This window comes from Gallinula chloropus (genome assembly GCF_964237585.1).
Source record: "Gallinula chloropus genome assembly, chromosome: Z".
In the NCBI taxonomy this organism is placed as follows: Eukaryota; Metazoa; Chordata; class Aves; order Gruiformes; family Rallidae; genus Gallinula; species Gallinula chloropus.
The window spans coordinates 86,947,383-87,019,471 of NC_140089.1; the positions used below are offsets into that span (position 1 = coordinate 86,947,383).

At 44.3% G+C, this 72,089-nt stretch overlaps 1 protein-coding gene across 2 annotated transcripts; it reads right to left on the reverse strand.

Annotated features, from left to right (window-relative positions):
• Window positions 1-13,952: 13,952 nt before the first annotated feature.
• On the reverse strand, window positions 13,953-54,145 carry SMAD2 (SMAD family member 2; the record flags this gene model as incomplete). Of its 2 annotated transcripts, XM_084278827.1 has the most annotated exons (10): window positions 13,953-15,350; window positions 18,650-18,794; window positions 18,959-19,096; window positions 21,006-21,218; window positions 22,278-22,331; window positions 23,619-23,693; window positions 26,819-26,953; window positions 27,450-27,643; window positions 28,832-28,921; window positions 53,910-54,145. In XM_084278827.1, 10 exons carry the CDS (start codon window positions 54,143-54,145, stop codon window positions 15,227-15,229), a joined length of 1,404 nt encoding a protein of 467 aa, XP_084134953.1. In that variant the 3' UTR covers window positions 13,953-15,226. The 2 variants fall into 2 exon arrangements, with proteins under 2 accessions (XP_084134953.1, XP_084134954.1); XM_084278828.1 differs by lacking the exon at window positions 28,832-28,921.
• Between the last annotated feature and the right edge of the window lie 17,944 nt (window positions 54,146-72,089).

The window sequence follows — 72,089 nt, forward strand, 5'->3', positions numbered from 1 at the left end:
GCAGGTTTTGGAAGACAAGACAAACCTGGTGTTAGGAGGTCAGTAGAGGAGTGAAAATCATAAAGGGGTTTAGAAGTGGACTGAATTCAGACAACAGCTTTCAGAAAGGGAAACACTTACATCCGAACAGAAGTTATTGTGCCATAGACAACAGCACCTGGAGGAGCTTTTGAACTCAATGTGTGGAGAGAGTCAAATAATTTCCATGTTATATGGGAAAGGAAAATTCAAAGTGAGAAATTTTCAGAGGAAGACTTGTCAGAAAAAATTAATTTTGGAACAGCTGGACACCCATGGTGTGACAAAAGCTCAGGGACGTTGCTTGGCTGGAAAGATGACCAAGGGACCTACTTGTCTGTTTTGCTTTTATTCAACAGTCCCATGTAATCAACACTTTTTTTCACGTAATGTTTCAGCTCTGTCAAAAGTGCCTCGCTCTTTTTAAAAAAATAAGTAAATAAAGATCCAATGGTGACAAAATTTGGTGACCTCTTATGTAGACAGGACAAAAACTATCACCTAACACTGTGCACCAAAGGCTTTCTTGGTATTTTAGCAAGCACTGTATATTAAAGCACTGTAATCAACAAAGGTAGCCTTTTTTTCTTTTTTCTTTGCTTTTGTTTTTTTTTTTTTTTTTAAGAGTGGTAATTTTCAAAGGATTGGCTTGTTCTCAAGGCAACACTAAAGCCAAGGTGCAAATTTGCTTTTGTTCTTTCAAACTTCTCCACTGTTACAAGCACCAGATTATATTTAAAACCCTGCTTGCTGTGGAACAGCATGTGTCACTGGACATTCTCACCCACCTTCTCTGTGAGGTGAGAAGTGCACAGATTGTTTATCAGGCTGCTTTGGAAACGTGTCTTGGGTTGATGCCTAAGGTCAAATGTGCTTATCTTACATAAGGAATCAAGGTCAGTGAGGGTCCTCAGACCTCTCACAAAGTAGATTTACCCTTACAATGAGCAAGGTCAGCTTGTAGTAGTGTCACATCTGCAAATTCCAAGTCTACTAAGAACAAAAATAGTCAGTCAACTGATGTACAAGTAGTTTCACAAATATCAGCACCTGTTTCTCATTACTTTGCCTCTTTGAAGAAGATACTTCCCTATTTCAGCTGGTCAAAAGGCCAGCCCCATCTTGAGTTACAGTCTGGTCCCAGTACCTCCACCACTGCCTCATTAACTGAGGACAAGAGAGCCACCCTGATAGCTCTGGCTGTGCTGAAAACAGGCCAATTCCACAAGCCAAAGGAAGGGGGACACAAAGCAAAACACATCTCTGCAGTCGCATACAAGTCATTTCAAAGTTTCCGTGACTCAGAGCTTCGGTCTGTACACAGTGGTACCCTGTAAAAAACCTACTGTGCCTGAGTGAAACCAGCCTGAGGCTGGAAGGCAGGAAGACGTGGGGTTTAGCGCTGTCTTTGCTGCTGCATCACTGGGTAACAGCAACCAAGAAATTCCCCATGAGCTTAAACTTATTTCAAAGTATGTAGGGTTGACACACACAAGAAGTACCTGAGGAGTGCCCAGACCAAAGGCATAAAGGACCACCCACTGATGGTACTTATCTGCTTTCCATCTGTACTTAGATACCTCTCACCATACTCTATCCCTCCCTTGGCACTCCTCCACACAAACTTTTAAGAGATCATTTTCCCCCTACTCCTCCATAGTTGTGGAGGTTGGACACCCGCGTTGAGAGAACCTGATGCCTCTGCTGTGTAAAGCAACCCATGCAATCACTTTTTAAGGGAGTGAGGCTGAGAAATAATGTTCATGTAGCTCCATCATCTTCAATATTCAGTATTTCATCCCTTTTTAATCTCCACACTTTGTTAGTTCTTCGGAGAAGACGGTCTCAGAGACTGGGCTTATGGTAGAATTGGCATTGCCTTGACCACAAGGATAACAAGAACACCAATGTAAAAGTCCAGGTTTCACTGCTGCCAGCTAGAGCACAAGGCATTTAAAAACACAGAAAGAGATGAAATATCTCCCCTACACCATGAACAGCATGTCTTAGGAATTGTTCATTTTGGAATTAGCTCCATCATGGCTGGGGAAAAGGCTTATTGCAGAGCTCCATGGCTGCAGATGTGCCAATATTGGCATCTGACAGATGAATTTGGGGTTGAACTGGAACTACCTATTAAACATCCCATGACACAGGAGGAATTCAACCAGCTCCTCCCTGTTCCCCTGCTGGTTTTATCCGGTTATATGTTCTCTTAATTAGACATCTTTCGATGACTGGGCCTGCTATGAAAGAGATAGATACAAACACATTTCAACATCTAGCTAACTTATCAAGCTGGCTTTTGACAGGGCCATAGCAAATGTAGCCTACCAGCAGCCTCTGGAAGCGGGCTGGAGCTCCTGAAGCCAGCATCCGAACCACAGTCAAAGAAAGCCCACTAATCCATCTCCACCTGCCTCTTTTTTGTTAGCCACCCAGGTGGACATAGCAGTCCCAATGTTAGCAACTAGTGTGGCCAGTGCTAAGTACTGCAGCTCTGATTAACAGCACCTTGGTAGTTCTAAACCTACCCAGCTATTTAGACAGCACAAGCTATAGGCAACTGGAGGAAGGCAGGGGGAAAATTATCTTTGCTTACCATCGGTCAGAGATTCAACTTGTCAAAATCATGTTCCTCCTCCCTGAGCCACCCTAAATCATTCTTTCTGCCTTTAAGCATCTCAGATCTCAAGAGCACATCCTGGGGAAGTATAAACAATTCCCACAACTTTATGGTTACCTTTTCATTCCCTAACAAAGACAGCGCTCCAGGGTCTTGACTCCAAACAATGTCTACCCAAACAGCCACAGCAAGTAGAGCTTAGGGAGAAGATACACATTATGGTCATTACCATACAATTATGGCATTGCTACAGCAGCCACAAAGCCCTCCTGTTAGCCCTGCTTGATTTCAACTAGATGACCAGAAATAAAGGTCCAGAAGGGTACAGGCGAACGCACACTTGAGAAATGGGACTACTGAACTTTTGCTTGTGTCCTCGGAATGGTACCAAGACCAGAACTGCCTCCCCCCCAGATGCACAGAGTTCATTTCTCAACGTCACACAGAATTAATGATTCAACTGATGGCTGACCTGTTTTCAAACGTTGTCACTGGAGACAGGGTGCTTTCGCCTGTACCGTTCATCAGCCAAACGCAGCTACACAAAACAACAGCCTCTGTTGACACAACAAACTAAAAATATAAGGCACATTTGTGATCAAGTGTCCTACACTTGAAATTAAGCATCTTCGACCTTAACTTCAACCAGGCTTCAGTCCATCAGCCAGGCAAGTTTCAACCCAGTGTTCTCAATCCAAACACGGTTAAAATATTTATACTACTAATTACATGCTAATTCCTTTCCTACCCTGCCCCTCCTGCCCCTTTTTAAGTAGATAACTTTGAAGATGTTTTTCCTTCCCCTTCCTAACATGAATTCCTGCTACTGGCAAATGAGCATTTTGGGGGAAAAAAATAAAATCCTCTTTAGTATTCTTCCTCAGGGCCTCAAAAGAACACAGTGTTTTCTTCACATTTAACAAGCACACCTACTGTTTGTCATGCGAAAATCCCTTAACTTTGGGTTTGAATGCTTTTAGAATGAAATTGGGAGACAGGGAGGTCTTGCAGAGCTTCAGCCAGACTCTCTGCTCAGCCCCTAAAATAAAAAACCAAACCTACCAAAAAAAATCCCCAAAACAAAACACCTTCCCCACAGATGAATCACAGAATCACAGAGCTGTAGGGGTGGGAAGGGACCTCCAGAGATCATCAGGTCCAACACCCCTGCCAAAGCAGGGTCCCTCGGACAGGTCACACAGGTCAGTGTCGAGACTGGGCTGGAATCTCTCCAGAGAAGGAGACTCCACATCCCCCTGGGCAGCCTGTCCCAGGGCTCCCTCACCCTCACTGGGAAGAAGTTCTTCCCCAGATTAGTGGGGAACTCCCTGTGCGCCAACTTGAGGCCATCGCCCTTTGTCCTGTCCCCACAGAGATGTATTATTTGTTGAGGGGCACTTGACTATTCCCCAGAATTCTCCAAGCATTCTCATTAAAGAAAAAGAAATTCTCTCTTCTGCAAAACCAGAATGCAGGTAGATATTACAGAGATACTATGGAGGCTGAGGACTTTTTATTTATGAGTAAGATTGCCACTCCTTGCATTCAGGTAATGGTTCTTCCATCCCGTAATGGGCTTCTCTACAACTTGGGTCAGATCTTCAGTCTTCAGATCAAATTGCTGCTCAAGGGATTGCATTGAGTCTTAGCTTTGACAATGGCAGAGGGGATGCGAAGCCAGATGTGTGATACCCTCAGCCCTCAGATTCATTAAGCCTGCTCCTGGGCTCCAACAGCAATTTCAGGGCTGCAATTAGAGGGAAACTAGCTTTATGGTCTTCAGCTAGTGGATACACAGCAAGAGTGTTGTGTCTCTATAGGGAGGTGATTATGCCCCTGTACTGGGCATTGGTGAGGATGCACCTTGAGTGCTGGGTCCAGTTCTGGGCTCCTCATCATCAGAAGGACATTGAGGTCCTGGAGCGAGTCCAGAGAAGGGCAACCAGGCTGGGGAAGGGGCTGGAGGGCAAATCCTCTGAGGAGCAACTGAGGGAGCTGGGGGTGTTGAGCCTGGAGAAGAGGAGGCTGAGGGGACACCTTCTCCCCACCTCCCCTGCCCTGCCAGGAGGGTGCAGAGAGGTGGGCGATGGTCTCTTCAGCCAGGGGACAGGAGATGGGACAAGGGGAAATGGGCTCAAGCTGCCCCAGGGCAGGGTCAGCTCAGCTGGGAGGGCAAAGTTCTTCCCTGGCAGAGTTGTCAGGGCCTGGCACAGGCTGCCCAGGGAGGGGGCTGAGTCCCCACCCCTGGGTGTGTTTAACAGAGGGGAGATGAGGTGCTCAGAGATCTGGTTTAGCACAGGACAGGAACGGTTGGACTTGATGATCTTAAAGGTCTTTTCCAACCTTGTGATTCTGTGATTCTGTGAGGTAAGGGTAAGGGTACTTCTGTGACCACGTACCACTGCTGAAGCTGAGCATCAGCCACTCTTTATTTTTTTTTCAGCCCCACTACTTTTCCTGTTCTGCTAAACCTCAGTATTTCTCAGCCCTGGCTCCGTGCCCATTTTAATTTCATACACTGCACAAACCTTAAAGTCTGAGTGCATCATGAAGATATTTTTCCTCACATCAGTACCAACATCAGCCCCTCTAATAGCTGTGGTTTTTCCTCCCGTTGGACTGTCGGGTTTCTGGAGCTGTAAAAGAAAAGACGGTGTACTTGTCTGGAAGGGACTTATTGTTCCTAAATTAATGTTGTCATTTCCAAGGCTTAACTACAAAAAGATGAGAGAAGGTTTATGTCAGCATATGAATCCACACCTTGGCACTGTATATGCATCTCCTCTGCCAACCAGGACCCTGTTAGGTATGTCCAGCCTGGAGGGAGGATGCTCTCCAGGGCAGCTGCGGTCCTTCCCGGCCCACAGCCCGCTCCAGACTCCTCAGAGGCAGGACAGTCCTCATCCAAAAGACAAGTCTGTTTGTTCACTGCTGCAAAGTGAGTTATTTCCAGACCCTTCTCTGCCAAAGCCATTGCTCTTTGCTGTTCAGCAGGTCGCTTACAAAAAACACATGGCAGTTAGTTCTGAGGTCCTTAGCCCACTCCTGGACATCAGTCTAGGCAGGGAACATGCCTTCAACCCTCAAGTGGACTCTGTTGAGCTTTTACCCACCTACCCTGGCAGCAGAGACAAGCCCAAGCAGCATCTGCCTTTGCTGGCTTTGGAACCAAGCATGTGAGGGAGCACAGCACGGTTACCTCTCTGCACACAGCTTGGCTCAGGTTGGCAAGAAATTTCACTCGGGCCAACCAGTACCTGAACTAATGCTCCCTTTGATTGTCCACATTCCACATTCCTTCCCTGCTTTCCTCCAGCTCACAAATCTCGGCACTGCCTGAGACTCTTTGGTGGCAAGATAAATTTAGCTCTTCTCCAGGCTTCAGTAGGATCCAACCTTGCTCCTCTCCTGAGAAGCCTGTCTCTGCTGCCTGAGGCTTTTCTTTTTCTTTTTTCTTTTTAACCACAGGCTCCATCAGTGATTCCACAGGGGAGAAAAAAAAAAAAAACAAACCCAACCACACACCAACACCCAGCTGTGAAAGCCCTGGGGAGTCCATGCTGAGTAACCCCCACCCAAATCTCAACAGCTTATGCACATCTATTTCTCAGCTGCACTTTATGAGTCTTACAGATCAGCTCTTCAAGGACATGCAACATGAACAGAAGAGATGGGACTTGTGGAGTGCTTCTAAACTCATTATGTATCACCTTTATTTCAAAGTAATTCATGCATCTAGACAAGCTAAGCTTAGCATCACACTATTCCCCATCCAACTCTCTTGTGCCTCTGAAGAGTTTGGAGTGTTTGGCAGATGACCCTGGGGAGTCTGCAATTCCCCGCTCTGAAGTCGGTCTCTACAAGCTTGTACTGCCTCTCCTCTGGCTTCCTCGTGCAGTTACTCCTTGATCAGAGGTGATAAACTGCCTGGACAACTCCTTTCAAAGATCAAATAAGAACTGATGGGCAGCACTACCTTTTTATCCAAAGATAAACTGCTGGCTCCCTAAATTTAATAATCTCCCGTGCTTGGTGCCACAACAGATGTTCTCTGAGTTTTACTTCAAAGTGAAAAGGCAAGCAATACTTTAAAGCCCAGATAAGTTCCAAAATCAAATGGAACTTGCAGCCTCAGGTACTGGTGCTCATCAGCTCAATTAATTCATGAGGAATACGTAAATTTGTTATGATACCTTCTTACAGCATCAGGTGAGCAAATAGGTAGATGCCGCTAAGAGGAAAATCAAGAGTTACAGAAGCTTTGTTTCCACTTCTCCTGTCACAAATTAAAAGAAAAACAGAAAACAAATGGCAGAGCTGGAGCATCCATGTCCATTCCCACTTTGGACCCTGTTCCAAAAGGAACAGAACAAGCACCTGGGCTGTGCTGAATCCATGCTGAGCAGATGTTCTAGGCGGGGAAAAGGATCGAGGCATCTTTATACATATCCATTATTTGTCATTCATTTTTCTTCTGCCAGCTAACTAGATTTAACCCTGATTACAGTTAATGAAACAACAGCTAATGTAACATCAAAGGCTGTTCCCAGGCTTTGAAGCCTTGGTTCTAGTTTTTGTAGCCGTGACAATCTAGTACTAGAAACTTACCCCACTAACTGAGCTTTCCCAAGAGAAGAAACAGCAGCCATACCTGGATAATTTTTTACAGAGGAAAGATGGAAAAGAGGACCAGCACAACTCAGGGTTATTTTTAAATGGCCTTCTTTAACACAATTTTTGATGGTTATTTACTGTACAAGCTCAAGTGGTCAGGAAAGCGGACATTGCATTAACGTGTTCTTAATAGTGACAAACTTCCAGGCCAGCTGCACTTTAATTCCCCAAGCAGGTCCTTCTAGAAGTACTTTCTGCATAGCTGTCATGCCACTCTCTGAACGAGTAGCTCTTCTGAGGAAGACGGTACCTCGCTGACTCTTCAGAGCTAGTACCAAAACGGCAGAGTCCCCAAAATTAGGTTACAGCCAAACTTGTTTTGGTAGAAGGAACACTGCTTCATGCTCAAGTAAAACACTGTGTGGGTGGAGTGTAGTGAAATCCTGTATTTCACAATATTTTAACTCAAAACCCAGCTGCAGTAAAATTTCAGTTTGTGATGCTAAAAAAAGCTGTAACCACAACGGAGTATGACAACTCTGAAGGTTAAAAGAAAACACTTAACAGTTCACTGTGCCAGCAATTTGGAGTTGCAGAGGATTATCAAACCCCCAGACTTCACACCCTCCCACTTCCAACATGAAAAGTCAAGTTGGACACATGAAAATACAAAGCTCAGTGCGCTGTGGTAGTTGTGATTTCTAGTTTTTACTGTGCAAATTAGTTTCAAGCCACGATTCCTAAACTTCTAAGATGACTACTTTGATAGTACCCAAGAACCTTTAAAGGCAGATATTTATACTTACTTTGTGTTTTTTTAAATCAGGCACCTCAGCCAACAGCCTAGGTTCTCTACCAGGGAGTAATTCAGAGCCCCAGATTTGGACTGCACTTCTCCATGCTGATTATACGGGGAGAGTGAAGCTCAACTATTGATGCTGTTAGCCTGCCATCGGTGTCAAGGAAGCTAAGTTCTGATTCAGCACAGTGTCCTGGACACGAAGAAGACACCACCACAGCTCTTGCCATGTTCTAGATTTGTGTAACAGCACAGGAAGCCGAAGGACTCTGTGCAGGATGCTCAAGTGACCACAGAGAATTCCCCTTGCAGACAGCTTACCGCCTAGATAGGAAACATGCACAAAGGGAGACAGACAGAATCACAGCATCAGTAGGTTGGAAAAGACCTTTAAGCTCATCAAGTCCAACCATTCCTGTCCTGTGCTAAACCAGATCCCTGAGCACCTCATCTCCCCTCTGTTAAACACACCCAGGGCTGGGGACTCAGCCTCCTCCCTGGGCAGCCTGTGCCAGGCCCTGACAACTCTGCCAGGGAAAAACTTTTGCCTCCCAGCTGAGCTGCCCCTGCCCTGGGGCAGCTTGAGCCCATTTCCCCTTGTCCCATCTCCTGTCCCCTGGCTGAAGAGACCATCGCCCACCTCTCTACAACCTCCTTTCAGGTAGTTGTAGGTGGATGCTCTACTGCCAGTTCTCACCGTTTAAAGGTGGAAGAGTCCATGTGTTTGACATTGCTCTCAAAGCCTCAGCCCTGGAATAACTTCTCAATGAAACTGAGAGGGGAAAGGGTTCTGAGATGTCAGCTCAGTGCACCCAAGCTGCAAAAAAGCAACTTGATTAATAATTTTTTGACACAGGTGTTTACATCAACTTCAGTTACTTGGCTTTGGCGGTACTATGAAAATCAACCTCAGGCGGTGTGGGTGACAAGAGGGCCATTAGAACCCAGGGTCGTGGAATCCCAGTCCAAAGTTAAGTCAACAGTTACATCCAGAGATTTTCCCAGCTTCACGATACAGGTAAGTAATTGGCTACTAACACTTAGAGCATCCCCAGTTAAGTACTCCCTGCTTGGTAAGTGTTTTATTTAACAAAACAGCAGGGGAAATAAAGCAATTCTTTTTTCATCTACCCTTCGGACATCAGTACTTTGATGGGTGGAATAGAAGAGGGATGAAGTCACTTTCCTTCTACATTAAGATGCTCGAGCAGGTGTTGGTCAGATTTTGAGGAAGAGTGGAACAGCAGTGGGATAAATCAGAAAGGCACTGGATTAAGAAACAGGAGAAGGCTAAAGTTACTCAAGGACTACCAAAGGCGTTTAAATGAAATACAGGTGAGCCAGCATTTCAAACACAGATTAACTCCCTCATTTCACTGAGCTGGGGCTGGAACAGCGGTGTCAGGAGAAGAGGATCTGAGAGGTACTAACAAGTGCTGAAAGAAGTGACTTCTGCACATGGCCTTGCACACAGGCAGCACCACAGGTTCACAGGTAACATCTGCAGTGTCCCTGTATGCTGCCTGGAAGCACACACCAGAGAAGAGTACAGCCAAGATTATTGCCTTGTTCAAGGCAAAGCAAAGAATAGCAGCAAAGCTGAAGGAACAGACACAGAAACACACAGCAGAGAGGCTACAAGATGAGGTGACCCCACTGATCCAAGCTGCAACCTGCTCATAAACGCAATGGAGTCTTTCACCAGGTTGCTCTGATCTCTGTCTTTCACAACTGAACATCAGAGCTAATTGGATGCAGCTTGACTGTGGAAAAGCATCCGACTGGGGAACATGCCAGGCTAACCAGCACAGCGACAAGCCTTCCTCACCTGCCTCCCAAGAGGAGAATTAGAAAGCCAACCACCTCAAAGGGTGTGTATGGCCATGGTGGGCCCTCTTGCAACCCTCCAGGGAAACCTACATGCTCTGTTCCACCCCAACACATACAGTGTGGGGAATAAACAGGAGGTCACAGGGCTGTGGTCTCACTGCAGTTACAGAGAGTTGGTGGGACAGGTCCTGTTACTGAAACGCTGTCACGGATGGCTATGTACCTTCTAGGGAAGACAGGCCAGCAAGGCCTGGTGGTGGAGTTGCTCTTCATGTGAGAGAGCAACTGCAATGTCTCAAGCTCCACCTAGGGGTGTGTGGACAATGAGTTGACAGCTTAGGGGTAAGGATTAAAGGGCAGGCTAATGTGGGTGACATTGCTGTGGGTGTGTACCTCAGGTCACCTGGTCAAGGTGAGGAAGTCAATCGGACATCATGATCACAGGCCCCTGGTCCTCATGGGGGACTTCAACCACCCTGATATTTTCTGGAAAGGCAGCATGGGCAGGCACACACAGTCCAGGAGGTTCCTGCAGAGCACTGATGAAAACCTGGTGACACAGGTGGTGGTGGAAGAGCCTGTGAGGAGAGGGGTGCTGCTGGGCCTCGTGCTGACAAAGAAAGGATTGGTTGGGGATGTGAAGGTTGGGGGCAGCCTAAGCTGCAGCAGCCATGAGATGGTGGAGTTCAGGATCCTGCTTGGAAGGAGCAGGGTAATAACTAGGATCACAGCCCTGGCTTTGAGGAGAGACAGCTGTGGCCTCTTCAAAGGCCTGACTGGGAGAATCCCATGGGTTAGGGCTCTGGAAGGGAAGGGGGCCCAGGAGAGCTGGTCAGTATTCAGGCACCGCTTCCTCCTAGCTCAGGATTGGTGTGTTCTGGAGAACAGGAAACTGAGCAGAGGAGGATGGAGACCTGCATGGATGAGGGGGAGCTCCTGGAAAATCTCAGAGGGAAGAAGGAAGTCTCCTGGATGTGCAGAAGGGACTGGCCACTTGTGAGGAATTTAGGGGTGTAGTCAGAGACTGAGGGAATGCGACAAGGAAGGCTAAAGCCCACTGGGATTAGATCTGGCAGGGCATGTCAGGGACAGCAAGAAAGGCTCCTTCAGGTGTGTCAGCAGCAAAAGGAAGCCTGGGGAAAGCGTGGGCCCACTGCTGAATGAGGTGGGTGCCCCAGGGATGGAGGTACAGAGGCAGCAGAGTTACTGCTTCAGTCTGTACTGCCAGGGCCAGCCCTCAGGAGTCGCAGAGCCCAGAGGCAGGAGAAGAAGTCTCATGAAAGGAATCATAGCATCATAGGGTGGGTTGGGTTGGAAGGGACCTCACAGATTATCTAGTCCAAATATCCCCTGCCATGGGCAGAGACACCCCCACCAGCGCAGGGTGCTAAAAGCCCCATCCACCCAGCCTTGAACCCTGCCAGGGATCCAGGGGCAGCCCCAGCTTCTCTGGGCACCCTGTGACAGGGCCTCACCACCCTCACAGGGAAGGATTTTTTCCTAGTATGTAATCTAAATCCCCCCTCTTTCAGTTTAAACCCATTACCCCCTGTCCTGTCCCTCCCTGGCCTTGTCACCAGTACCTGTCCATCTGTCCTGTAGCCTCTTCTGGTACCACAAGGTGCTCTAAGGTCTCTGCTGAGCTTCTGAACAACCCCAACTCTTTCAGCCTGTCCTCACAGCAGAGGTGCTCCAGCCCTCTGATTAACTTCATGGCCCTCAAAACCTTCCCTTGGTCAAGGAGTGTCAGGCTACAGAACACCTATGCAAACCTGACACCCACAGATCCACGTGCCCTGATGGGATGCACCCACGTGTGCACAGGGAGCTGCAGATGTTATTGCAGGGCCACTCCCACTCATCTCTGAAAGGTCATGGAGAACAGGAGAGGTGCCTGAGGACTGGAGGAAAGCCAGTGTGACCCTGGACTTCATAAAGGGCAAGGAGGAGGAAGGCCACAGGCCAGCCAGCCTTGACTCCATCCCTGGGAAGGTGATGGAGCGGCTGATTCTGGGCATCATCAATAAGCATGTGGAGGAGAAGGTTATCAGGAGGGGTCAGCATGGATTCACCAGGAGCAGCTCAGGCCTCACCAGTCTGATACCCATCTACAGAGGTACATCAGGCTGGGTGGGTGAAGGGGCAGCGCTGGGTGTCGTGTGCCTTGGCTCCAGCAAGGCTTCTGGCACCGTCTCTCATAACACCCTCGTGAGCAGCGTGGTTGGGTGAGGGGCAGTGAGGTGGGGTGGGAACTGGCTGAGCAGCAGAGCCCAGAGGGCTGTGATAAGCAGCGTGGTCTGGCTGGGGGTCTGTAGCCAGTGGTGTGTCCCAGGTGTCAGGGCTGGGCCTGGTCTTGTTCAGCACATTCATCAGTGACCTGGACAGGGGGACAGAGTGTGCCCTCAGCAATTTGCTGATGAAACCAAACTGGGAGGGGTGACCACACACCAGGAGGCTGCACTGCTCTTCAGTGAGACCTGGACAGGCTGGAGAATTGGGTGGAGAGGAGCCAAATGAAATTCAAGGGTCCTGCACCTGGGGAGCAGTAACCCCAAGCACCAGTACAAGTTAGGGTCTGGCCTGCTGGGGAGCTGCTCTGGGAAGAAGGACCTGGGAGTGCTGGTGGACAACAAGCTCTCCATGACCAGTAGTGTGTCCTTGTGGCCAAGGTGGCCACCAGTGTCCTGCATTAAAAAGAGCACAGCCAGCAGGTCAAGGGAGGTTCTCCTCCCCCTCCTATTCTGCTCCAGTGAGGCCACATCTGGAGTGCTGTGTCCAGTTCTGGGCACTCCAGGTCAATGGAGAGTGTCCATGGGAGGGCTATGAGGATGATGAAGGGACTGGAGCAGCTCTTGTAAGATGAAAGGCTGAGTGAGCTGGGGCAGTACAGCCTAGAGAAGACTGAGAGGGGATCTGATCAATGTTTATCAATCTAAAGGGTGAATTGTCTAGAGAAAGGGGCCAGACTCTCCCCAGTGGTGCCCAGTGACAGAAGGGACAGTGGGCACAAACTGGAACATGGGAAGCTCCCTCAGAGCACAAAGCAAAGCTTCTTCACTCTGAGGGTGACAGAACACTGGAACAGGCTGCCCAGAGAGGTTGTGGAGTCTCCTCAAATGGAGACACTCAAAACTTGCCTGGATGTGCTCCTGTACGGCCTGCTCAGGGTGATCCTGCTTTAGCAAGGGGGTGGATGAGGTGATCTCCAGAGGTCCCTTCCAAACCCTGCTGTACTGTGATGGCTTTAGTAAGCCTGATCTGGAGGAGAAGCCATGAACAACACATGCAGGTCCCAAACCTCCAGGACAGCTGCATCAGAAGTGATGTTAAACACCTAAAGGATAACTTTCCAGCCAGAACATGCAGGACAGTGGTGCTATTTGATCCCTAGCCTCCAACAGAGAATACAAAGTGCAATTAACAAAAAAGAGCCACCACCTTGAGAATTAAAACTTTTATTAGTGTATTCACGTATTAGGCAAATGCAACATGTATGAAGCTTATTTCTTAGGTTCACAAGTTCTACCAATACATTAGTCTACTGGTAAAACTAGCACAAACTGGTAACTGCTTTGCCAATTTATTTATGTTTTTGAAAAGGTGTCTGGCCTGCTCTATTCAGGCTTGATTCATTTTTTCTTTTTTGGTATTGCTTCGATGCCCTAGTCATCACAGCACAGAAATATCCATCGCTGTCATCAATCCGGTCGGCTGATTAAAAAAGCTGTAACACTGGCCACATTTTTGTTCTCAAAGCTGAGTCATCACTAGATGTACTTACAAAGTACAGTGCTAGTGCAGTGGGTGAAACAATGGGAGGAACAGACAAAGGCAATCCTGCTACTGCCACAATAACGAAAGGAATGACAGACAGCTAGATCACAAGATTGTTAGTAAGATGTATATTTTTTTCAAGTCAAAGTAACCCTTCTATACAGTTTCCCAGCCCTTCCCCAACCCAGACTTATCTGTAGAATATACTTCAGAATATTTTTTAATACGGTGCAGCTGTAGTGTCCAAGGGTTCATAATAACATGCACTGTCATGAGGAACCTGGAAGTCCTCCTTCGCTGGTCATACCTCAGCAACCACTATCCTAGAGGTTTTGCAGAAGCAACTACTTTTAATTAACAAGGCCCATTATGACATAATGAATGCATATGATCTGGTATGTATGTAAGCTATACAAAGCCACTCAGATCAGAAATTCAAATTCTGTTACTGAAACATGTTAATAAGCTGCATCTATTTAAAACATATACGAAAGAGTCTAGTTTACCCTGGGAAAGGATTGTTGTTGGTTGGTTTTTTTTTTCCAAGGTATTTGGCTCCAAAAAGTAAAGAACAATGACTTTTAGTGATATCCATTTAATGAAAGAAATACAGGTGTAAGGGGAAAGCCAATAACCTTGTATACTGAATCCAGTATCCAATGCTACCACAAATTCTCATTCCATGAGAAAGGAAATAAGAGCAAAAAAAAGAGAGCTTGATTTCCATGATTCAAGGTACAAAAGAAGTTGCAAGTTACATCAGTGTCAGCAATACTGCTGGCAACAGAGGCATCAACTCAGATGGGTAGGGAAAAGTAGACTCCTAGTGTGATGGATACTTGGAATTTGTAATATGAATTAATTTTAGGCCCCATTAAGGATATAAAGTGTCTTAAGATCTTACAGCTGAATCTCAAGACATTTCTTTCCCTTCCAACCGAGGGATTTTATTTCTTTTTTCTTTAAGAAGGCAGCAAAAAGTTAAGCTTTTCTACAAGTCAAGTCTGCTTTTTAATGTCTAGGACAACTCGAAAACCTGCTTATATAAAAAAATATAAAAGAATAAAGGAGTAGAGTCTTGGAATTTTATGAGAGATTTACCCCAATCAAAAAAACAAACAACTATTTATGGGAAGTAAAATGTAGAACAGCACAATACTGTGATATTTGAGATCATGATATATTACTTGTATATATACTTAGCTATTCATGTTATTGATAAACCATTAGGACACTCAATTATATACCCAATAAAAACACCATTAAGAGTCTTTAGAATTGTCCCTTCTTTCTGAAGAAGGCATTTCTATACACTAAATTTTCATCTAGTATCAGAGTATAGGAAACAGAATCCACAAGGTGCTTTAATTGATGAGACCTCAAGTGCTGTTTTTCTTTTTTTTTTTCTCCTTTTTTTCCTCCTTTTTTTTTTTTAAAAACCTTTTTTTTTGGATAGTAAACAGTTCATGGGGACCACACACAAATACTACGACAGAGAGCTGTTATATTAAGTCTGTTGATTGGACTCGACAGTTAGCCCACTTGGTAACAGAGGAAGGAGCTTTTTACGACATGCTGGAGCAGCGTACTGAAGGGGAGCCCATCTGAGTCAATACTTTGTCCAACCACTGTAGAGGTCCATTCAGATGAAGTTCAATCCAGCAAGGAGTGCTCGTTACCGTTTGCCGCCTGGAAAACAAAGGAACAACAGGGAAGTCAGGGAGACCTTTTGGCTGCCACAGAGTCCTCCATCGCCTGACCCAAGTGTGTTTCCATCCACAGCTACCACACAGAAAAAAAGATAAACATCTGCAACCATTACCATAACTGTTACTAAGCCCTTTATTTTTTTTTTCAGACAGACTTTGAAGAAAAAGAAACAAAACCCAAACAAAAAAAACCCAAACCACCCCGCATCTGTTAAGGCACATCAATAATTACAGTGCTTATCCATAATGTATCGAGAATATTCTGCCCTGGTGAGTAAGATAAGAACTGCAGAATTTGCTCCACTGTCACAACCATAGTCTGGCTTTCTGGAGCAACTGATAAGATAAATGTATAAGGAAAGTGCTAGATGTTGTCAGCAACTCTACGTAAAAAACACAGTCTGTGGTTATGCTGTGATAACTGATGCTATCTCAAAGGAACACCATACTTCATCTCTGATTTCCTGTAATCTTATACTTTTACATGTGTTTTGTACTGTAACATCCTCACACAATCAATTTAAGTAAAAAACCCCTCTGTGTTTCCCTTGCCTTCTACACAGACTTGCCTATAATTTTGCACAACAGTGGCCCTTATTTAAACACCACGTAGAAAGCCTCAGTGAAGCTGAAGAACTGACAGCCATAAAACCTCACACATGCCCTTGTTTCAGAGGCCTGCTATTCAAAAACATTCCTCCCCATCTCCAAAGTAAAGAAATCAGTATGGGGCATACTCTGCCTGAGAAATCCTGTTATTTCACTGTACCCACTCCAGGCATGGGAGTTTTCCCAAACTAGACTGGCAAGGCTACTGGTTGCTAAGCCAGTTTTTCCTAGTATTTCTAGCTATTCCCAAGTCAAAGCAAGGAGGCATTAAGATTCAAAGGCATCAGATTAATCAGACAGAAACCCAGCCCCTTCATTTTTACTGTGGCACTGCAACCCCTTCACTTCAAGGAAATCTGTTTATACAAACAGAGGAACTGAAAAGGCAGAGAGATTAAGCCAGTGAGAGGATGGATTTCAAAAGCTGTCTGTGGTTTCACATTTTCTAGGAGAAGAAAGTAGCTGGGGTCTGTGCTCTCTCAGCACACTCAAAACATCGTTATCTCAGCCTATGCCAAAACAAAGTGATCCAATAAAAGAACAATCTAAGCCACAGGAAATATAATTCCATTTAGTCTCATATCCTCTCCCAGAGAAGGAAGTTCATTATTCCACCACTGTCAACTCCCCTACAATGTGTTCCACAGCACACTTCAAAATGTTCTAACTGGTTCTGGTTCTGTTCAGCAGAGGTGGCTTCGTACGGCTGCTGAAGTTGGTAAGTCATCCCAAAGAGCAGCTATCCCAAAGAGATGTCTCAGTCTCTTCTGCCCATGGATTTACAGTTCACGTACAACTAAGTCCCTTTGCAGTAATCACCACTTTCTTCAGATGATCCTAGACCTGGATGGCTCCTGTGTGGATGTGAGCCCTTGACTGCTGACCTGAAATTTCTGCCATCATCCTCAACTCAAGGCAACACATCCCAAGCAAAAAGCTGTAAAACAGCTTATAAAACCCACCACACCTTGCCATACCTGCACATTTTTACATATATGCCACATGGCTAAAATGTTACACTTTGGCTTTGTCCAAAGCCCGTTCTGCAAGAAATGTTTTTGACATAAAGCCAGGAAGTTTTAACAAGAATAGTGGATTTTACAGCACTTCCTGGTCTATTTTGACAATTCAGGCAATGTTCATTCCCATTCAAGGTTGCGTTTGCAGGAGCAACCTCTTCTTGCTTTAATCACAACTGCAGCATCACTTACAAGTTTTCTACATCAATAATTTATTAGCACCATCTGAAGCAGAGATGCAAAGGAACCGGTTCAGCGCTACGTTGGTAATCGGTTTCTGTGCTCCTCTGGCAGCGTTTCCACTTGGAGCTTTTTTCCAACCCTATGATCTCTGAAGGTTTTACAGATAACTAACAACCAACATTCTCCCTCCCTAGAAATAACTTTTCCAAAAGCCTCCCCCACTGTTGTACCCAGAACTCACATTCCATTCACTTCCAGTTGTCTCCACATAATCTGATTAAGCCTTTCTTCTGTCCTGATTTGAATGTTGTATTTAATTATGCCTAAGTTTATACATACTCCTTTTGAGCCAAATCCATCAGTTCTTTTAAACTTGAGCCAGATTCTTTCTTGTGTACCTCTCGCTAACAAAGAGGTACCAATTTATTCCATTAGTCAAATTTCTCATTTAATTTAGTTTGGCTTTTACAGAATTGGCTTCATTTAGCTGAGTAGCCTCCTCCACGTACCGACGCCGCTATTTACATGTGTGTATATACTTCAAGAGCAGATGAAAGAATCAAAAGCCCAGGATTTAAGAGAGTGGGACCTGTATGCCACCAGTCAACTTAAAAAATGATGTGGATTTTAAAAAGGCATTATGCATTGCAGTAGTGTATTGATAGGCCAGAATTCATTCATTTGGTGGTCGATTTCTAGAGAGGTTTAAGGGATTTGTTTAAAGCCACATCTCTAGCTCTCCTGAATAATGAAATCTTTAATACAGCTCAGTTAGAAGTCAATTCCGTTTCTTCACGAATGCCCACACATCAGAGTAGCTAGTAGAGAATACAACTGGCATCTATTCAAAAGCAGAAAAAGGACTATTTTTTTCCACTCAAAACCCTGTTTTTAAGCACTTTTACTACATAAACAGTCATACTCTTGCAAAGTTTTTTCCAATACAAGTTCCAAAGTATTTGCCATCCCTTAAGAGCGTGTTCTCCAGCTGTTTTACCCTGCAGAATGCACTCCAATTGACTCCAGTTCTTTCTGCTGGGTACTAACTGTACCGTGCAACCCAGCAAACTCATCATACTCCAGATCGAACAGGGCAGAGACCAAAACGACTGTACACCTAACAAACACCAAATAATCTCACAGTATAAACTGTGAAACTTCTAGATCTTGCCAGTGGTTTCACCACAGTAAACAAAAGCAAGCAGGGACCAAGCGAGGGAACAGGGTTCTGACAAGGCTCCTTGCTGAGTTCAGTGCAACAATAAATCAGTTTACTGGTCTTTATGACTTTGGAGCTCCGTAGGTGAGGCAGGGAGAAGGAAGGAAAACATGGCTTCAACTTGCAGACAGCACATCTTAAGTAGCAGTAAGCAGCCTGTATGCACGGCTCTCAAGCCACAGAAACAGCGTTATTAGTGGAAGAAGAAATTAACTTGCAATTTAAAAGCAAAGTGGGTTCTTTTCATACCTGTATTCAGCTCCCCATCCTTTAACAAAGCTCATTCTTATGGTACACATTCTAGTAAGCTGATAAACCGCTTCGAAACCCTGATTCACAGATTGAGCCAGAAGAGCAGCAAATTCTTGGTTATTAAAGATTTTCAGATTGCATCCTAGAAAGGAAAAGAAAAGATGGCAAAAGAGTGCAGTCGATGAACAACTGTGTTTGCTACAGGGAAGCCCCGAACCACGAGGATACGTCTCCAAGGTGCCAAAAGGAAAGCAGAGGTCTCTCTGTGAGCACATTCACCAGATACACCTTTAGTAGGCTGCTAACCTGGTGGGATTTTGCAGACGGTTGCAGGATGCCAGCCGTATCTCTGATTGCAGTTGGGGCTCTGCACAAAAATGGCGCTGTCGCTTAGGCACTCGGCAAAAACTTCTCCGCCGATGTAGTAGAGACGCACTCCCCTTCCTGTAGTGAAATTCAGAGGAACTCTAGTTATGATACAGCCCAAGCAGACTAACAAATAAAGACAAGGGTTTTGTTTCAGGGAAGACCTGAGGTTTTTCTTCAGAACAGCAATCGACTACCTGCAGGACCATTGTGCTGGGCTGAGAGCCGCAGCAGGAGTGGAACACAATTAACCTGCATTTTTGTCCCACAGACACACAGTATTTGGAAAAAGAGTATTTTTTGGGCAAGAATGAGATAGAATTTTCTAGCTATATGATGGCTTGTAACCAAATCTAACTTAGGAAGCAGTATTTATTACCAAATAACTTCCCCCCCACAAAGGAACACCAAAATTGAAATAAAAGTACTAAGATTCAGCACAATTCAATCTGGGCAAATACCAAGTGTTGTATGTGAAGTGGCACAGGCCACTATGACATAAAAAGGAAAACCCAAGTATGCCACTTCAACACTCTCCCCTTACACTCATCCACACTGTTTCACAGCCCACTGCATACCCCTTTTCTGCACTACCTGGAACAAAATGAATAGGATTTCATTTAGCCCCATAACAAAAACACCCCCACTCCTAAGAAAACATGTTTTTCACTTTTAAATGGTGATCTTACTCTGATTGGAGAAAAAAAAAAATCTGTATGTGTTATTTCTAGCATAAGCAAGAGAAGCAGTGCACAACTGATCTCCCAAGAAAACTATTTGTAATTCACAAGTCCTTTTAAAAGGCCATAGTTTCTCTTCCCCTTTCTCTTTAAAACTAATTTTCAAACAAAGTCTGAGCTGTTCTATTAAAAAAAAAGTGAGAGCTCCTTACATTTTTTTTCTCATCATTTTCCATTCTGATCAGTCAGCACAGGCACAGCCTGGGTTTCTGCACATCTAGTTTTAATCAACCAGCATTTGGACTTGGCATAGCAGGACTCTAAGGTTCTACTAAAGAGGCTGAATTTTTTTCACTAAAACAAAAACAACACCTCATAGAAAAAAGAATCTTGTGAATGCTGCTAAATAACAGAACCCAGGAAAAAATAAAAGGAAAAAAAAGTAGTTTATTGAATAACTTAAAGCCAAGTTGTGTGTGCTGTGGAAAACAGTATTCTCTACTAACCATTACAAAGAAAATCTTGATTGTGTTGAAACAGCACCTTATCTCAATGGAAGCTTTCCCCATTTCAGAAAAGAATTCAAGTAGTACTAATGTTCATTCTGCATTTTATAAATTAGAATAAACTAAGCAACATGTTAATATTTTGGAATTTAAAACTTAAATTTCAACTGTAAGCAACTCTGAACATAAATGCTACCCAGGACAGAGTGGTCCAATGAGGAGCCTAAAAGCCAAAAACCTGCGCTTTGCGATGCTTTGGTGCATCACCTTTTTCCAGAAGACACAGAACAGCATTGTGAGCAACAGAAGTCCCATACAGTTGAGTAGCTTCCTCCTATGCCTGAGCCTGACAGCTCTGGTGGGATGGCTGCTGCCACCAACTCAGTGACCACTGCTTGAGGAAAGGCAGGACCTTGAATCTCCAGCCATCAATATGTCTCTTCCCAACTGCAACTGGCTGTGGTGGCAGAAGCTGCTGTATTTCTCCCTGATTTCAAGAAGCTGTAACCTCTGTCTTTCCACTTCTGTCCTTAGGAAGAGAGATCAAGCTCTCTTTGGCAAGCCTTGAAAGACATTAATTTTTATATGTGTATATATGTATTTTTATATATACATATATAAATATAAAGCACCTACCACCATACTGATAAGCATTCTTTGGAACCACTCTGATGGTTCAACAGCTGGCGGCACAAGGGTGAAAACACCCCAACACACAGATCTGCCCATCCTACCTGGATCATTCCAGATAATTTAATGGCTAAAATAAAATCAAATGGTTAAAAGATCAGCGTCTTTTACCTATATGTCTCCTTGTCATTTCCACAGTAGCATTTCTGTTTACGTTGGAAAGCAGACCTAGACAAAATCGTTCTGAGTTTGATGGATCTGTAAAGCCATCTACAGTCAGGGAAGGCTGCGATGCATGGAAGGTTTCTCCCACTCTTTGATTCAGTTCGTAATAGGCTATTGAGCACCAAAACGCAGGCTCCGAGTAAGTGACTGGTTGCAAGTCTAAAAAAAAAAAAAAGACCCAAAATAATTAAAAAATAAGCTTAGCACAGGATCTGAGGCTGAAATCTATCTGCCCTGCTCTTTGTCTTTCAGAAATGACAGCAATAGTCTCCTCGAGCAACTCAAATTGTATTTCACTCGTCGTCGTTTTTACCTACCCCAGTAAACAGAATGGAATTCAGTATTCCACACAAGGGAAGAAACAAGGAAAGAAGGGGTGATGTGATCTAATCTGACCTCAGCTTGAGTAGTTCAGTCCTTGCATTTCGCTTGGTAAAATGATTAGTCACAGCTAATGTTGCTGTGACTGCCAGACATTGAGACATGGCTGTTGCCTTTCTGTAACTTGCAAACGTTTTGCCAACATTAAACTATCAAAGGCTGAAGCACACAAAGGGGGAAAAGGAGGAAAGTATGTTCCCTTGTATTACACTGTCTTATACAGTCTCTTTATCTAAAGGCAGCAGCCCTGAGCTCCTCTCACTCTCCTCTGCTGGAGCTCAGTATCTTCCCTGTGCATCTTCAGCTTTTCCTGCCGTGCTTCCCCTTTTTACCTACACTAATTACTTACTTGGCATTATGAACAGCATTTTCCTGTCACCCTTCCTTAAAGAAACCCAAGGGAATCTGATCATCCTGAGGCACTCAGAGGCACACAGGAATGGCACCTGATCAAAGCAGGTGGGCAACTGATGTAGAAGCAACAATTGTCTTGTGGTCACTGGTGAAACAGGACATGAGAAGAGCAGCAGAACACACATACAAAGGAGACAGCAAGTCTGGGCAGCACTATGGATAGGCTAACGACCTTTAAACTATTTATTTTATAAATGCTGTTCCTGCATACACAACTATATCACTCTTTCCCTCTACTAGCAGCTCAACAGGAACAGAAAGAGTTATTAACAAATTATTAACCCAGCCCTATTGTGTCTATCGTCAGGAAGCCAACCCACTGCTCTTACGTTTTTTCAAGTACATTTTCATTTGTAATGTAATTATAAATATAAGGAAGAGTCACCACACACAGAGAAACAATTGAAAGTATTTCCAGCTTACCCAAGCTATGATTAACTGGAGAGAGAGTACTAGGAGACAGCTCTGCTGGAGATCCTGTTGAAGCAATACAGATGGTGTCAGAGCAAATGATTCTTACTGTTTCAGGTGGGGAGGTACAACCATTACCTAGATACAGTTGCACATTAAAATTCCTTGGAATAAGAAGCCTCAGAATTCCTACAACCAGTTTTCCAGCATGTCACATGTTTCTTCTGAATTCAGATTGCATTTAATTTTCTAGGCTCCTGGGAACCTACCCCTCCTTGTAAAGACTCAATTAGCATCTCAGTGTTGCATTTGGCAGAGCTCTCACTTCATGCTCACTCTGTGAACTTAACTTACTTATGCACTTCTACAGTGAGAAGGTGGTGACTTCTTCCCAAACCCACTGAAGAAAAGCTATGGAAAAGTGGATGAGACAATCAGGGTGTTACCTCTCTATTCTCAAGGGAGAGGGGTTTATCTCTAGAAAAGAAGCAGCTGGATTTCCTCATTTGAGGAAATCATTCTTTCCTGGAAGGAGGAAGGAAAAAGCTCAGAGAAAACATAAACTCTCCAACTCAATTTGGGCAGTAGTAGGGAAAACGCAGAGAGGCTTTGCACTGAAACACTCCTACAGTGACTACTGATGTCAGGCTTTTTAAATTAAGGTACCTATTGTCACACAGTGGGAAAATATTGCAGTTCTTACAGAAACTAGCACAGTTGATTCCAATTAACTGACGAAGGTTGCTAACATTAGCTAACAAAACACACACTCAAGTCTGCCAGCACATAGCAGGAGGTCCTTCTCCACCACATTAACCGTGCTTTGTCCAAGTCTGAGGCCAACCAGATCATCCAGAAACTTTTTCATACAAAGGCACCAGCTCTCAATGTTTCCACTGCTCTTTCAATAGACCTTTCCATACAAGAACTCATTTGAAACATGGCAGATAGTGGTGAGGTTGTCAGAGTTCAGAGGCAGGATCTCAAACTTTAGGCCAACAGCTATGTTCTTTCAATGGACCCATTTCCATAAGGTAAAGTCAGGAGTGGGTTGAAGCCAGACAGCTATTGAAATCTATATTAAGGCTTTCCTGATGAAGATTTAATTAGACCTATATGCTTCTGTTATGAAACAAATGGAATGTACTTAAATATGTCACAGAATGCTTTTAACACATTCCCCTAACAAAAAACTAACCCAAATATTTTCTTCACAAAAGACTGAAAGTGGTATTTTGAACAGAAAACACCAGGCTGCACAGCAGACCACTGCCAGCATGAATTTGTGCCACTACATAGAGGGATTGCAACTAGTGATCTCTAGTCTGGAAAGTAGTGAAAAATAAATATTACCTGTATCCATGCTTTGGTTCATCTGCTGATCACTTGTTTCTCCATCTTCACTGATATACCCCGGAGGTGGTGTTTCTGTCAAAAAAAAAATAAATCTACAGATTAGTTCAATGACCATGATTTACCATTTGGGGTGCTTGTCCTCAAGTCTTCCTGAACTCCATTTTGTACCTGAACACCGAATTACAATTTCACTTTGTTGTCCCTTTTTCCTTCCAGTAGGACGTCAAACTCATTACCTGCCTTATTTTCTATGTGAAATATTTCATCTCTTGCATGCCAGGCAATTGTTCAAATATGCCATATAACTAGCAGATAATCATTGTTTGTTCCATTTAACACAAGATACTTTCACCACAATGAGTAACAATTCTGCAATTGTGATCAACAGCTCTCACATTTAGTAGAATCGCAAATGAAAAAAACCATCTGGTGACTTAAAAAAACAAAAAACAAAAAAACCCCAACAAAAAAAACCCAAACCAAAAATGAAGAAGAATGAGCTGTCTTTATGTAGTAGAGCCATCAGATCAGATAGCCTCCCACGCCTTATAGAAGTTGCTAGATGTAAAGGTTATTTTTTAGTTCAGCACCCAACTCCATTTCTCTTCAAGTATCCAACACTTGATTTCACTCAGTGATAACTGTATTATCTAGCTACTTGCACTGCAGAAGCTCTGTTATTATTGTTATTATTACTTCCAAGCTCTATTAAAACAATTGTGTTAAGTAGCTTCCTTTAAAGATGGAATTCCACAGACCAATGTAAACTCGGTAACAAGCCTGAAGCATTCTGATACTAGAAACTGCATCTAATTCCACAGAAATATCTTCAAAACCCAGGAGAGTATGCTTGTTCCTTTCCTCCATTCAAAACATACTTTGTAATCCAGATAATGAGTTAACCAACTGCCTTTCAGGAAATAATTTTCTTTGAACTGGGCAAATGTCTTTTCCTATACATTAAAGGCAAACCCTGGATTTCTTTAGTGAAAGTGTTTGAAGCTATCTCTCTCTACAACCGCCTCACAATTGTCTCCAAGACATCTGAGAGATTAAAAACATTTAGTTATGTTATCACCAAACAGCAGAAATTTTAAGATAGAGTCTTCTGCTTAAGAATTAAAATCAAACTGTATCAAATACCATGCCTGAGATTTCCAGCAATGTACTGAGATCAGAAAGAAGTCAGAGAGAGGAAACTAAATTAAGTCAGTTGATTAAATAAAAGTGACCTGGAAGAATTTTATCTTTGGATCATTCTGTGAAATTAGTGTGGTAAATACAGATGCAACAAAATTCAAGTGAGAGTTTAAAAGGAAGATTAAGGGAAATCTTTACTAGCAAGAAGCACGATGACAGAAGTCATACCTGTTTTGAACATTTTTACAGAATTCATTGTGATACAGAGGACTCCACCCACCTCCAAATAATGTGTTGTAGTTAAGCAAAAAGATGTGGTAAAAGGTCAATAACCCACTTCCAATCCAACCCCTTCCTCCTGTTTCCAGCTGCTAAATCTAGGATCTTTAGCACAGATTATTTTCCATACCTACTCTCTGTCTGAAGAGAGACAACTTCCTCCACCTGGGACTATTAATTCTGTCTCAGGGTCAGAGGTGGAGCACCATCACAGCTGGAAATAAATGCTCCGGCATCAGGTTAAAACCCTCTTAGCAGAGCTTGAATGCTGCCAAAAGTTTGGACAACACAGCTCAGCACCTCTTTACCCTGAAGGGGAACATCCAGCCCCTTCACAATCACCATCTCCCCATTTGTAGGTAAAACCAACCTCTCTGTAGACCGAGTCCTGAGACAATACTGCGGCACCAAACTGGCCTACCGCTAAAGAGAACGGTTCTCTGAAGCAGGCTGTCAAGGCACACCAGACTTATCAGAACCTGGCTAAGTACTCAAGATTAAGTCAGCCAAGTCAAATAAAGTAAGATGCCATGATATGAATACAACAGGAGGGTGTCAGTGACAAAGAGAAGGAGCCAAGGTGTGGTTAGCTGCATAAACATTTGAAGATCATGTGAATACCTGCAATCACCTTCAACAGGCTTCCTGCAAATGACTACCTAGAGTTGCCTTAGCTCATTTCCATAGCACTCAAGTTTTCAAATGGAGACCTTCCAGTAAGTTATTTGCAAATGCTATCAAAAGCACTTGACTCAGACCGAGTCAGAGAAGTATACTTAAGAATACAACACCAGCCTGTAGCATTAAATCACTCTCTAAAGATCTGGTACCCCTGGGTGGCAATTTATGTGGCACAAATTAAACAGATGCGGTCAAATCCATTGACATTTTCAGTGCTGCTTTAACTCTTGGATATATTTAAAGAAAAAGCAAGCAACATCCTATTTAAGACATGTAAATACAATTTGTACACTGTGCATATTTGAGTTTCAAGGCAGTCATCTTACTCCTTGAGTGTTCAGATCTGAATTTGCAGCTTGTTTGTAACACAGATGTATTAAACATGTTTGAGAAAACTTGAGCTCTGCTTGGTTTTACACTCCAGGCAACTTCCTGAAGAGATAGGAAACAGGAAGTTGGGGCAGGAAACAAAGGTCACTGGTGTTATGTTTCAATAAGGGTACAGGCTTTTGGGTGCATTGTAGCAGATTAGTCTTGGTGTTTGTTTTGGGGTGGGGAAGAGGCAAAGAGAAGGAGGAGTTCTTCAGGGTTCAATATTATTAGGTTGCTCTTTCATACTAAAAGGACAAAACTGTAGGCACACAAATACACAATGCAGACCTCAACTGATGCCAACAACAGAACAATACACTTCATAAGTGACTTAACTTTGCAACTTAAAGTTTTCTCCATGTATTAGACATGCTGAGATAGAGCAGCAGTTTACTACCCAATCTCAAATAAACAGCATTTGGCAACCCCTATGTGTTTGTTAAATAGGCTTAAAAGCATAAGGTGAAGGTCTGCTTTGTACTCATTAGCATTCTGAATCTTAATTAAGCTATTGAAACCAAGTAAGCTACCGTGAAACCACAGCAATGTGGTTTCAAACAACAGTGCTCAGGTATTTCCATTGGAATTCAAACATTAAATCAACCAGATTTAATTTACTGGCGCATCTTTCAATTAATGTGATCACTTAGGAGGATGAAATTACCACCTCTGTTAAAGTGGTTCAATGTTAAGTGTACTGTTTGCGGTAGGAGTTAAGAAAATACCTGGTATGTAATTGCTTTGTGGTTCAATTCCAGCTGGAAAGTTAGTGTTTTCAGGAATGGAATGGGTATAGTCATCAAGAGGTGGAAGCTCCGTTAGAATCTCAGTGTGCCGCGGCACTAGTACAGGAGGCAAGACTAGAAAAGCAAAATTCAAAGCATTAGTAAGACCCTCAAAATACACACTTCTGTGAGCTAAAAGGAAAAAAAAAAATCCAAACAAACATCTAACAATTTCTTAGTAAGTTTCCACACTTTTCTGACTGTCAGTACTGCTGATACTGCAGTTGTGCTGCTAGTTACCAGAAGAATCACAGATTCTGAATTCAGAATCATATTCCTGAGGTAGGTCTCGAGTAAGACATTAGCAAAGGTAAGTCATATCTACTCTCCTTTTCAGCACAGACCATACCTGGCCAGCTGGAAACACCAGAAGTGTTTGTCATCAGTATTCAACACATTTATAAAGAGTTTTTCAGTACTAAAAACTTCCAGGGGATGGCATTCTCAGAAGCTGTAGGTCTAAGAGTCTTGGCAAGAGAAAGCACCATCCTTCTCTCCTGTTCACTTAAAACATTACTCTGAACAAGTACATACAGGGCCTGCTACAGAAAGTCAGAAGCAGTCTTCCTACCTGGTGTCTCCACTCTCTGGTAGTGGTAAGGGTTTACACATACTTCATCCTTTTTAAGATTAAAAGCATATTCACAGTTTTCAATTGCTTTAAGTTCATGGTGACTGTGCAGGTCTGGCCAGCGCCACAAGCGGCAGTAAATAACATGCGGTAATCCTTTACGGTGAGATACCTGCAGGCGCCCATCGAGAGATCTATACGGGAGAGACGTTGAGAAGGGTTTACAGACTGCATGCTGTCTCTGCATCACTCAAGCAACAGTGAACACACACATGGGATGGGTAGCTTATTTATTCCTAGAGTTCAACATCCTGGAATTCAGCCTGCTGACACTGTTAGTGACATTTACTCTCTTGTTAAAAGGCTTCAAATGTGATAAAAACGGTGGCATCAAGCAGTGTCCTAACTTATTTTTGAGCTGCTCAAATTATTGCCAGTGAATTTAGAGTTCATTAAAAGCCACTTTACCTCCAACCAAGTATTTAGGGTCATTGTTTCATACACTTTTTTTTGTTGTTTTTTAAATGCAGATGGTGGTTGTTAGGGAAAAGTAAAAATAAAATAGCACACTTCGTAGTCCCTTCTGCTGCTAAACCTCAAGGCTTTGCTGTGGCATGGATGCTTTATGGCTTTAAGCATAAGAATTCCCACAGGACTGCAAATAAGCCTATAAGCAGTCAGCTGCCCAAGTGATCCACATGGCAGTGCAACCGTAATGCAAGAAGCATGAATGCACATCTTGTAAGGGCTGCACAGTTTATCTTCTCGACTTCATCTGCCTTGCTACCAGCTGAAAACGTTTTGCTAGTTTTAAGACAGGCTGCATATGCTTACACAAATGCAGATGTTTATGATTGTTATGGGATGGGAGACAAACCTCAGTACACAAATCAAGTAACGTGACATGGAAAAATAAAGGCCCTGTTTAGAATTTGCCCACCATTAACTACTGAAGAATTTACAAACAATTCTTGAGTAGCTCGTATCTGAGCCAATTAGCAAGATTTAACTGAAAGCTTGTGGCATACAAAGCAGTTTAAACACTTTGTAAGATTAGGCCTAAAGAATTAAGTATCCCAACTTTGTTAATATAAATACCAAATCACATTAGAGCTTGCTTTTAACAAGTCTTCCCATTCTTTCAATGGCACTGGCGTGAAAAAAAAAGGAATATTCCAGAATTAGAGTTTCATTGGTCAAAACATCAGCTGAGAACACTTGGATTTCTACACTGGCAAGCAAGTAATTTAAAATGCTGTACCATGAGAGGCCTATGAAGCATTTTCAGTCTCTTTTTACAGCTAAAGCATCCCATTACAGACCCTCCAAAGCCAATCCCTCCCACAAGGTTTCTATGATGCGAGAGAGGGCAGAATATTCACCTGGTTTGTTCAGAGAAGCTGTAAAGGCCTGTTGTATCCCACTGATCTATCGTGTTTGGTGTACTCAGTCCCCAAATTTCAGAGCAAGTGCTGTGCATAAATTGAAAACAAAAACAAAAAATTGGTATGAATATGGAACATGGTTATTCAAAACACCATGATGTCAAACATGGAAAAATGTACAGAATACTTCCTTTCACATAGAAGATAGAGCACTGTTAGGCTTGCATTTAAACTGACATCTCATGCTATATTTTCTATATGAAGGAGGCTATCAAAATGGAACACGTGATTCAAGGTAAATGGTAATGTTTTTAAAAGGTGAACAAGTCCTATGGATTTAAGTAATCAATACATTGTAATGTTCCTTAAAACAGGCAAAACTTCCTCAGCCTAGTTCTTAACAAAATTCAATTTTAAAGGGTAGTTTCTGAGTTGTTTTTTTTTTCTCTTTTTTGTTTTTGTTTTTAAACATAAGCTTCTCTAATATTTCAAACAAAAGGCCATGTGTATCTGAAACCAAACATTGTGGTTTAACTTCCAGGTAGCACCACTGAAGCATTCATCTCATTCACCACGCACATACAAATTTCCTGCTTTTCCCCCAAACAGGGAAATTCAGGCTCTGGAGAAAAAGCACATTGGAGCTGACACTGTTTTCTGTACACTCCTCAATTAAAGAACGAAGTATTGCTTTCCATACAAAACACAGAACATTTAACACACTTGTATCGTATCTTAAGACTTCAGTACAGAATAACAAAACTGTAATTGCTGTATTAAGTGGGATAAAAGGAGGGACAACTAGTTCTTTACCAAACTGGTTCAATGACAAGATCGTAGTAAACCAGACAGGAGCCTCCAGTGATAGACACAACTAAAAGTACCAGCAGATTAAAGTACAGCAGCAAACCAGCACGGACTTGTAAACAGGCAGCACACTTTCATAAACACAAATCCATCCCAGACTTGCTCTGTGGCCACTCCAGACCGACAGTGTATTTTACACAAGTGACAGACAACTAGACTTTGCACCTCAGAGATGCAGGAGAGTTTGGCTGACAAGCAACTCGCAGCTCCACTCCTCCCTAAGGACAAAGCCTGAAGTTTGACTGGCTGCTACATTACCTGTAAAGTCAATACCCTCTGAAAAGTTCCTCAAACTCCTGGTTTTAAATACAGGCAGCTTTGCTGTTTAAGCTACTGTACACTCACAGGTTTGGATTGAGTGTTTATAGGAAAAGAGGTGGGGTAGGTAGCTTCATTTCTCCTGCCTAAACAGGGAAAATTCATTAGTGTTATGAAACAAAAGAGTACAGTGCTGTACTGCCTGCTCAAGAACATTTTCAGGGCTGACAACCACCTTCATTCTATAGTGACCTTAATAAAACAGAACTGTGGGCTACTGATGAAGGGAACAAATGGTTTGTGTCCCCCTCTTGCCTTGTCCCCTGTACCTCATTTCTAATGCTGGTCCCAGGAGGTGACAATGTCCATGCAATTGAGCATCAGCCCAAACCGATGACCTGGCGATCTGACCACAGAACATGCATGGCTGAGAGTTAACTTTTCCACTTACTTTTCAGCCAGATCATTTCTTCTGTTCAGTGCAGAGCTACAGAAGCAGTAACAGAGAAGGGGTGCAAGTGTAAATCTTGGCAGCAGCCTGCACTTATCACAAATAAAAATGTTAAATAAAATATGGCATTGTACATTTTACTGATTATGGATACAACTTGTACTGGATGACTTCTTGTCTAAAGAGAGCAGCAGAGCTCATGTGAAGGTCTGTTCTCTGGCATACACCCAGTTCTTCTAAAGCAGACTTGTCCTGAACAAGTTATGTCCATCTTGGACACAAGCAGCATCGCAGCTCTCCAGAAACAGAGTGGACAGAAGAGGGATACTGACCATGACTGCAGCAGGAGACCCTGTAACCTCTCTTCTTCACACTCCTAAGATGCCTTCAGGATGGCAGGCTGACAGCAGCAGTGTAAAGGCTCAAATAGTCACCCTGAAGCCACAGGGGCAGCCTGAGAGACACCAGGGAACCTCCCTGCACTGTACCGTGTCCTTAAACTGTACCACTACTGTTGGCAAGACAGATCATCACGCACATTAAATTAGAAGAACAATCAGCAGACACAAAGCCTGCTGCATATTAATTGACACAGCCAGCTCTGACAGCTGACTACCTTTGAGCAATGGATCCTTTATACAAAGATGTGCTCCAGAGCTGATGCTGTCACACAAGATTACACATTCCCAAAATTGTGGGGTGCACCACTGATCTAAGTGTGACATGCTCTGCAGTTGCCTCACAAGACTTTTAAGACAGCACATGCAAAAGTAAAATTTTACAGCCCTTGACAAAAGCATGATGAACAGGAACAGCATTTCATGTTGCTAACTTCTCCCTATAAATATTCAAACTATCAAAACTGACAGCATATTCCATAACCTACAGCAAGACAAACAGTATCCTGAAGTGACTGTGTGACAGAGCCATGGCTTGGAATGAAGCTCATAGAGGGAGGACAGGCCAGGACGTACAGGAGCAATCCATAAAGCAAAATGGCTTCAGTACTCATTCTGCAGCTTACATGACATGCTGCCTCCCAGGATGTACGTCTGCTTAGAGCTGGGATTAAATCGATGTCTTACTGGATCACCTACACCAGGGCACTCCATCTCCAATAACCCAAAAACACTCAAGAGCCTGGAGGAAGCCATCCTGCATGATCAGTAGGGACAGTTCAACACAGCTTCTACTGTTCATTGGAAGGAATATCTGAAGAAAAAAAAAAAAATGGTCTCCCCTCTCTCTTTACTCACATAAAAGTCCCACTGCCTAAACGATGCAAGACTGATCCCCCCATGAGGTGACCCAGAAAGAAAGCCAGGGCTCTTTAACATTCACACACACGCACACCGAGTCAGAATGGAATTCCTCAGGACCATAAAAAGCAGACTTCATGAAAGGCTACAGTGTGTCCGTTCATATGCAAGCGATACCACGAAGGAGGGCAGGCACTCCTACTCACCCCAGAAAGGTGGTGATTGCAAAGAAGGTGACTGCCTTCTGAAAGATGCTTAAACAACCACTAAACCCATCTAGAAGGCAGATGAGGAGGTACAACAGACCTTTTAGGAGTACAAAACTGCATCACCAAAACAAACAGGAGGCATTCTCTCCCAAACCTACCTTTCTGAGGCACCTTAAACCCTTGGGCTATGAAGAGTCCTTCTCTGCCCTAGTCCATACAGAATCTGAAAGAATCAAGGACTGACATCCCAACTCCTAAGTCCCAGGCAGACCCTATAACGTGACTGCGTATGCTAGAAAGCAGCTAGAACATTCCCCAGCCCCGGGCTGTCCCAATCACTGTTCTCCCACACAATTCCCAGGTTTGAGCCTGGCAAGCCATGGGGACCACTTGCACAGGGTGGTTCAGATGCAGCCACCCTGTCCCTGGGTATGGACAAGGCAGTCCTGACCCAGCTGGTCACTGTGCCTGGGAACATTCCTGGTCACCTTGAATTTATTAGAAGACAGACAGCCAAGAGGTATCACCATTTCACCTCCAGAAAGCAAACTGCCCTCCTCAAACTGAAGTCCAGAAGCACACTTCAGGCTTCATGTTTTACCAATCTGGAGGTTTTGGTTCTGAACTCCCTGTATGCTGCAGCACTGGTAAACCATCATCATTCCCAGGATATAATTTGGCTCCTACATGCAAGCTGTACTTAAAAATCATTCCTATGTTGACATTACTCAAATTATACTCCAAAATTAAAGCCAATATCATTCCTCCTACCACAAAAAGCAACTTCTATTCCAAGGAATATTTTCACTGATGTTCACAGAACAATTTGTTTTGTTGACAGAAACAAGGTCAGCTATAGAAAAGCTACAGTATTTTGTCTTCTCAGTGATTAGCAAATTATCACGTGCCTCCAGCACTCCCTGAGCAAGGCTGTTTGAATGCTAGATTGCTGCTCCTGCAGAGCCCACAGAATAAGTGAATTTACCATAAGGGGCTTCAGGAACGTAAAGCACCCCAACTGGCTCCATTTCCCAGGTGTTTCAGTTCTAACAAAAGGAAAACTATTTCCCAGAGAAAGCAGAAAGGCTTCAAGGATACTTGCAAAGAATAACAACCAGCCTTTGAGACCCAGGGATTTTTAGGTGACAGTCAAAGACTAGAAGACATCTATTCAAGCTGCTTCACAGTAAACCTGGGACAACCTAGTCCTGCAATTCCCATCTCTGGACTGGCCAGGGGACTGATGCAGTGAAGGCAACTTATTACTGGGTGAAATTAACAATACTTCTGTCAGAGGCTTTCCCTAAGTGGAAAGGGTTGCAAGAGTTGGTGTTTCAACCTGACTTTTCATCTGCTTATAAGGAACAGCATCTCAGATGATATTGTACAATTCTGGCAAGAAGAATCTTTAATGTGGCTATCAGCATGCAACAGCACACAGCACGCCTTCACTTCTTCCATTTCATCATTTCCTCTAACAGGAAAATCTGAGTTCCAAAAAAACCTACTCTGGGCAAGAAATTACCTAAACAGCAAAGAGCTGTAGCAATACTTCAAAATTTTGAGACCAAGTGCCAAAACTGCCTTTCTTTAAGACAGAAAATACTGACACACACAGAGGAAAAACAAGACACAGGAAAAACCTAAATATCAAAAGACAACCAAGAAGTATTTGCTTTGCATAAACTGTGTGTCACGGATGAGGAACCCAATCAGCATCAGCAGTGCAAGCTATCTTAGTGGAATAATACTACCTGTAAGTCTACTATGAAATGGGATTACTAAATCCCAGTTCAAATATAGACAAATTATAGATCTGCCCACAGAGAACAAACATAAGACAACCACAGTTTGTGCCCCACTCATGAAAAAATACAAGTGCTTGTATCTTTAATATATTATATCTCTGCTGCAGGAATCAAAGTCTGTATCAAAACCCATAATAAGGGGATAGGAACTACGTGGAATGAAACAGTTACATGCTACAGTCACATTCAAGAGTCCAAAACTGTCCACAGGTGGAGATCACTTCAACTGGAACTCACTGCCCAAAAATAGATTATTGTATTTGCAATGTGCTTAGGTGGCAAAGGACACTGACCTATCTAGGTGAGAAGAGGAACAGGATAAGGCTGGCAACAGACCTCGTATCCTGTTCAACCAGCATGTTAATGTTATTCTGTAACGGAACCACCCCATCTAAGTGAGTACAGAAAGCCATTTGCATCCTGGCTTGCAGCTGCAGTAATCCCAAAGTAGGAACTTCAGCCATTAGAGAGGCAACTACACAGAATCATAGAGCATCTTCAGATGGAAGGGACCCCCAAGGGCCATTGAGGCCAACTCAAGATATAATCCACTGTCAAGGAATATTAGTTGTTTAACATAAGTAAGTTTTAATTGGAATAAATTATTTATGATTATAATAGGGTGTGATCCGTTCTGTTTGCTTAGCTTTTACTCATCATGAGTAGCTAGAGCTGCTGAAGCTGTTACACCGCTAGCACAGTGCTGTGTTTGGTCTTCTGGTATTGGAAAGTACTGTGATATCACACTAAAACTCTATTTCGTTCCTCCCAAGTTTAGGAGTCTCCAGTTCTCCACATTCCACCAGCAAGGGCAGGTGCACAAGGAATGTAAACCAGAAGATAAGGAGGCAAGTCAACAAGACCAGTGTGCCTCCACAGACACAGAAGAATCCAGACAAACAGACATGAGGGGACTCCAAATCAGAAATCAGCATCTGACTAGAGGACACACAGACAGCACATGAAGGCCAAGTGAGGGGCCAGGGTGTGGGTCCCAAGGGATTTCTTTTGGTTGGCATCTCTGTCCCAGCCCAGGCTGACCCTGCTGCTGCACCTTTCAATTAAATTTTATAAAAATCTGATGCCTGAGTGGGCTGCAGGTAACACACAGTCAAAGCTGAAGAAGGGGGAAGTGTGCCCAAGAATAAGTGTGTGTGCAATAGCACAGATGGTACATGAGTGCCCAGGCAGCAGCTACTCCCTTTAACACCACAATCCCCTCACTGATGTCCAGATGCTAATTAATAAAGTCACTTCAGGTTGGTACTAAACCGATCTTACATAATTAGGTCCATTTTCTTGGCACAGTTAAAGGCCACACATACTGATTTGGAGATCCAAGCAAGAACGTGCAAGTACTGCCCAAGTACTTGTGACCAGAGCATCAAACAAGCTGCTGCCTACATGTGGAACTGCACACCCTCCAAGACATCCCTGTACTTCTCCCAGGTGCATGTACAAAATGTACCTGGTTGTGGTAGGTCTCATCAATAACTCAGTTTTATGAAGATGCTGTTTCATTTGAGGCTGTAGTTGAAAGAACCCACACACAGCTGAGTTTTTTGGTCCACACAAAGTACTACTAAACTCTCACAAACATGCTTAGGCTGATTTATTATATTAGAGGTATATTACAAGCTGTTAGTACAATGAATTTATTACCAGTTTTTACTGTGACACAGAATGAACAGTTAACACTACTTAAGAGTCTTCACAGAATCCTAAAAATGGGTTTAGGGTGGAAGGGACCTCAAAGCCCTGCCCTGTGGCACACCCTGCCATGGGCAGGGACACCCTCTACCAGCCCTGGGTGCCCAAAGCCCCATCCAACCTGGCCCTAAAGCCTGTCAGGGATCCACAGGCAGCCTGTTCCAGGGCCTCACCACACTCAAAGAATTTCTTCCCAGTATCTAATCTACATCTCTCCTTCAGCTTAAGGCCATTAGCCCTCACCCTATCACTCCATGCCCTTGGGAACAGCCCCTCTCCAGCCTTCCTGTTGGCCCCTGTACTGAAAGTAGTGGGAATCCTACACTCTGGGTACTTTTTGGATTAAATGAAGTGCCTGCAACAAGAACAATATCAGATAAAAGCAGGCACAACCACTTCAAATATATTTACATACAAAGTACCAGAGACTCTGTAGAGAAGTTGTTAAATATTGTCACAATTCATATATAACTACAATTCCTCTTTCTTCTTCAAAGTCTTGCAAAGAAGTGGAACAGCTCAGAGGAGCTAAAAGGCACAAAGTTCAGTTGTCAGCCTCCTCTTTACTTGAAGTGGTAGCACTAGAAAGACAACAAATAAAACCTGAAATGCAAATTTTATCACAGTAGTCAAAGACCATATTATGCAGGAATCACTATGGAGTTGTCTTGGACATTTAACTTGCTCATTTGTGAAGTATTACGTTGAACCCTTCACACTTATCCTCAGTTATTTCAAATCTACATCCATTAACAAGTTTGCCTTGAACATGCACTTGCAGCCTTCTCCATGTGCTTTTCTCCTCCATCTTCTAATCACAAGCCTTTCTTCACCTGAATCTAATCTGTCTGTCCCTATGTTCTCTGATGCATTTGTACTGACTGAAACAGAAAACAGCTTCAGTAAGCTGTGGTAGTACCCCATTTATCTGCTTTAAAGTGGGAGATGAGAGTTTTCAGCTTTCTAGATTTCATGCAAAAATCTTCCCTACTGATGTGAGACTGACATTTGTTTTCAGTCATGTTTTCACTCAAAAGTCTAAACAAGAAAAAAGGCAAAACAGAAAAGATCAAGTTATCACTTGAACTAGAGAAGTTACTCCACACAGGCACACAACCACATTTTTACCAGCCTAACACCTACAGGTCTCACTCCCTGGATTGCTATTTTGTCAAGGGGCAGAAAGGAGGTGCAGAAGCTGCCTCAAGAGCTACACCACGCCAGCCATCATGGAGTTACAGCAGCAAGAAATGGTCCCTGGATCTACAGAATCCCATTATCTCATAACAAATGGACAAATGCCATCATTTTAACATTGCCTGTAGCTATTTCTGCAAAATTTGCCTAAAAAACCAGGTTATGATCTATCAGTTGAAGACCTACATCTTTATTTTGTTTGTGGATTTAGGGGTTTTTTAATCTTTAAATGCAAGATCTTAGATCCAAGACTGCACAGCAACACAGTGAGCAAGAACCCAAAGAGAGAATGTCCTTATATTGTACTGAGAGTCTGGTTCATCACTTTACTGGAGTAGCACTCCCATGAAGACACTGCCCATTTGTACACTGATACTAACTTTGTGGAAAGGATCAACTGATGGATCTAAGAACAGACACCAGTTTTCTGTCTGCAGCTCCAGAAACCACTAAGTCAAAAGGGAGGTTTACCAAACCTTTGAAAATGACTCAGGGAGTGGGTCTTGAAGACAACAGTAACAGGAAACACTGATTTGAAAGGCTGAGATGTAATATAAATGAGAAGTCAGCAATTTAAGTTCACTGGCTTACATGCAGTGTTGTATTCAGCACAGAAGGCATTTCCTAACAAGTCTGCCTGACCATGGCTTCCTTAATGCTGAAGTCTTAAATAAGAATATATGTAGCTGCTTTTATATTCTGACTCAGCAGCCCTTTCTATATACTCATAGTTAGCATTTCTCCCTACTACAGCCTAAAATGTCTGTGTGCCAGCAAGCAGCAAGCCTGATTACACTACCTGTATTTGCAAACAGCACCTCAGCTAGCTGTACAGCAAGCTGTCTCAACAAAAGCTAGTTTGGCTTGCCTAAGTGTTTCAACTGCCACAATGTATGCTGCCTGTGGTTTGTTTTCCCCACGATAGGCAGGGAAAAGGTTATTTGCACTGTGCTCATTTAAAAAAAAAAAAACACATTAAAGAGATCTGCAATAATAATGCAAATGTTAAGCTCCTTTCATGAGATCTACCCAACTCTGACTCCTACATCATTTTGCATCCCTGCAGAATTGACCAATCTCATTACTTGCATCTCCACCACCCCACATTACAGTGACAAAATGTCATCTACTCATTTAAGTGTACATAACCAGACACAGGCATTCATCAAATGGCATCACTCAAAGCTACAGCAGTTCATTCCTGCTTGTGAAGGATGTGATGTCACACAGAGGTCCTGATCTCGTTTTCTTGCAACTGACAATGTAAAGATTTAGCAATTCAGTTTGAAATAATTACTTTCTTCCTCTTCTACGCACCTACTAGAGGGGTGAGCTGATATCCTGACCAATACCAAATAAAAAGCACAAGTGTTAATTGTTTGTAATTTAGACAGATCACAGTATCAGTCATCCTTAAGAGGAGCTGGACAAGATTCTTCCACGGAGACCATTCTGCAACAGACACTGGAGTAAAAAAAGCAGAGCCTTAAGAAAGTTCTACTAAAGAACCAGAGTAGATGGATATTGTCACACTGTAAGTACAGGAAGGCAGTCAGTTTAACAGATTCTCTCATTCTTCAGAGGAGAAACAAAGCCTTTTAAGTCTAGGAAAATGGTGTTAAGTAATGTCTGAAGGAGCCCTGGACTCCAGAAAAGAAAGCTCTTGGAGAACTGAAAGCACAGGTTTCTTCCTGAGCACAAACTGAACAAGTCAGTGAAACTGGCAGCTTGGACACTCAGCTCCCACGTTTATGAGTGCTTCCTAAGGTGTCTCTACCTCCTTACATTTTCTTCAGCAACTGGTTATACACATAAAAAAAGCTTGGTTTTCCCTCTCCCCCAGAAGCCAAAAGCAAACACTTTTGCTTTGAGCATATGCAACACATTACTTGCTCAAAACAGTAACTGTACCTTCTCTCCCTGCCTCCCTCCTCCCCACATACACATTCAGAACACGCTACATCAAGAAAGACATGTTTAAGAACCTGCATATTCAGTGGATTGTAAACCAGGAACCATCACACAACTTCTCATAAGCAGAACCCTTTCACAAAAAAAGTTTACATAGAATTTCATGCAGTACAATTCAAAGTCATTACATCAAATACAAAGCACAGTGAGGAAAGTGACTTAAGTAACCTTCCTTATAAATGGATGTATGCTAAAAAATTAACACATCAAAACAGCCAGAAAAGCAGGAGGCACAGGATACAATTAACCTCTCTAACACTGTGGGAAAAGAAAAAAGTCATTGAACATTCCCATTCACTTCAGTTTAAACTTTAAGGATGTCCACAGGAAACTCAATTGCAGAATGTGAGGTACAAAAGGTACTCTGTTAAAGCCTAACATCTGAGCAGCCCGTTGCTCCTTTCAGGGCCAGTAGCTACTTTCTCCCAGCTCTGCAGAGTGCCAGGCCAACAAGTCATCTTGATGAACATTCTATGCTTCTGTTGCCTCTTCTAAAGGCACACTCCTGGCCTCATGCATAGAAACACAGCTATAAGGTGGCCTCTTCAAAGCACTTTGTTCTCCTCTCTTCTCCCAAATCCTGACATGCTAGCCCAATGCTGTCAGACAAATAGCAGCTAACAACAATCAGCGTTACCTTATTTCCCCCCACCCTCTCAATGCTAGGAGATGCTAGCAGCATAGCACCTCAAAGTTCAAGAGCAATTTTCCCAGGAGGCCATGGAAACCAAGCAGAACTATAGTATTTATTTCTTTTCTTGTTGTCAATATGGTCTGTGCAGATGTGGATCCTATCAAAGGGCTTTTGCTCTCTGGTCCAAGTTGAGAGCAGCCTGCAAGCTTGTAAGCTTTTAAATGGCAAAGTCAAGCAGGGCAGAGATAGTGGACTGAGAAATAGAGAGAGGCATGCAACACAGCTCAGCCTCACCCAAGAGTCAGCAGGGACCTGGCCACAAGTGCTCAGAGCCCAAAGAAAGGGAACATGCAAATGCAGCCTATGGAAATCATGAGCTAACAGCTTTGCTGGGACACTTGCCCTGTAGTTCCCTACCCTCACAGTAACACCACTGCTCTCAGTGGCTGTAACTTGTGTCTAACTCTGAAGCACTTACTGGAGACAAGATGAACCACATCACAGATCCACTCCCCCCCTCAATCACACATTCAAGAAAAGCCATCAAAACCAGTCACTACTAGATCATCTAGGATGGCTCTCATACATCTGTGTAATAGTGTCACAATGGCAACTCACCTGAGGGGAAACAGGCAGGGCACAGGGGATGGATTATTTTTTCCCCCCAACAAAAGAAAAAACCATCACATGGACCCACAAGCTCTCCAGATGTGGATGTTTTATGATGGTGTTCTTGAAATGGTAAGATGGAATTCCCACACTGCTGTAATTTGCTAGGCTACTATAGCCAATAAAGGTTTTCTGATCACCCTGATTTGCAGTTTCTCACAGTAACTTTAGAAATTTAACTACACTGCTCCAACTGGGCTAGAAGTTCACAGGTCTGAGATTCCCACAGCTCTAAGTACCATGTTCATTACGTGTCTGAGAACACTAACACTGAAGATAAGTTAAGTTATCTGCACTTCATCTGGTAACACCACACTGGAAGGTGTTTTTGGACTCTCTGACAAAAGCTTTCCAGAGAACACAAGAGCAACAGCTTCTGAAAAAAATAAAGGACCAAAACCTCTATTATCAGAGTAAAGGAAGCATAACCAGGAACACATGCTCCAAAAAAAAAAAAAATCAATTTAGGAAGAAAGAGAGCTCTGGGTAGCTAGTGAGATGTTGCACCACATCATGTAGCAGGCAGCTATGAAGCAAGTACAACCATCAACTCAATCTAGCTGAGAAATCACCATCTGTCCTCCACTCTCATTATACCAAAAACAGTTGATCAAGCAATTCCTCTCTAATATTTAAATGGCCACTGAAATGCTCCAACTAAGGAGACAGATGACTAGCACGGTCTTTCAGACCTGGAGCAGTGTCAAGCTGTTCAATACTTTTCTTTTACTTACAAGTTACGTAAGGAATGAACAACCCAACAGATTCATCTCAATTTCACTTCACACCACATGCGGTTGGGTGCTTTTCCCCCCCTGTTCTGTATTGGTAAGCAGTGTCACACAGTGGGTTGAGATGAGACCCAGTGCAGTTTCACAGAACACACATGTAACAGACCGGAAGAGAATCAGAAGTATCAGAGGATCCCAGAATCATAGGAGTGGGAAGGGACCTCCAGAGATCATCAGGTCCAACCCCCTGCCAAAGCAGGGTCCCTAGGACAGGTCACACAGGGAGACATCCAGATGGTGCTGGAATCTCTCCAGAGAAGGAGACTCCACAACCCCTGGGCAGCCTGTCCCAGGGCTCCCTCACCCTCACTGGGAAGAAGTTCTTCCCCAGATTGGTGTGGAGCTCCCTGTGCTCCAACTTGCAGCCATTGCCCCTTGTCCTATCCCCACAGACCACTGAAAAGGGGCTGCCCATGTCCCCCTGCATCCCATACTTAAGATATTTATAAACATTAATAAGGTCCCCCCTTACTCTTCTTTTCTCCAGGCTGAACAGCCCCAGGTCCCTCAGCCTTTCCTCCCTGGGGAGATGCTCCAGGCCCTTCAGCATCTCTGTCCCTCCTCTGGACTCTCTCCAGGAGATCCCTGGCTGTTTGATCCCAGGGAGCCCAGAACTGGCCACAACACTCCAGGTGGGGCCTGAGCAGGGCAGAGCAGAAGGGGAGGATCCCCTCCTGTGACCTGCTGGCCACACAAAGGATAAGTTAACTATTGTAGGAACCCATGTCCATCACAATCCTGGCTGATCTATCCACAACTAATTGGGTTTGTTAAACAGCAGGCAGCAATCTTCAGAGATCATACTTTCAGAAACCATAAACAGAGCTCAGCATACACATTTCAGGACTAGTACAACACAGGCATTAAAAAGTGACCTTTACCTCAAGTTCTTTAACCACTATTAGTCATAGTAGGTGTGATAAATGCTCCTCTCACAAACTAACAGGTACAGCTACAAAGGGCTCAGTCAAATAATTTCTCAAGTAGCCCATCACCCTCCAAGTGGGTGAGTGGCTGATGCTGCTGCCTGAGTGGGATGTTTTGCAACTGATGGACAGCAGGAAAAAAGAGAGATGTGACATTTCTGATTAACCTTCTCAAACTGAATGGGTATTTGGGGTAGTGAGGGGGATGGATTAGGTCTGCAAGACATTTACCTATCTTGTCCACATTCCTTGAAAAACTATGCTGACTTGGCAAAAAGATTACTCTTAGAGCAGATGCAGGATCTTTTTAACACCTCTGTTCAAACTGAAGCTTCCCCTGTGAGTTACAGACCGGTATCATGAAACCCAGGATGACAAATGAACACAGGATGATGTAAAGAGCTTGACACAGGGAAGCTGCTGCACCCAGACTGATCCCTGCTGCAGCCCATCCACATGTTCCTAGCAGAAAGTTGGTGAAACTGAGAATATATATTGAGCTTGATCTTGATCCATGTCCAAACAAGAGACTTTCTCTAAAAATGAAGGGTGATGAAACTCAAACACAAGGTATTATGACCTCAGGTAAGGCATGGAGTGTTTCCTGTAAGATTCTTCAAATGAAGTTAAAGTTTGAGCCATAGAGGAGGCTTCCCCAGGCAATGCAGTGGGGAAGTGAACTGAATGGTACTGGTGCTGTGTGACTGTTGTATTATTCTGATAAATATGTAAATAAAAAAACTAAGCCAGACTGACATTGCCAACAATCACAGCCAAGCCAATATTTTATGAGAAATATTAAAGAAAGATCACAACTTGCAAGGAAGCCATGAAAAGGCTTGAAGAGTTTCAATGTTCAGACACAAAAAAGCAGTGTCTTATTTCTAAAATGAACTTAGCCTACTTCCTGATAGCATACTGCCTTAAGTGCTTAGCAAAGGCAAAATCAAGAGAGCAACTTAATAGTCAATGTACTTTACTACAGGCCTCTGCTTTCCTCAAGCCCAGAGCAGAATACAGGGCCACATATTAGATGCTCCTGACAGAAAACCAGAGTACTCCATGGGCACCCTTTGAAGAGGAATCCCAAAATCTACCTCCTGAGCTTCGCTGCCTAGAGCAAGGCAGGGAAGAGGTGTCAAGATCAGAGGCAGTGCCTGAAGTCTTAGGCACCTTGCTCACCTTGTCCACACCCAGGACACACATCCGAAGGCAATGCCCACAAGTGCTCTTGCCTCACATGCAATTGCACTTTCCCAGGACAACCATGAGCTTATTTTTCCTCACTCCACTTAACAGGAATCAACCCTGATCTACCACCATCTGCTGAGCTGCCCTGCTCTCTGTCCTACTGCAGCCAAAGAGATGGGAGTTTCCAAGGCCTGAGGAACACTAGCACTCAAGTAGATGGTTATGTGGCTTCTTGCTGCAAGGGTTGCTGCTTCAACCCTTCTTGGAATGGCTGTGGTTACTGGCCAAAACGCTGAAGGGCTCCCACATGATAAAGACTGGGCTGGCACTGGGCTCTAGTGAAAGCATCCTCCTATCACCAAACAGATGACTGCAGCATTTATTTAAAATGGCTGCCACCAATGCAGCTTGCAAGAGGCAAAAATCACTTTTGCCTTCTGTTCTCCTACTGTATTTATCTATTTGAGATGTACAGGGGACAGCAAGACACTGGTAAGACTTTTTCAACCAAACATAACCACTGTTTCAAGCACAACTGTCCACACCACAAAGCTGCAAGATTCCACATCAGCTGGTATCAGACTTTTTCTTCACCTTCAAAATCTCAGAAACTACAGCATGAGCTGAAGTTATTTAAAATACCAACAGAGGAACTTGACTTGAAGCCTCCCACAAAACTAAGAGGAAGTGAAGATCAGTTCTGGGATGTTATTCACCAATTCAACTAAACAGTGAGTTTGAAATTCTGCATTTAAGCAAAGCACATTTGGTTCTTTTGCATGAGGCTTTCTTCTCTATGCAGTACCTAAGAGCTGACAATCCAAACCACCTGGAGAAGCAGCTCACCTACAATTATGGGCAAAGACTCTAAAAGACTTTTCAGTTCTTGACCTACTGAAGCCTGCTTGTACATCTCTGAATAAAACCCCACAATTTGGGGGGGGGGGGGTGGATCTTTTCTGAACAAATGCTGAAGTCAGATCACTGTGCAGCGCCCATTCAAGGGGATTTCCCCAATCCCATTGTTCTTCTGCCAATTTTGAGGCATAGGCAGCGAGATGTGAACTTACTCCAGCTCTTGATTGTTCTCTTGTATCCTGCTGGTCTGCTTCAAACAATGCAGCGCAACAGAAGCCAACGAAAGCTGCTCATGATTAGACCATGGTATTGAATGCAGTGAATTTTAGAGGTTTTCCACCAATCAGTACTGCAGCTGAAGTGAACAGAAAGAAGTAGTAAACAAGACATGGGCAGTCACTCTTACTAAATTAGCAGGTGTAGATTACAAGCAGGATTAAATCAGTAGGGAACCACTAACTACTTGTGTTCAAAGCTGCTGCAGTGGAAGAGCTGCAGTATGTTGTTTATCCTATAAATTCTTCCTAGACTAACAGCCTGAGCCACACAGTTGGGATGGTTTTCCTGTAAAATTGCTCTGGCAATTTAACTAGTAAAAGCAGTGCTCAGGTGTTTTGTCACAGTACCAAGATGACTAAATTGGCCAACATCTACAAAATAAGACCGTTATGAGGACAGGAATCTTCACCACACTGAGAACTGGCCTGCTCTACAGACACTAATTACCACAGTAAGCCAGGGAACAGCTTAGCACTGACTTGTGCTGTCAAAAGCCCAAATTCATTATTGGAGGAAAAATAAGTACAATTTATGAGATAATCTGGGGCTTGGTATTGGTAATAAAGCACAGTCAACCTCTTTGAATGATCAACATGTTGTCTTAATGGTAGCATGAAGTGCCAGAGAGATTATTCTTCCTAGTTAGCTTTGCTCTGGGACACATGGAGCAGGTAACTCAAAAGTAATCACAAGCAGCATTTTTTCATTTGCTTGAAATTAAACTGCCTCAGCATCAGTTGTTACACTAAAAATTAATGGCATATAAAAATCAAGCAAGCTTTAACACTTATTTTTGAGTCTGACTCTTCCTGCTTCTTACCATTAAGGCAACCCTAATGAGGAGCAACAGTAACTTAAAGAACTTGAATTCCAACAAGTCATCACCCTTTCCACATCACTGATGCTCCAATGGGAACAATGCCTTACACTTACACTCCCTAACTGAACAATACAGCTTACACCAGCTAGATGAAGAGGTGGGATTATCACCTGCCTTACCAAAATTTGTCTCAATTCACAGATTGAAGAATGACAACAAATTAATTTTGTAAGGTTACCTAGGAAAAGCAGCACAGCCAAAACCAGAATCCACATCCCCAAAGCCTTTACCCAGTGCTCCAGTTAGGATACAATACAGTCCCTCAAATTCAGTGATTAGTCTTCTCTACTCAAGAGGCAAGCTCCTTTGAACTGTGCAGCATCTTGCTATTAGCTAAGTATCTTGCACACATATTTTTACACACTGACCTAGCTCAAACGACATGCCAACACTCTCTGCTTGGCACACCAGCCCTGTAACAAATTATGTGGGTAAGTCATGTGGCTTCCTGAATTGCACAAGCTTAAAACTGGCAGCCCTAAGTTTCTTTATTTAATATTCTACAACTTCCTTTTTCAGGGTGACATCAGTCTTATAAGAGGCCGTAACCTGAACCATGTCTACACTAAAGCTTCACTCAGTTCTCACCATCAGCCACAGCTTTGCAGCAAACCAAGCTGGTAGATGGGATTCAGTGTTTTTAATAAAGCCTCAATTACACTTCAACTCAACCCCTACTCTTAGTGCCAACCCACACTGTGTTAGAACACTGGAAAACTTAAGTCTTCAAGCTCCTCTTCTACAGAATGATTTACCTACACTAGAGCAAGGCCTCAGCTGCTGTAATGAGCACAGTGCCCTGCTGATGCCCACAAATTCTTCTGTATACAGATACCAGGAGCAAGCTCTTGCTGCTAAGTGGCCATTTATGTAGGAAGTGTTGGTAAAGGAAATACAGGCATATTAGGGAAAAAGCATTCTGTTGCCCACACTAATCCTGCATCCTACTCTACATACTAATGCAGTGATGCTATGAACCAGAAAAAGAAAACATGATTTAACTTGAGGCTCTGATGTGGAAGTTATGTAGAAAAGGTCAAAATAAGAGGGAATGAAGGTATTTTACTTCTCTGCTTACTCTGCTTTGGCCATTGCCTGCACTGTCACACACCAACCCACAATGGCTCCTCTCAACAAATCAAATAAACCTCAGGACAGTGTTGACCAGTTCACAACACATTTTTAGTAGTAACTGCTCCAAGCCCTGTTTTCACAGCCAAGCTTCAAACACACCTTCTGAAGACAAGCAGAGCAGTTACCCAGCTCCTTCCCTGAGTATTATAAAAGCCCATATAATTTAGGATTATTAGGTAATATCTCCATATGGTCAGTCTGAACAGACTGATTTTTTTTTCCCTTTCACTAGCTTAAAAGAAATAAAGAAATCTGTGAATGACCACCAGGTATTTAAGTTTAGCGTTGTGATAAAACACCACTTTAACTACAATAACCAGTTTAAGGAAATGCATAAGAGTACTTTTCAAACAGATGCTGGTGATGTCACCAGCACTGTCCTATTGACTGCCAACCTCAAGTTCAGAAATTAAGTTTTAGAGCTGAAGTAAAACTTGACATGAACTTTTATCTCCTTTAAAATTCCCAGCATCTAAAGATGTTCTGCAACCTGCACCTTGAACACAACATTTTAATTAGATGTAATTAGGGCCAGCATCCTTTTGCCTACCACCACACCATCCTGAACATTCAGAAACTAAGAACTGGAGACATTTAGCTTTGGATACTAGGTGATCTTGGAAAACTAGGTGCCAGCTCTGAGAAAGGTTCCACAGAAATTACTGCCATGTGAGAGCACTCTCATTCTCTCTACACACTAATCCAGACCTCACAATATGCAACATGAGCCAGCTGAAATCTGGCAGTATACCAGTATTGAATAAACTCTTTACACAGATTAGAAGACACTGCAAAATAACAGAGACACCCCTAAAGTCAACTACTTTGCACTCACCCCATTCACCAACACCACACTGTTTCTCTTGCAGGATCACCTTCTCACATTTTACATCCAGGAAAGGCAAGTGGACTCTACTCACCTGGCAAGCCTGGTGGTTTTCTACCCTTGGAATCCAGGCTGTACACCACCATCTACTAAGAGGAAGTCAGCAAGGTAACAGCAAGCTGCCAGAGGGGTATGTACACACAGAGCAGAGATGTCACACACAACAGGAAGCCAGCACACCATCAGGCTGTCCCTACTGCCCTGCTGAGGTTAGAGTCTGCACCCCACGCTTTGAAAGCGCCAACAGCTTCCTTCAGACCTCTATAAAGATTGTAAAGACAACAATCAACTCAACACAATTGTGTGACTGAGAACTGCAAAGGCAGTTTGATCCTGCTGCTACACCTTTCCAGTACACACATCTAAAGTCCTCACAGCTCCAGGTATCACAAGGAGGATCAGGAGATCTCGAAGCTAATTTTGGCCAATACTCCTAAATCTCAGCCATCTTACCATAATTCCAGAAAAGATCTTTGGCTTTGCTCTGAAGCATTATTTTTATTGCAGTTCCAGCAAGAGAAAAAGCAAAGAGGGCTCTGCTTCACCTTCAGTAATCCTGGCATGAGAAAAAGGAGTCTGCCTATCAACAAACAATTTACAAGCATGGCCTTCCATAATCTCAGAAATAAAAGTGGTTCTTTGTTGCATTCTGATGCACTGTCTTAAATATCTACCCTTATTTTAGAATGCCTAAGATGTTAAACTTACTCTTCAAACATTTATAGAACCAATTTACATCCAAGTGAATGCATCCAAGCTGAAATACAATACATGGTTTTAGGGTGTTCTTTACACATAGCAGTTCTCAGCTTGGAGTTATGACTATGAATCAGTGTCCATCCCCAACCTGAACAGTGAATTTCCCCAACTCTGCTACAAACTGATGGTGCCAAGTTCTGTTTCTGAGAAGAGACTTCACCTGCATGGGCAGCAATTGTATTTTAAGTGACTGCAGTCCTCAGCTCACTCACACATAGCATAGCAGATATTGGGAAGTCTCCTACACCACCTTCCAGGGGAGTCCCTCCTCCCTCACCCAGTGTCACTGCTGCATTCACCCATCTCCTATGGCTTTACCCTGACAAGGAACAAAGGAATTTCTGTATTTCTATCCTCTGAAGTAATCTATTTTGAGTAAAGATCTTAAAGCTTGAAAACAATCTATTCTAGAAGCCACATTAGCTTGACAACCCCGCTCTACTGGTGATCAAAAGCCTCCTTAAAACTAGGTTACTGTATGCAGCTATGGGATCATTTTCCTGACAAATATTCCCAAGGAATTCAAGAAAACACCTGAACTGGTAGCACAGGTTATATTCCAGAAATGCTTTGCCCCTTTACTCTAAATCAGAAATTACTTTTTACTCAGTTATGTGAAAAAGGCATCAAAATGTCCTAATTTTAAAGGATGTGTTTGTTCTCAAACAGCACCTCCAAGCCAGTTTTCCCATCTTTAAACAGGTCTTTTCTTTGCCTAGCTTACTTCTGATGTTAACTCCTTTGTAAACACTTTGATCAGCCCTAATAAGCTCCATGTATGGAGGTTTGTATTGACTAATAAAGAGACACAGACTTCAGAAAACAATTTCAACAGATGCCATAAACCATGCCTAGGCTGCTGATCTTATCCATAGTGCTACCTCACTGCAGGTGTTGAAGGAAGGGCTGGAAGACCAGCAAGCAAAGGAATAACACTAGCATAAGAGGGAAATCCATAATCAAATGGCCTTGCCTTCAAGTGTTTTATGAATTTCCACTATATTTAAATCTCCAGATCCCCATAGAGTGCATTGGGAATAGAACAAAATTAAGATGTGCTTGATGTATTTCCTGAACATGGTAAGCATGTATAAGAAAAGAAATCAGGCATCAATAGCATTACTCACCAACACAAAGAGCAGCCTTTTGGGCTCAGAAGTCACATGGAGAAGCAGCTCCTGCACATGTAGATTTCTTGCTTCACAAAGAAACATCACAGCCTTCAGAAGCAGCTCTACTTTTTTACTTCCTCAAGGAAAAGTATTAAAAAGGTATTCTGAATGCAATCCTTCCACCACCACACTGTTTCTCCAGGAGCATCAGGGTGTGATTAGTTCCACCACAGTGGTTTAAGAAGTTACCAGCTTTCAATATAGGGTGAAGTGAAAGGTATGTAACAGGAATGGCTTCACAATATAACCACATCATCCTAACAAGCTCAAGGAACTGCCACTGTTAGCAAGGTGGGTCAGTAAGGAGCTCCTAACTTCAACCAACACTTGTAGCTGTGTGTTTCACAGTCCCAATACTGCCTCACCATCTCCCCTGTTTCCTAAACCATCAAAGTCATTGCACAGCTTCTTCTCTGCCTCTGAATGGTACAAAAATCCAGAATTCATCTCTTATGTGAAGCAGAAGCCAGATGCTTCAGGAGTCTAACTGGTGACTGTAAATTCCACAAAGCCAGTGGCAGGATTGGAGCCCCTCTCACTATCTCTCACAAGTCAGAATTTGGAAACTGATGAAAACAAAGGAAAATAAGCTTCTGAAAACAAGGAAATGCAGCACAGAGATGCTATCCTCATATTAAGCAAGAAGGACAGAGGGCACAGATAAGACTACATTTTCTACATGCATATTGAACTGTTAAGCAAGAAGAAGAATTTCTCAGAGAACTTCTAAAACTGTAGTGCCACAGGAGGCTGGAAAGCTAGGGTTTGACAGGAGCATTAGCCTCCTCTCTGCACTGGAAACAACTGCTGTGTTTCACCTTAGACTCTAAAGCACTTGCATGGTACTAGCACCACAGCAAAGAATCTCTGAATTAAGGAAGTTGGTGTTAAACCCTTACTGCAGCCAGTAATCTGCCCGATCAGTTTTAGCCAGCATGCAACACCAGCTTTGCTTTTGCTCTGTAGTTTCCTCTCATATAAAGCAGTGAGAAAACTCACCTCCCCTGCAGAAATCCAGGGCCTCCCATTAAACTTAAGATTCAAGGATTAAGTGCTGCTCCACACATTATCAAAAGTTGACATGGTAACAGTGATAAAGTTTTTGTTGATGTTAGTGGGGCTGTATCTATTCAAGAGGAATTTTTCTGTATTAAACAGGAAGTTATTTGATGCTGTAACAAGCCCTTGCACAAGTACTGAGATGAGTAGACTTTTCTTTTTCCAGATGTTTGAGGCATACCCTTACAGATGCATCTTTCAGCTGCCCCCCCTTTTTGTCCCAACTACAAAAAGCCTTTGCAAGGGCATGAACACTACACTGAACCTCCAAAGACAGAATAAATGAAAGCTAGAGGTGCTGAGACTGACGGGAGGTACCTGTGTCTTCTTCATCCTCCAATACATACTGGAAGGGAAAAAACGGGTGCACCTATACATGAAATGATCTCCTATGTCTCAGTTCAGCACTAAATTAGCAGCAGCATAAGAGAGAAGCTGCCACCAAGAAGGAGAGCAAGAGCAGTGCTCTGCAGATCCAACAGCAGAAAAGGAACAGTCCCACATTAGTTTTCCAATATGTATTCTCTAGAGGAACATAACACATCACAAAGGAGTCTAAACTCAATGCTTCCCTTCCCCTAGGGTTTGTTTGGGCGTTAAGTTTTAAAAATACAGGAGCTAACAACAACCTATGTCAACCTTATCCCAAACCTAGTACAGCTAATTATAAAGCTTAGTTGGAGGTGATCAGATATTTCACACAAGCAACCACATTTTGCTAAGTTCTCTAAAAGAAGCAGTAAGAAAGCATGGACCTATTCTAAGACAGAAAAACCACATCGGTGATCAAGACAAGCACAGCAGGACACTGAAACTAATGATTTTGTGATTCCCTAACTTCGGATTCCAATAAATACTCTGCACTGTCATCACTGAAATTACTTTTTAAGCAATGAAGATAGCAAGCCAGCATAGTCATAGCCTGTTTGCTACATGGCATGGTTGGGATTTTAGCTATCACTAGTTAAAGCATTTATTTCAAGAGGGCAATCCATGCCAACAAGGAAGAACCTGCTCTGTTAGGAGATGACTTATCTCCTTAACAGGGTGCTCACAGGCTGTTTCTTCACTGACTGCTTGTGTTCCACGTGTGTTGAAGCTGCAAAGGAGACCCATGAGGTTGGGATCTTATGTTCTACCACATTCATCACACACTTCAGAAAAGTGAACTCACATGCCAATATTTAGTTTCAGGATACACAGGGATTATGTGATTAGAATCCCACTGGCTTGCTGGGAGGATTCAGCAAGATAACTACAAATTACTTAGAGGACTAGTGTCAAAAGGACCTCTGTACTTATTTAGCCTCTGCTCTAGATTACTGACCCACTTATGAAGAGCTAAGCACCCCTGCTGTGCGATGCCAACACCCACTCCATCTGTTTGCTTCTGCTTTCTCAGAACCTCTATTAGTCTGCGTAAGAAGTTGTGTTAATTACCACATGAGCAGCTTTTGCATAGTACACACACCATCAGCCTCCCTCAGTAAGTATTCACCTTGGCAAACAGCACAGAGACCCATCCCTGGCTGCAGCAGGATTACCAGTCACAAGGTACATGCAGGTTTCTGAAGAGGCAATCTAACTCAACTTTTGCCCAAAGCTGCTCTCAGTTTTGAGAAAAGCTTGTAGGTGTTTAGTTGCTTTGGGTTTCAGTTGATGAAAAAGTATACTGGAGTTAAGTACTGTATCAAACTCGCTGGAAAACTCCCAAGGGGACCAGAAACTTGTGAAACAGCCCTCACAGAAGTTTCAGTTGTGCTGTTGAAAACAGAAGCATCCCGTAACACTTGTCAAGACCTACACCAACTTAAGCAGTATTTAAATCTAAAGCCAGTTAAAAACCCCAAAACACACAAACCCCAAACACACACACACACACACAAGCCCCAGCCACAGAAGGAGGTGTGGAAAGTATCTCAACAGCTTAGCACCTCAAACTTCCTGCTGACTAGGAAGGAAAAAAAGTTTCCAAATTAGCAATTTATTATTTACTCCTCCTGATCTGCAGATCTTAAGACATTCATTAAAATGGGTCTCAAGCAGCAGTTTCTTTAACTTAGTAAATCCAAGAACAAGACTCTCCAGAAGTCATTACAGTACTGAGCTGACATTTGTGCGTTCTTGGGAACCCAGACTACTGCTGTCAAAGTGAAATAATATCAACAGTCCAAAAGCCAACTATGAAACTCAAGAATTCTGTATAGCTCTGCTGGCAACCCTGCTATCATCTCACCCCTTAATAGCAGAGCCATTTCTTGGTTTAATTTTAAACCTTGTGTAATAGCCAAGACCACTTGAAGAACTCTCTAGCTACCAGATTACTCCTAAGGTAATCAAGAAAAGTAAAACCTCAGACCAGTGCTTTTTACAGCTGACTGTTGGAAAGCTGAGAACAGGGCCTGAGAGGCCCTCCAGAACTACTAGTCACAACACAGGGACCATACAGAGTCTAACAGATCTCTGTATTTGGTTTTGAAGAAACATTTGCTGTGTTTACTTTAACAAGAGGTCACACAAGCAGGAGACACTCTAATACAGACGATTAGCAAACTAGGAAAACAATGATAAGCTGGCATACTTCTTCTATCTTCTAAAAACATCTTCAAAACTAAATTTAGACAATTATTCTTCAGAGTATTTACCCCTCCAGGAGAGCTCTCAGTCATCTCTCCCAGTCAGATACACATTTTATGTCAAGTGAATCTCTGTAGGGCATTTTTAGCTTCTGTCACACAAAACGCCTTCCAATTAAGCATTTGGGTTTTGTCATGGTAAATACTTGCTAAATACAGAGTCAAGTTGTCTCATGTGAAGTCAAGAAATACACATCCCTACAGGTTTCAGTCTTAAGTCTACTGGTACACACAAACATTTTATTTCTCATTGTTTTCCATCTGGCAAAAAGGAAGAAAGCAGAAGGGAAACCCACAGAATTTTGGGATTGTTCTAGGAAAGAAAATACAAGCAGAGGACAGCATTGAGAACAAAAGGTGAAGAGACAGAATTATAGCCACTCTATTTTCCCAGGAAGCTGTGTCAAGCCTAAAAGAATGCTAAACCCTTTATCAGGGAAGAGCTGTAACACAGTTGATACATGGGAATCATTACTGACAATACACAAATCTAGTTTGTGCTATGATTAAAGCAAGGTTTAAAAGTAGCTGGAATGAATGTGCCAACAGAGAAATTAAGATCATACACCAGGTGCAAATTCTCTTCCCTAGAAATTATTTCAGTGCCATGGGGCGAAGTGCCCGGAGTATTCCTGTGCCACCAAACCCCCTGTTTTTAAACAGAAAAACACACCTGTGAAGTGATTTGACACCTTATGTCACACATAATGAGCTTAGACAGGCACCTCCCTGGGATTTTGGTACAACACAAGTGGAGATCAGGCTGCGTTATACTTACAAACGTAACCCTTGCCTCTCGCACAGCAGTTGCTATGAATTAAGTTGAGAAAGTCAAAGGGGTAGAATGCAAGTCATCCACCTACATGTATGTGCACAAGCAGGAGCAGAAGAGCAGTTCTAGAAATACTTCCAAGTCACTAAATAAAAAGGCACTTATTAACAGTAATAATTACAGTTAATAAAGTGGTCTTCAGACAACCTGCCTCAAACTCCCCCTTCAAAGAGGGAGAATGGATGCAGCTTGTAGAACTTAAGTGAAGCTACCAGATACAACTGAAAATCATTAGGTGACTGAAGTGTTGACCAAGGAAAAACTAGTCTTTTTGGGGGGGTTTTAAGAGTTAAGTTTATAATTATAGTGATATACTTAAACCTAGACAGGGTTATTAAATAAAAGCACCAGGCAGAGCTACAAAGCAAGAGCTGTGCTAGGCACCACCAGAATAACTAAAAACTGGAACCTGCACAGTAATGAAAATTGAGATGTGAAGATATTATTAGAAATTGTGACTTTACAAAGCATGTGATGCAGTTGTAGGCAAGCACTATGTAAAACCAGAGTAAGTTTTAAAGGATTTTTAAAGAATCCAAAAGCACACAACTGATTTTAGTCATTTGTCCACAGGACAGCCTAAACATCCATTTGGCAGTTTCTTAAGTGGCTGCAACAGTTTCCAGCACAAGCACTTACCTTGGTATTGTCACACATTTCGTATTGCAATTCTGAGTGGTAATTGCCTTCTCAAGCTCATCCAGCTGTCCGGTCTTCTTTAGCTTCTTCACCAAGCTTTTCACGGCCTTTTCACACCACTTTTCCTCCTGACCATTCTGCTCACCACCACCAGCCCCTGCAGAGCCACCAGCAGATTTTTTCCACCCCAGAAGTCTCTTCACAACTGGTGGAGTGAAGGGCAATATAGACGACATGACTTTCACCAGACAGGACACTCAGCAAGGGAGAGAGTGGAGGTTCCTGTCTGATCCCTAAAAACACAAACCAAAACACATACATTAGCACTCAGGCTCCACATGATACAAACACCTACTTCAGGACCTTTCCTCAATGCCACAGGCTAGTACATCCCAAAACAAGCCTGATAACAGTTCAGAAATAGCTTCCATCTCCACTACTTACATCAATAGAGTTAAAATGCAAGTCTGCTGCAGGCTTTTCAACAGTTGGTGCAAACTAAGGTTACTTTTGGAGCAGGGATTTAATTTTTCCTCAAGTCTTTCTTGGCTAAAGCCAACTCCAGAAAATGCAGAAGTTACCCTGAGTCTAGCTTTGCACCTAGGCTGACTCTTTTCAGTAACTTGAAGTCTTCCACAACTGACTGACAAATTGCATACACACACACGCATGTTCTGCCCATCTCCAAATTAATTTGGATAGCAAAATTGCATTAGGCATGCCATTTAGTCATTACAGCTTGACAGAAGTACTCCAAGAGTCAGCCACTTCATAAGCCTTTTCTCATTTTGTTTGTCATGTTCTAAACAAATACCAATTTATATTTTTCCCCCCACAAGGGAGAACAATTTGAAATTCATTCATAAGTGTGAAAGGCAGAAATAAGCCTATTTACCCATCCAGAGTTGGATGGCCTATGGATAAGGAATTATCTTGTCAACCCGCTGTACTGAAAATCATGGATTCTTTCACAATTCATTAAGGGATATTTAAAATCTCAGTTGGTGGGCACCTGAGCAGTGAAACTGTCTTTTTAATTCTGACAGCCTTTCATTCACTATCAACTGCCTGATCAGGATTTTTCTTAGATGAAAGATTAGGAGGGATGTTGAACCTTGAAGCTTGTTTAGCTATTTGCACCTCAAATCATTTAAAAGAAGTTAAAAAAGTATCTTGGTCTTGCAGCTTCTGTGGGGTTAGTTTTCAGCAATGAAAGCCCCAAATCAACCATATTATTTCAGATGGCTGTTAAAAATTCCTTGAGGATGTAACAGCCCTGTGGATTAAAGTATGGCATTGAAGTCAAACCCAACCTTTCCTCTGAGCAGCAAATTAGTGTTTAAACTCCAGAAAGTTACCTTATTTCCAAGCTGTGTAGGTGAGTTCAGGCAGCTGAAAACATCTTGTTTTAGCTAAGAGTGAATACTACCTTCAGGATACTTGAGCTTTCTAGCTATCTTACATGCCTTTCCATCCTATATAGGTGCATTCCTCACTTCCATCTAAAACAGACCAAACTTCATCTTACTTGTATGTCCCTTCTGCAAAGCAGCATGGTTTATTTGGGATACTTCAGGCTAGAGTATTCATGGCCAATTTATGCCTTGTCATGTCTCTGCAGTGAGGACCAAGTCTAAGCACCAAATTACATTCTACAGGTAACTTTAAATCATAAATTTTCAGCAGAACATTCAGTAGGAATGACATTTCTGTTTCAACTAAACTATACCTCCAAAAATCGGCTTCTGAGAGCACCTAAAAATATCACTGAGGCAAGTACTGTAGCGTGCTGGGGTCAAGGAGACAGAGGTCCCATTAACAGGGAGTCAACAATGGTAGCTTTATGTAAGTGACTCAAAATAATCCATCCTGAATGAGAGAATCACAGAATGGTTCAGGTTATAAGGGACATAAAAAATAAACACAGAATGACAGGGGATGGAAGGGTCCTCTGAAGACAGATCACCTAGTCCAGCCCCTGTCAGAGCAGGATTACCTCAAGCAGGCTGCACAGAATCACAGGGTTTGAATGTCTCCAGAGATGGAGACTCCCCAACCTCTCTAGGCAGCCTGGCCCAGGGCTCTGCCACCCTCCCAGGAAAGAAGCTCCTCCTCAGGGTTAGGTGGAATGTCCTATACTCAAGTTTATGCCCATCACCTCTTTTTCCTGTCCCTAGGCAACCCTGAACACAGACTGACCCATACTCCTGACCCTACCCCTCAAGGATTTATCAGCATTGAAAAGATCTCCCCTTCATCTACTCCAGGCTAAAAAAATCCCAAATCCTTCAATTTCTCTTTGTCAGAGAGATGATCTAGCCCCCTCATCTCCATTGCCCCTTTTTTATACCCTCTCCAGTAGCTCCCTGTCCTTCTTGACCCTGGGAGCCCAGCACCACACACAACATTCCAGATAAGGCCTCCTCAGTGCATAGCAGAGGGGCAGAAGAACCTCCCTCAACCTGCTGGCCACACTTTTCTTGATACACCCCAGGATGCTGTTGGCTTTCTTGACCAAGAGGGCAAATACCTGGTTCATGGTCAACCTGCTGTCCACCAGCACTTCCAGGCCTTTTTCCACAGAGCTGCTTCCCAGCAGGTCACCCCTAACCTGTACTGGTACCCAGGGTTATTCCTGAAGAGGTGCAGGACCCTATACTTGCCCTTGTTGAATTTCATGAACCATCTAGTCCAAACCCCTGCTCTGGGCAGGGACATCTTCCACTACACCAAGCTGCTCAAAGCCCCATCCAACCTGACTCTCACCACTTCCAGTGATGAGGCATCCACAACTCTGGGCACCTGGATCCAGTGCCTCACCAGCCTCACTGTAAAACACTTCATTCCCTGATATCCAACACAAATCTACTCTTCCAGTGTAAAACCATCCCTCCTTGCCCTGTCTGTTGATGTCTTGGTAAGAAGTCATAGCATTCATTTTCATACAAGACTGTAACAGGAAAAGAACTTCTATTCTTTCAATAAGTTACTACAGAATTGTCCCTGGTATTTTAGCAGGATTTGCAGGCCACAAAAACATCACACTGGAGCCCTGGCTGCAGCATACACAATAAAAATTACACTAAATATTCAGCATTTGCAAGTTGAACCCTGACTAGGACACTCAGGATGCAATTTCACAGACAGCCATGCCAACACAACAGTTTCTTTCCTCCAGGAGCTCAGGCCTCCTTTCTGTCTTTCCTGTGGTACCCCCACCACCCTGACACAGGTGCCAATACCTTTCCAGAGGGCTCAGCTAGGTAACTACCTAACAACTGACCAAGCTGGGGGTTTTTTGTTTCCTGAAGTAGTTCTCCTTCAGGTTAAGAAGTTGCACCAGCTCACCCATGGTACTGTAAGTACTCGTGCTGATGCTGTTATTCCTGAGTTACAGGAGTGTGGATGGGGAACTCCATCCCCAGACTTCACAGCAGTGTCAACACTGACTGCATCACTGGAAATGCAACCTGGCCACCTCCTTTTAATTTAGACCATCTGTTTTGGTAGCAAAGGCAAATTAGGAAGTCTTACTCCCTCTTCCACATGTTCTGAACTGTTCATGGGCCTGGGAGTGAAGCACATTAAACCTTTGTTACAGTACACTGCCTAGCTCCAGAGATGACACAGGATTGCATGGGCTCTGCTGTTTTCAGAAACACTCACACAAGGCTTCTGAAACAGAGAACAGCAATCACAGGCCCAGGTTACAAGCTTCACAGGCATGGAAAAGACCAAATAGGACAGCCTCATTTACTGCAAAGATGCTGGTTTAAGCACTAGCAATTGACAGTGTGGTATCAGAGCATTAAATCCAACGCTGAAAGATGAAGGCATCTAAGTACCAGCATCACTGCTTATCCACACACCAATTCTTCTCCCATTTATGGAGCTCACTGACATGTAATATACATATTTCCTGGTCTTTAGCTTCAAATTTGATACCTTTTAATGCCCCAGAGTACTCCTTTCATTGTCAAGCTTATAAAATACTTCAGCAGGGTCTCATTTACCAACAAGGTAAACTGCCTATTCTTCCAGGCCCTCTAAACAGTCTCAAAAGTTTTAACCTAATTTTTCAGCTTTACAATAGCCCTTGTGATGAGGTATCAAATTGTGCAGTAGTCTCTCCTTAAAGACACAACATTGATCTATAGAACATTTTTTGTACTCTGGTGCTTTTTTTTTTTGAATAAACTAAGATTTACCTTTCTGTTTCAAATGCACATTGAGTAATGCAAGTAATGCAGCAGGAAATAATTCAGACACCCCATTCATTTCAGTTTTTACATTTGAAGCCTCACACTAATTGAATACTTGACAAACTCAAGGGAAAAAAAAAATCTTTCTTTCCCCATTTCCAAAAATGCTGTCAGCTCTGACCCTACTAATCAGAAGTTTCCAGGTATTACACTCATTCCCTTTACAGATGTTTGCTCACCCAGTTTCTGCTAATCCTTATGAAAGTTAGCTTTTTTAAAGCAAAGCACAACAGAACACACTTAAAAGAGCCCTTTATTACAAGGGCTGTTGCATCTTAAAAACCCTAACAAGCCTACAGCAGAGTTGCAATACCAGAGTCTGGGAGGCTTAAGCTAACTTTCTCCTTCAAGCTATTGTTTTGCCATGTCAGTGATTTGCCAGGAATACCAAGAAGAATTTCACTAAGTTATTCCAGTAGTGGCCCCGTATCTTTCGAAGGCTGAGCAGAGAGAATGTGACACAAGTAGGACAGGACTTTATTCAGCTTCATACTTCAGTTGATTGTGATGAGTCCTCACAGGAGGATATGCCAGCCAGTTTAATTTATGCAGAAGTGGCACTCTTCCCCAAGCCTGGGGAAGGCAGCAGTGAAGTGTGAGGTATGTTTGGGCTGAATGCTGAGCAATTAAAGAAATGCTAATTATGCAAGGAAAAAGCAGCAATAAAGCAATTGATAAGGAATACCCTACCAGGTCAGTGGAGTGGACATAGCTTAGTGCTCCATCTCCAAAGGTGACAGAAGAATTTGCTGGACAAAAGGAAAGCACAGGAACCTGGCTGTGTTAGGTAGCCCATGATCCTCATAACTCTTCAGCATCCTAACTGTTACAGCAGGGAACTGAAGGCTACTTTCCTCTCTACAGGCTGGGGGATGATCTGCTGGAGAAGAGCTCTGTGAAGAATGCCCTGGGGGTCCTGGTTGATGACAGGTTGGCCATGAGCCAGCAGTGTGCCCTGGGGGCTGAGAGAGACAATGGGATCCTGGGGGGCATCAGGAGGAGTGTGGCCAACAGGTCACAGGAGGGGATCCCCCATCTACTCTGCCCTGATCAGACCCCACCTGGAATAGTGTGTCCAGTTCTGGGCTCCCTGGGATGAAAAGGACAAGGATCTCCTTGGGAGTCCAGAGGAGGCTACGGAGATGATTAAGGGCCTGAAGCATCTCCCCTGTGAGGAAAGGCTGAGTGAGCTGGGGCTGTTCAGTCTTGAGAAGAGAAGACTAAGTGGGGACCTAATTAATGTTTATAAATATCTTAAGTATGGGATGCAGGGGGAAATGGGCAGCCCCTTCTTAGTGTCTGTGGGGACAGGACAAGGGGCAACGGCTGCAAGTTTGAGCACAGGGAGTTCCACACCAACATGCAGAAGAACTTTTACACAGTGAAGGTGAAGGAGCCCTGGGACAGGCTGCCCAGGGGGTGTGGAGTCTCGTTGTCTGGAGAGATTCCCACCCCATCTGGACAACAACCTGTGTGCCCTGTCCTAGGGACCCTACTTTGGCAGGGGGTTGGACCTGATGATCTCTGGAGGTCCCTTCCAACCCCTGTGATACTCCATTTACAGACCTGTTGCCAACAACCCCTTCCTGAAGCTGCCTCCCCAAGCTCTGGTGTCAGACAGCACCAAACTGCCTGCTGTTTAAAGTACCACCTCTAGGTATTTCAATTTATTCACCTCCCTGCTTCAGTCAGTACCTCTTGTTCTACCACTGCAAGTTGTGCTGAAGGACTGTTCGCACTCATCTCATCCTCCACAAGCTGGGGGGTATTCTGTCCATCTGAATCCCATGGCTCCCACAAACAGAGGGCTGTCAGCCTTTTGCCACAAAGAAACCATCTACACACAGCTCACAGTTTGGGAAGCTCATCTGGACAGAAGACAAGGCTGAAAACTTTACTTCAATTAAATTAGAAGTCCTTGAAAACATTACAGAAGGGTTTTTATCTAGAGACCATAGAGAAACTGTATCAATTCATGTTTTCACTTCTCTCCCAGGTCATAGTATCCCCAAAGCTCTCAACATTGTAATAAAAAGTACAAAGGCAGAAAGCTACACCTCTTGAGGAATTTGGAGATAGAAGGCAGGTCAGCAGGTCTGCTGCTGAACATCTGGCAGGGGCTCAAACAAAAACGCAGAGCCCTGCACTTGGGCAGAAATGCTTTGAATACTCAGGGAGTACTCACTCAGTTTGCATAGAGGTGCGAGTGTTTCTTTAGGCTGCTGGAACACAGGGAGCACGTGCTGTTATTCCCCAAGGGATTAATACTGGAAAACTCACAAATTGCCTAACTTTGGTGGTATTCATTTCATCTCTGCCCCCGTACTGTATCTCTGCTTCCTGATGCACACATGTTTCTATAGTTGGTCAAACAGTGTCATAGTTGGCAACTTTTAAAGTCACAGTTTGAGTCATGTCTGCTATTATTCCATTCTACTGGTCCTCTGGAACAAGTATTAAATATTAAGCCATGATCCCAGCAATAACTAAACATGAAAGATGAAGAAAACCTTAAGGGCAGCATGCTAGCAGGCTAAAAACTTCATGAGAAATTTTCCTTTCCTGAGTGTCTGGAACATAATATAAACACACTGGTACTACTGAAAATATCAAGTGATTTCTAGCTAATTTATTCTAAAACCTTACGCAACATATTTCATATCAGTCTGCTTATTCATCTTAAACTTGAAATAAGGAAAGCTGATCTCCCTGGTTTTACTAAGAAGTATTCTGGCTGAGATGAATTTCATTTGCAAGAGCTCTTCTGGAATAAAGACGACAGAAATTAAGCTCCTGAGGAAAAGAAGATCGAGGAAAATAATTTGTGGCATTTCAGAGAGAGTCCACAAGTTCCTTCCCTCCCTATTTTACTGTCAATTCTGTTTTGTTGTGGGTTTTTTTTCTAAAGCAATGTTTTCTTTCATTAATGCTGGAATTTGGACAAGATTCTTTATCAGTTTCACTCAAATACACCATGTTTCAGATCCTTTAGAAGAGGAAGGAGCATCCACCCCTTTTCCCACATGTGCACATCAGCTGCTACAGAAAAAGGTTGCATTAATTGAAGCACAGTCCATCTAGCATCAAGACCCTATGTTAAGGTGAAACAACATGGAGCTGAGGTTTTAAAGGGCATAGCTCATGCAGTCCTGCATACATCTTCTATATTGAAGTCATTAAGACTTAGAGAAACAATAAAGCAGGTATTTCATCTTGCCCTGATCAGAAGCAAAACAAAACTTATTTATGATCTGCATCTGGATCCTTTAGGCTGCTTATTCTCAGGAGAACCAGAGAAAGTTTTCTGCAGCCTTAATGATCTCAGCTCGCAGGAAACCTGAGTTCTGTATGAAGTTCAAGCTAAAAATCAAAGCTAGTCCTCTTTAGATAGAAAACACTCTAGTTAAAGCACTTGATGGAACAGACAAGAGAGTATTTCACTTCTATTGCATCCACAACCCTTCCAAAAAAACATCTTTTCTAACTCCAGAAGGGCTAGTTTTTGGTTCTTCCCCTAAAAAAGTATTAGAGACACACAGTTTTGTCATACATATGATCCACATACATACTTTTCTGAAAATCAACCACATGAGAAAGTGAGATGGTGCCTATTCATCTCTCCTCATATGCAGCTCAGAGTAGGGCAGCTCCAAGTATTCTCTTTACCAGTCTTGGGTGTTGGGGTTTTCAGGCTTTGGGGAAGGTGGGGTTGGAGAGCTAGGGGAAGGGGAATCCACCTCCCCCAGCTCAGCTTTTCAGCCAATTAAGCCAGCAGTGGTGAGTGGCTCTAAAGAGCTCCCTCCCAAGGGGCTCCATCTGGCCCACAGCTCCATCTGGCCGGCTCACAGGCCAAAGCTCTGCAAGGCAAAGCCTAGGTCCTGGTTCAGCCTTACCCTAAGCCAGTGAAGTTCAAGGTTGGCTGCTTGTGATCTGGGATGGGGAGGGCAGCAGCAAAGAAAATTCTCCCTCTGGGTCAGCTTTAGACTGAGGATTTGAAACATGACTACATATACACTCAATTTACACATTAATTTTTAAGTTCACTGTCCCCTAGCACTGCAACACACCTTGAAGCTCTGCACAGCTGTATTTTCTTTGTGTAGCTCAGTGAAAACAGTTACCCACCTACTTCCAAAGTTGACTTCTGTCACTCATCTCATGAAGTTTGATTACAACAATCAAGTGAGAAAAACTCATGTTTCTCATGCACAGAACTAAAATAAGCATGGTCACGATGCTGTGAAAGCTTCAGAAGCTGCATTTTTTCTTCCACAACTGAGGACTGCTGCAAGTTACAGACAATGTAATAACAGAAAGCTACATTGGTGTCAAAAAACTAGCATGCTGTATGCATGCACTCACATGCACTCAGTGTACTAAAACTGCACACCACTGGAAGCAGGAAAGAAGAGATGTTGATTTTACTAACCTTTGATTGAACTAGGACCGATGTGTTTTAGCAGCTCTCCTGGAATTACAAGAGAAGAAAGTTACCACAATGGCAGCCAGTCAATCCACCCTGCAACAGTTCTTCCACTTACTCGTATGGGCAACCTCAGAGCACTGCTCCCTAAAAGACCTTAATTAGCCCCACAACAGCACTCCAAACCACAGCAGTTAAATCCCTTCTCACTTCATTTGTTTTGAGGAAAGTTTTCCATGTGTGTAACAGGCAAGTGTCAGTTCTGCTGTTGTAGAAACTAAATATTCCCAGGCTGAATTTAACAGAAGCCTCCACAGAACTGATCATCATGTACCTAAATGCCCGGTTCAGTCTTCATCTGTGGAGCTCATCAGTTCCTCCACTTCGTTCAGCCACGAACAGCTGCATTTTACAGTAAGTTTATGCAAGTTCAATTTCAAAACAGGCCTAAGGTAAGTGTCCTTCACACAGCCCAGACCCCCCTTGGCCCCAACCACCTTGATGCAGTTATCTGTGCTTATCAAAGCGTCTTTATGTCAAGCTCCTGATGCTCCAGTGTGACTGCATCACCGCTGAGCCCTAGACAAAAACTGATGGGAGACCCAGGAACCAGTCTCCTGCAGTCCCATCTCAGTCTCACTTCACACCGTGGCTGTCAAGAGACACACAATCCTAACACAGCATCATCTGGAACGAATCCTGGCTCCTGGTGCTACAGCTTCTCTGCTGGAAGGGGAGAGCAGCGTTTAGGAAGGTTTTCTGCACTAGCCAATTTCTTCTAGCCCAGAGAGTATTGAACACAGGGCTGCCTGTACTCCCCACTCCATCACAAAAAAAAAAAACCTTAATCCTATCGCATGACCTGCAGCAATTCAGTTTAACAAATCAACAATTACAAATATTTTGGCAAAGTAAGCTTAGGTATTGTTTGCCTCTCGGCACAGTTCACAACCAGTTTGTGGCTTTATGATAAAAGTCATTAAATCCAATCTGAAAAGCAGAATTTACAGCTCACTTAGCAAGTCAGGCCCATAAATGGATGCTTTCAATTACAGGGCATTTACATGCACAATCATTAAGGCAGCACTGAATACATTTGAAAACTCTAGAATGCTTTTTATAATAATTAAAACTTTGCGTACTGTTCTTTATAGAAACAAAACCTAGGAATTCTCTTCAGTCTCAAGCAGAGCTCAGGTTCATTGTTATCCAGAACCTACTATAAAGCCTGTTCTCCCAGTACTCTGGTGGGAAAGGGATTAAAGAGATGGAAACAAGTTTTGTTTTTCAAAGTTGTTCTCAGTAGCAGAGGGTTTTTGGTTTGTTTTTTTTTTTTTTCTTTTGAGGTCCAATAAACTCAATTATATCAACTGGTGCTCAACAACTCTGAAAAATCAAGTGGAATGGGGAGATGGAGGAGGACCCAGGCGGCCTTTTCATTTGGAGATTCGATTTTGTTCATCCACCTAGCTTCTGAGTGGAGCAAAAGAAGAGCTCAGCTAAGAGGCCGATTTTTTTCATCCTTGTTTATTCAGTTGGGTTCTCCTTTTTCTCATCAAACAGAACCTGAGGAAAGTTGAGAAATTCTCCTCCCACATCGTATTACACACGCCTAGCTTCTTCTGTAGGGAAAACTGGATCTTCAAACACTTTTGTTCATTTGGGTGACTGTCAGTGTAGTCCGAGTCTGACCCAAACAACTGCACAAACAACAACCAACCAACTACCAGGTCACTCTATTAAACATCCCAGTACACCGCTACATGTGCTTAAGACTCATCCCTAAGTTTAAATCACCTTAAATAAGGTCCTCCCCTTCCTCTTTTTTAAAGGCATTTGTAACTAATGCTATCTTTCATCACAACAGTGCTAAGCAAATGGGGGGGAAGGGACTTCAAAAGCCACCCCTTCACTTACCAGCCTCATCCCCCTCTAATTCACCACAGCCAGCAAATGCTCATTTCAAAGCTACACCTCAGAACACACACACAAAATTCTACTCACACACCATGCAAGCTCCAGCACTGTGATAAAGCACAGGAAAGTCTAAATGGCAACCTTGTTCTGATAAGAGAAACCTTCCACCTTAACAGCAGGAGGATTTTTTGTGGGTTGGGTTGTTTTTTTTTTAACCCCCAGCCTGGAGAACAGAGCAAAGACTGACCAGGTTCTCACTGCAGCGTCCCATCCCCACAGAAACAACACCATGAAGTCAGTTTGGAAGTACAGCTCTCCAGGCTAAAGGAGAGGAACACCTAAGAACAGGCAAGCCTGCTGTTATGTGCGGTCTCCTAATAAGCTGTCATTACAAACTTCTTGCTACAGATGGGATCTGACGCGTTTACGACCACGAACTGCGATAACAGGAGCGCTACACCTCACACACACACAGGTTGCAGCAGTCCCTCGCAGCATTTTCAGGAACACTGGCCCAACAAAACGCTGTGAAGTGGAGCTTTTCCCTAACTCTACCCATTTGCCGCCCTGAGGAGAGGGGGAACGCACACGGTCATGCTGTCTTCTTCAGTTAAAATCTGTGACTGGACACCCAGGAAGACCTGAGGCCGGGCTGCAGCCTGCATCCCAGCTGTTCAGTCCAGCAGCTCTCCACCCACCCACCTTTTTCCTCCCCCTATTTCTCCAAAGCTAGAAGACTGCACTGTCTCACACCTTCTCTTTCTCCACCCCCCCCCCTCCCAAAACAAGCAACTGAGAACCCTACAGCTCTGCAAGGGCACCAACTACTCGCGTTTATCGCGTCTCAGCTTCTCCCATGTGCTTATCTAGGTAGACAAAACGCTGAACAGACCACGTTTGTTTACGTCTCACAATGCGGGAGGGCAGCTACCGCATTAGAGCTAGCGCCACGAAGAAAGCCACTAATCTCCCTTCGCGGGTGCGACTCCCGTGCTGGCAGCGTGTTATTTCGCATCCAGGGCTCTGGGCTAAGGGAGAGAGGAACCAGACAAAAGGCTGAGGGCGAAGCCTAAGCACTTCTTTGCAACTTGGGCTTAACTTCCTACACCGCCCCGGCACCAAGTTCGGGTTTTTGGCGCACCTGAGGTCTGCAAGAAAAAGAGACCGGGCAGAGAGACGGGGGAAGGGGCGCGGGGTGGGGGGGGCGAGGGAATGAGGAGGGGGTAGGATGGGGCAGCACAACTTTCGGGTCCCTTCCCTCCCACCACCCCCGGGACAAGCGGGCCCTTCCCACCCTTCGCCGCCCCGCGCCGGGGAAAGGCTGCTGCGGCGTGCGGTGACAGCGACCCTCCCCACCGCCCCCCGGCCCCGCTCCCCGCGCCGAGACGGCCGCCTTCCCCCCTCCAGCCCCACGCCGCCGCTCCCAAACCCACCCCCCCACCCCAACCACCCCAACCACCACCACACACCCACACCCCCTCCTCCTCCGCCGGGAGGAGCGGCCCTCCCGAACCCCGCGCCGCCGCCCGGGCCCACCGCCCGCCGCTCTCACCGCCCGCCGCGTCCCACCACAACAAAGGGGGGAAGGAGGGCGTGGGGAGGCGCCCCCGTCCCTCGCCGGGACCAGGCCAGGCCCAGCCCGGCCCTGCCGGCCTGAGCGCGGCCGGCGGGGTAACTCCCTTCCCGAGGGGCGCCCGCCCGGCCCGGCGCTGAGCGCCGCCGCTCTCCCCTTACCCCGGCGCGGCCGAGCCGCCCTCCCGAAGCGGCCGATACCAACCTCAGTCTCGGCGAGCTGCACGGCCGCCTTCCTCGCTCAGTGATATCTTCCCCCGGGCGCCCGCCCTCCCCGCGCCCATTGGCTGCTGCTGCTCCCCGCCCCCAGCGCTGGGCGGGAGCGGAGCCTCATTGGCTACCCCAGCCGTCGCCTCAGAAAGGTCAGGCGGCAATTGGGCAGCGGGAGGGGGAGGCCCGTCCCGAGCCGTCGATTAGCGGCTGGGTCCGCCAATCGACGCCTCGGGCCGGGCCTACCCTCCTCCCTCCCACCGCCCAATTCCCGCGGCAGATAGAAGGCGAGAGGCGGAGCGCAGGGGGGAGGAGGGGCCGGGCAGGCGGCGCCGCTCATTGGCCGAGCCGGCTGTCACTGCGCTCCCCAGGCGCCCGCTAGCGGTAGTTGAGCGAGAAGCGGAACGGGTGGTGGGGGGGGCAGGTTTGAGTGACCCGCAGGCGCGCAGCCGCACTGGCCGCGTGATGGCGCAGCGCTGACAGCACCCTCCACCTTTCCCCGTAACCTTCCGCGCCGAGGCACGGGTGGGAGCTGAGAAAAAGTAGTGCGACCTTTGCCGCTAGGGATTGCCTCAGGGGCGGCAGCGGGGGCGCGGGCACCCCCAGACCCCAACACATCCTCGCCGCACGGCGGCTTCCCCGCGCCCCCTGCCCTCAAACAGGCAAAAGAGTGGAACTGAGGCGAAGTCCAGGACGAGGGAGGGCGAAGCCTTGTCCCTCAGGGGCTGCTGCGAGAGCTGCCCCTCGGGGCACTGTCCTGAGGCAGCGATGCCTCGCTCCCCGGGCTCCCTCGCCTCACAGAATCACAGAATCACAGACTGGTCTGGGTTGGAAGGGACCCCAAGGGTCACAGAGCTCCAACCCCCCTGCCACAGGCAGGGACACCAACCTCCAGGCCTGGAGCTACACAAGGTTGCCCAGGGCCCCATCCAACCTGGACCTGAACACCCCAGGGATGGGGCATGTAACACCTCCCTGGGCAGCCTGTTCCAGCCCCTCACCACTCTCACTGTGTAAGAACTTCCTTGTAATACCTCATTAAACCCTTCCCTCCTCCAGCTTCACTCCATTCCCCCTTCTGCCATCGTCTGCCCTTTGAACAAGTGGATTCCCCTCCTGTTTCTCTGCTCCTTTCAGGGATGGGAAGGCTGCAATGAGGTCCCCCCACAGCCTTCTAATTCCCAAACTAGATTTAAGCTGCCAAGGCTTTGCCTCCTGCCGCTGCCGGGCACAGCTGCAGGCCAGGATGAGCTGCCAGCCTGAGGGCTATGGCAGGGCTGAGGCAGGGCCTGCAGCAAGGCTGCCTGGCCTCCTGCTGCTCCAGGCACCGGCCCAGCTGCCCTAACTTCCTGGTGCTGGGGGCTGCCCTGTTCCCATCCAGCAGCTGTTAGAGGAGTGGGTGTCTCCTCATGATGGGTTGTATGGGTTTGCCCGGGGGGGGTGTGTGTTTTTGGGGTTTTGCTTTGAGCAGCTGCCTTCGGTCGAGACTCTTCACAGACTGCAGCACGGTGAGGATGTCACATAATCAAATTCTTGTGCCTGACTTGATGCCCAGGCTCACCACAAGTAAGCTGAGGCTGCTGCCCTTGGCTGCGCAGCTGGGGACTGGCTGGCCTCTGAGACCTGTCACTGCCAAGGCCCCCGCAGGTTCCCCTAGAGCAGGAGTGGCCAGCCACAAAAGGGGAGTTTGATGGTGTTTCTTCAGGTTTTCTCTGGGTGAAAAGGTCTGTTCTAGCATTGCTTTAAGGTTATTAAGGATGCCTTGTTTTCCTGCGGACGCTTTTTGATACTTGTCCCAATTCCCACCCCTATATCTTTCTACCTTGGGCCACCTCTCTTATACCCGAGGTCCCGTCTCACCAACACAGCAGCTTGCTTTCCAGAGACATGCTCCTCTTCCAGACTGAAAGGGTTTCTGCACTCAGTGACGTAGGTGTTATGTGATTCAGCATCTTGGGCATGTATCCCATCTCAACAGGCTCAGTATTCTCAGGAGACAGGTGAGGTACCTCTCCCATCACTTAGCCCTCCTGACAGAATGATAGATGCGGACTCACAGAAATCTCACCTTTGCCTTATATGTCCTTAGGTTTTTCCAGCTTGAAGCAGATGTACAGATTATTTGGGGCTTTTTGTTGTTGTTGTTGTTGTTTGGGATTTTTTCCCTGAATGCCATCAGTTTGAGCTTCCAAGGTGGTCATGTAATAAACACAAAAGTCAAAATGAGAAGATACCCACCACAAGCAATGTGGAACTGCTAACAGATTATCATCATGTTTTCGAAAGATAAGGAGTTGTTCTAGGCATGTTGAACCTAGAAACAGATACAGGCTATTCAGCCAGCACTGTACTTGCTTTGTGGAGGTTTCACTGCATTCAGAGATAATTTTTCTTTTTCTATAAACAGCAAGTTAATTAAGAGCAGTTTTTTTCTCTGGATTTCTGTCAGACATTCTCTTCTCCTCCCCACTGCCATAAATCCAGCATACCTGCGCCCTCCCCCTTATATCCTCAAGGGTAAATTCTGATATATCCAAAGCTCCCCTCTGTGTCCCCAACCTTCATTTATTGACTTGCCGTCTGGGCATGGAGCAGCATGTGCTAAGGCTTGTTCAGGGGTACACTTGTGCAGGCTGGCCAGCTGCCCACCATTTCGCCACTGCCAGGGAAGCCAAACCGTGCTGATAAGGGCTGAGCTTTCTCTGCTGTTCTCCTGGGCAGACCACTAACAAGGTTTTTTCTTTTTTTTTCAGACAACTGCTGTTTGCCATGAAACTTGACACACATTATGTTTCCAAAAGCTCTGCATCTCTGTTGGGTTTGGTTGAAGTAGGTGAAAAGGTTGTCAGGCTTATACTGGGGGGACTATGACCAAAAAAAACCCCACAAACCCCAACATCTGCTTAAACCTCCTTTCTTTTGGAAAGCAAGTTGCAAATGGCAGGAGGAATAGAAGCAGACAGCACTGGGGCTGCAAATCAGAGAGCCCAGACGTTTCTGGAGAAGCATGATTGCCATGGACAAGCCAGGCAAGGTGTGCATCTTCAACCTGAACATGGCTGTAGACAGGACTCCCAGCTGCACACCTGCCACTGCAGAAGTAGTACTTGATTTGGTAAAAACAAACAGCAAAACTCCATCCCTGATACCAAAGCTGGGTGTTGTTAGGTCCTATTAACTAAAGCTCAGCACATTTTGGACATCAGAGGCTCGGTACAGGCGGTTGACAGGTCTGTTTGGATTTGATCCTGCAGTGGAGGAGCATCAGCATCCCTTGCAAGGCACGTTAGCCTGTGCCAGACAGATCAACATCCGCATGAACCGTGTGCTTGTACAGAGAGACAGAAACAGCACAGTGGTGTTTCACAGTCACCTGTCTGCGGGAAAGAACAAGGGAAGTAGCCTTAAGATCTGAAAAAAATCCATGATGAAATGGTAGCTGGCTGCACTCAGCTACAGAGAATACATGTTGACTTCCCGAGGGCTGTGACCGAATCCCCTGAGAGGTAAAAGCAATACAATACTGATACCAGATAACTTCAAAGACACCCAGGATTTCTAAATGACCCCGACGCTATCAGATACCGCTAGGTGAAGGCGGAGAGGAGTGTGAAGTGCAGTGCCAGGAAGGCAGGGCTTGGAGACAGAGCAGGTAGGTTTTGTGTTGATGTCGTTATTACCAGTATGTCAAAATGATCTGTTAAAGTGGAAAAAAAAAGAGAGAGAGAGAGAGAAAAGGAGAAAAGAAAAAAAGGTAGAGCTCTGAATAGAGTTACAGTGCCAAAAGATCAGCAAGCATGTTCAGGACAGGTAATAATGTATGTTAAAAATGACCATAAATCCATGGAGAACCACTGTTAAACGCTCCCAGATTTCTTAGCTCATCGAAGCACTGGCATATACTTCAGCAAGGGCTTTGCCTCTTACCTCAGCAGCTGCAGCACTGCTTTGCTGCTTACAGCAAATGCCATTTGAGCATGTTATTTTCTCTCTAACCCTAGGTGGAGGTAGCTTGCTTCTTCCACAAGCCTGCACAAGATTATGAAGGAGAGTGGCACACAGAGGAGCTGGGTCTGAGAACGATGAGAGGGACAGATTCGCTCTCATGCCATATTGCTTCATGGCCACGGGGCATGAAAGCAGCCTCTCTGTGTCACTGCAGGACTGCCCACCACAGCAGCAAACAGTACCCTCGGTAAGAACATCCCCCGTGGAGGTAACAGCACGAAACAACTCCCCTGGGACTGAGATTGCATCTCCTTCGGACTCAGAGGGTTAAATACAGGCTTGAACCACTTCTCCTTGTGTCATGTGAAGTTTGTAAGCAGCTTCGTGCTCTATCACTTCTTGTGGTAGCACAAAGAGGGTTAAAGAGGACACTGCTCTGTGCTTTTCCCATACCACCGTAATGAGGAGCACGTCAGTTGGCTTTCCAGACAACTTAACGGCTGAGGTCCCGGCCAAGCACATTAATGTGACTAGAGAAGAGCTTTAACATCATAAATGAAAAGGAAGTTATTGCACGAGGCATAAAAATCTCCAAAATGAAAAGGAACTTCTACTCAGTCATGCCAGCGTGTAGTAGATTAGACATGTGCAAAGGGCCAAGTACTCCTCAGACTTTAAAAAGCGCTGTGACTTAGGGCTGGGAGTGACAGCATAAAAATATATTAAAAAAAAAAAAGCAGCATTTCATGTTTCTGCTCTTCTATTTATCCTGTCAGTAACGAAATTCCTCTGAAATGCTGAAACTCAGATCTGTTCACTACCTCTTCTGAAATGCAGAAGTGTGTTTCCAATGTTACATAAATCACTGTCGTTTCAGACTGGGCTGTTGGGAGATTTCAGAGCAAAGCAAAAAAGAAAAAAGGGATAAAAAGTCCCACAGTGCAAAACAGTTTGGCGGCTCCTGATGTAAGCCTGCTGTGCCTGTCCTCTACCCTTGTCAAAGAGGACTTAAGAAATAACTGGTATTCAAAATAATGCCTTGAAAGCAAAGATCTGCCTTTCTGACACATCATAGTACAAAGTGGCTGGTGTTTGTGTTATACAGTACGTTACATTCATCAGGTAGAACAGAGTTGGACATCAAACCTTAGAGGTGGCATCTCCTGTAAGAAATTTCATCACACAATGAGGAGATCTGTGTATCAGCTCACATTCCTCGTTTGCACTCTGCTACACTTCTGATGAGTAAATGATTTAACCACCTTCCCTTGCTGCCTATCTGTGCACAAACCCAGTTGCCCCGAGTAACCAAGCGAGGAGCGAGTTGAGAGAGTATACCTTGTCAGAGCCAGACAAACACTTGAATTCTGAACCCTTCTGAGGCTGAGTTAACTGCTTGACTTTGTGCTGGAGTGCATCAGGAGCTTCTATACACTCCCCAATGGTGATATCTTGCCACTTGCTGCAGGAAAGTCCTGAAGGCCTGGGTCCCTCTAGGGAGCTTGGTGGGTCCATCTAGGGAGCTTGGTAGCTGCGTTGCAATCACAGATGTTACATGTAGGCTTGTTGAACTCAATTCCCTCTTGGTCTGCTGGCTTCAAAGTCTGGGTTCTACACATCTCTGTAGGTGTGGTCAGCCACCACCGAGCAACAGTGATGTCTTCCACTGCTTCAACTCAAAATGCTTTTTGACTATGCTTGGCTGGCAGCAGAGTTTGCAGCTCAGCAGACTCTGAGGTTTTACATGACTCCCTGGGGTCCAGCTGCATTTTAGCATTCCTTTCCAAGATGAGGAGGCTCAGGGGCTCCCCATGTAAGCTCACTGAGGACCTGTTTGGGCTCCCTCTC